General features: G+C 45.7%; 1 protein-coding gene, 1 long non-coding RNA gene and 1 pseudogene across 2 annotated transcripts; 1 reads left to right on the top strand and 2 right to left on the bottom strand.

Annotated features, from left to right (window-relative positions):
• Window positions 1-106: 106 nt before the first annotated feature.
• Window positions 107-3,360, bottom strand: LOC135383045 (uncharacterized). The gene is made up of 4 exons (XR_010419629.1): window positions 3,301-3,360; window positions 3,157-3,229; window positions 2,958-3,100; window positions 107-185 (listed from the first exon to the last, which is right to left on the bottom strand). It is a non-coding gene; the product is annotated as an uncharacterized LOC135383045 (long non-coding RNA).
• A 36,608-nt stretch (window positions 3,361-39,968) lies between these two features.
• LOC135384281 (uncharacterized) lies at window positions 39,969-41,270 on the top strand. Its single transcript, XM_064613491.1, has one exon. The coding sequence runs from the start codon at window positions 39,969-39,971 to the stop codon at window positions 41,268-41,270; it is 1,302 nt and encodes a 433-aa protein (XP_064469561.1).
• A 1,747-nt stretch (window positions 41,271-43,017) lies between these two features.
• Window positions 43,018-46,042, bottom strand: LOC135384280 (uncharacterized; annotated as a pseudogene).
• Between the last annotated feature and the right edge of the window lie 26,047 nt (window positions 46,043-72,089).

Genomic DNA, 72,089 nt, shown 5'->3' with positions numbered 1-72,089 from the left:
GATGTACTTCTTCTGATCAATTGGTGAAGCAGAGGGCATACCACTGCAAAGTGGAAGAGCTTTTAGTATGTCTCTGCAAACTTGTATGAGCAGGCTATGTACCATTCAAAACTATCGTCTTCAGATATGCGGAATGACTCATCGGCTGGCTCCATCGCTGGTGAAGACATAGTCGTATCATGCACCTGTAAGGAATGCGGACGTTCAAATTTTCTGTGTAGTCACGTCTGTGTAGTGTCAGAGAGCACTCCTGCTCGGACTCCAACGGAGTCTGCAGTATTTCATAAATAAAGTAAAATAAATAAATAACACAGATAAAACGGTTAAAAAGCAAGCGAGCTGTTGGCTAAGATCCATGACGAAAACCCGAGACTGGGAAAAAGACGAAAAACAGACGACACAACACAAAGTCTCAAACACAGCTAAAGTTTAATCGACAACCGCACACTTTTAACACATCAGGTGGGGGAGGAGGGACAGTGCAAAAGGCTCGCCAAAGCAGGGCCGAAGGTCACAGACGTTTTGCTGACACAGTTCCCAGCCCCCACAACGTTTCACTCAAAAGCCTCCGACTGAGGTCGGTCTCCCTGGCCTTGACAAAGGTCTCTTCCCATATGGGAGAACAATTAAAGCAAACTTTGAGATGCTTTGCCAATTCCGATGACTGGTCCTCATTTTTCACCTTTGAAGCGTGCTCCCGGAGCCTGTCATTCAAGCAACGTTTCGTTTGGCCGATATAGAAAAAACCGCAAGCAAGAGGTATCTGATACACCACATTTGACTGCCATTGTACATAGCTATTTTTATGCGATTTACAAACTTTGTCACGCTTCTGGAAAGGACAGAGAGCATCAAGTCTAAAGCAGTTTTTAAAAACAACCCGGACACCAAACTTTTTTGCTTCAGCAAGGATGTTATGTGAGACATTGTGAAAATAAGGGATCGCAACACGAATCTCATTATCAGTGACAAGTGGGACACAAGGCGAAATTAATCTGCTAAAAACAGACTCAAGAGCGCTAAACAGCATTGCATTAGAATAGCCTGCGAGCCGCAGACGATCACACTGAAAGTCTAAAGAAATACACAACTGATGTACACATGACTTCCTCAAAGTGCTAGACAGTTGGTCCGTTTCCAATCAAAAGCAGGTATTGCTGTGTCAGATTTCTTACGTGTTTTAGAGCTTTATCTGAGATCGTCTGCTGTTCGCATTGATAAGGGTCTGTTCATTCAAAAAACGGGGGTTTGCACTGGTTCGGCCATCGCACCTGTGTTGTCAGAGATTTACTCGTCTACTGTTGATAATGCTGTTACATCATATCTGTCGACAGTTCCCCGTGCTCAACTGCTTGTTAGGCGCTTTGTAGACGATTTGCTGCTGCTCTCTACTTTTGAAGATGATATTTCCGCCTGTGAGCGTTTGATAAGAGCGACATCCCCTGAGTTGTCCTTCACTGTTGAACACCCGACCAATGCTGTACTACAGTTCCTTGATGTGAGGCTCTTGCTAACACCTTCTTTGTGTTGGTCGTATGAAAAATTGGCTCCTAAGCCACTTTTACCTGCTAGCAGTTGTCATTCAAAGAATGTAAAACGTGGTGTTGTCACGGGCCTCCTGTCTAGCACTTTTCCTCAAAGTGCTAGACAGGAGGCCCGTGACAACACCACGTTTTACATTCTTTGAATGACAACTGCTAGCAGGTAAAAGTGGCTTAGGAGCCAATTTTTCATACGACCAACACAAAGAAGGTGTTAGCAAGAGCCTCACATCAAGGAACTGTAGTACAGCATTGGTCGGGTGTTCAACAGTGAAGGACAACTCAGGGGATGTCGCTCTTATCAAACGCTCACAGGCGGAAATATCATCTTCAAAAGTAGAGAGCAGCAGCAAATCGTCTACAAAGCGCCTAACAAGCAGTTGAGCACGGGGAACTGTCGACAGATATGATGTAACAGCATTATCAACAGTAGACGAGTAAATCTCTGACAACACAGGTGCGATGGCCGAACCAATGCAAACCCCCGTTTTTTGAATGAACAGACCCTTATCAATGCGAACAGCAGACGATCTCAGATAAAGCTCTAAAACACGTAAGAAATCTGACACAGCAATACCTGCTTTTGATTGGAAACGGACCAACTGTCTAGCACTTTGAGGAAGTCATGTGTACATCAGTTGTGTATTTCTTTAGACTTTCAGTGTGATCGTCTGCGGCTCGCAGGCTATTCTAATGCAATGCTGTTTAGCGCTCTTGAGTCTGTTTTTAGCAGATTAATTTCGCCTTGTGTCCCACTTGTCACTGATAATGAGATTCGTGTTGCGATCCCTTATTTTCACAATGTCTCACATAACATCCTTGCTGAAGCAAAAAAGTTTGGTGTCCGGGTTGTTTTTAAAAACTGCTTTAGACTTGATGCTCTCTGTCCTTTCCAGAAGCGTGACAAAGTTTGTAAATCGCATAAAAATAGCTATGTACAATGCCAGTCAAATGTGGTGTATTGGATACCTCTTGCTTGTGGTTTTTTCTATATCGGCCAAACGAAACGTTGCTTGAATGACAGGCTCCGGGAGCACGCTTCAAAGGTGAAAAATGAGGACCAGCCATCGGAATTGGCAAAGCATCTCAAAGTTTGCTTTAATTGTTCTCCCATATGGGAAGAGACCTTTGTCAAGGCCAGGGAGACCGACCTCAGTCGGAGGCTTTTGAGTGAAACGTTGTGGGGGCTGGGAACTGTGTCAGCAAAACGTCTGTGACCTTCGGCCCTGCTTTGGCGAGCCTTTTGCACTGTCCCTCCTCCCCCACCTGATGTGTTAAAAGTGTGCGGTTGTCGATTAAACTTTAGCTGTGTTTGAGACTTTGTGTTGTGTCGTCTGTTTTTCGTCTTTTTCCCAGTCTCGGGTTTTCGTCATAAATAAATAAATAAATTTTAAATGAAACAAATGCATGCCCTACCTCTGGGCATGATGGTGTACGGACAATAGGTGTTGAAACCATCACTGGAGACATGTTGACAGGTGTTGACGGTGAATGATCCGTTTGCGTGCTTTCACTTCTGACTTCCACTTTCTCGTCCGCTATGATGGAAACCTGTGTCGCTGATATAAATGAAGTATACAGTCAGTGTTTACCACACAATTTATTTCATACTTACATTCTGAAAACACTGTAGGTCTACAGTATGTGTGATCGCACTCTGGGAGACTAGCTTCATTTGCAGTAACACGCTGTGAAATTGAGATAACTATATTTCCCTTTGTTCTTCACCAACCACTGTCCTCTACTCATAGACACCTACGTTAGAATTGCTACCAGCCGATGTAGTGGCCAATGTGCAGTCATCTGCCGTGGGTACTGCTACAATCAGGCACAGATTGCTAAAATCACTGTTATCAGCCTGCAATCATAGGAACACAGCAACGTCAAATTTTCACTGGTCAGTCACGAGTCAAAGCTCCAGCTCTACAGCAAAACCTACCAGAAACCACTCCTGCGACGGGTCAGGGCCACTGCTCGTCTGTTCAAGGAGGAATGTTTTGAATACAACTGTAGTCAATGATTCCGTTTGGTACATAACGCAGCGTACGCATCACAAGTCAGTTTCAATTTAGTCAACCAATTATTCCTATATGTATCAGTAAATACATACCTCGTGTGCACTGATGTTCGCGTCGTCACACGTCCGCGCAAGGAGAAACACTGGTGTTGGGACTGCGGTCGGTTTGAGACGTCTTCGACCGTCCGCTGTTACCACTTCGTACGACTCGTCAGAGAAATGCGTTGAACAGATACGGCCCGAATCACGAATGTCCTGGCCAAGCGCTTCGAACCACTTTCGTTTTCTCACATTATCCCTTGGAATCTTGTGGTACACAACATCCCTTGTCGAAAGAGCACGGTTGGTGCATCCCCGAACATTACAGTAGATACCTGGCATTGCTGTCAGGTGAAGTTCTGCTCAATTTCGGCTGGAAAAAAACTTTTTTCACGCACAAACCTCGCCAGACACAATTTACGCTGCGCGATATGGTTGGGAGGAGAGCAAATAGGGGGCGCCGACAGTATTTTTGGATACTGCTTCTTCGATATTTTGAAGAATTGTCCCGGTAATTCTTGTGATTCTCAAAATAGCGCTTACTAGTAATTAGTAACCGGTCATAAGTTCATCGTATAATAATTAAGTACCACGTGACTGGAGTACTCCCATCATGACTTTTTTAGCTGTTGTGGTGCGCGACCTACCGTCCGATTTAACTTTTCTAACTTATTTTGTGTAATAATTAACGCGCTTTCAACGCTTAGGCTCTGTGTGGAGCATCACACGGGCAAACACTACCAGGTCGCACACAGAAACAGGGGGGTCAAATTTCACTTTACAGTTCCTTTAACTCTAGGTGAGAAATGGACCTCAATTGAACCTTCATAATTTCTGTGTGATCATCACGACGCCCTCCTGCTTGAAGTTGTCAGCACCTGTGATAAATGTATGCATTTTGAATAGCCATGTGTCATTATAGCAGTTGCTGATATGGTTTATTTTTCTGTGTTCTCGTATGGTAGCGTTGCCCTGGGCGATCAGTATTAGAGACAAAACAAAACGAGTGTGGTGGTTAAAAGTATGCATAGTGCACGAACGCTAACGAGGATCGTTAATGTAAATGCGCCACTGCTAATTATGCACTACCAGCTATCCAAACTGCTGACCTCATCGCTTACGCCATTTATTTACAATCGCAGAAGTCCGTGTAACGGATGGATGGCGCTGGCGGTCTCTATCATACCGTTATTCTGAAGACGCAGTACAGTGAACTAGAATAAACTCACTTCTGGTCTAGGTCAATTCTAGTTTACTGTAACGCAGGGGCCTTGTAGAGAGCGGAACGAGTGCTACGAAAGAGGAATGCCTGCGTTGGTCTGGAAGGAGGTACGTATTTTTCGGGGTCATTTCGGATCCATGACATGAAGGCTGTTGACTGACGAGAGATGTTCAGGGACATGAGGAACACTTGTTGGGAGCAGTAAGGTTGAACGTCGGCCACGAGCTGTACACAGTTTAAGATAAGTATTTAAAGAGCTTGAAACATTTAAATACTTTATTTTACTAAGGAACAAGCTTCCGGACTCCGTCCGAAAGCTTGTTCCTTGGGAAAATAGATTATTTCTCAAAGCATTCTTCCTTAGTAAAATAGATTACTTAAATGTTTCAATCTCTTTAAATACTTATCTCATTCACTTGCGAGTGCTAGACTTTTCCCATTTTGCCTGATAATCTTCTACGGTGTTTCTTAGACTGAGAGAGTGGGGGATATCTACGTACTTGAGATAATTCTAAAAATAACTGGAGGTGACATTTTGATGGGTGTTATTTTCATTGACAATTGTACGCAGAAGGGGGGTCCTGTTTGTGGTTTTTCAGGATAGATTTGGCTGAAAAAATGGGGCTTTCACAACTTCATTAATGGGGCAAGGGTGCAAGTGCTGGCAACGCAAGATATATAATACCTTCCGTTTCGCCAATTTCAGATTGCCATCGTAAGGTTTGAGCACAAAGCTGATGGCAGCCGAAGCCTTATAATTAAGCCCGTGAGTGGAACGTACGGAAAACTTTCAGGATTTATCAGTTTCTATCAATACGGCATAGTGTGCAATGTGTTGTTGCCATGGGTGATTATGCTGCAAGGGTACACGCTAAAATTCATACCTTCAGCGTACAGCTTGGGACAAAAGCTTACGGAACATCGGGGTGTCTCATTTCTCCGATGGAGCGACAACCTAGCAGCAAACAGTGGTTGACACGCATACTGAGAGATGGGTGGAATTGACGACCACTCGTTTCTTATTCGATCTCTTCCTCATGATTGTGTCTCATTACGGCCGAAGTCTCATTACGGCCGATGTCTCAACACGGCCGAAAGTCTCAATACGGCCGATAATCCTTTAATCTCCAAGTGTCTCATTACGACCAAAGTCTCAATACGGCCGAAGATGTCTCATAGCGGCCAAAAGTCAAAATGTGTATTGTAACGCGCATTGACCTGCAATGTTGCAGCCAGGTATGCATATAAATTCCAGAGGGTATAAGCCATGCAGTGTGCCCTTAGGGCCCTTATCATATATATACACATATTGTGAGACAATCAGTATGTTATCATACCACAGCACAATGCAGCATATTGTGTAAGGTGTACACGCCAAAGGTAGTGTTGATGTTGCTGTGAAGCAGCAGGCTACTATGTGGAGTTAGCTACTTGTGGAGAGCTAGATGAACATCGGCTTTGTTGTGACGGTTAGTCATCCTACAGTCACTGGCCAAGCAGGAACACCTATCTCAGTCGACGTCAGTTTATTTCGATTCGCTTTACAATGGTACAGTTCTTGCTTCTGGAATGAGTAGCCTGCAAGAAGCAAAGAGCAACCGTGAATAGGCTAGAATATATATATATATATATATACATGCATTTGACTCGACATGGCTGATTTTAATATGCACGAGCTGCATACATGTGGATATGTGTCCGTTATTTCATACAAGGCTAACATAAATCTTCATCTAGACAAAAAAATGGCAAGCCTTAAAAACGTGACTTCCAGGTAAACACAATGCATGACCATGAGATGAATTTAGTTGCATTAGTTCATTCACTTAATGGAAACATGTGAATATGAAACAGTGATACATTACAATTCATGAAATGATGCATGCATGACTTTCCTTTTCTCGTTTCTTCTTATAAAAGTAGTGCACAAATTAACACTCGTGTACTACTACACAATTTTTCACTTCACAACACAACCGTATGATACATTGATAATCTTAACAGCTCACCTCTTCAGCCAAGGCTCCCTGGGCGGCAACATCCTATTAGCCATGTTGTTGTTGTTTTTATTTTTCGGAATCCTTCGCGTAGCCACATAACATGACTGGAATGGAAAATAGCTATAAATAACAATGTACTTAAATGACTTCCTCTTGAAATATTTATTCTAATCAGATATTCTTTTGCGCTTAGTACGGTGTAGCCTGCGCAACATTTGCAGATGTTCGCGGTAAGCCGTTCGAGGAGATAAATTCAAGTATGCCGACTTGTGCTTTAATTTTTGAACAAATATGACGACAAATTTTAACAAATGAAATATGGCTCATAATGATAAATGCTGCTGTACGGTGCGGCATTATCGGTGTCTTAACTTCGAATGAATTTGTTGTTCCTAAACGCGCAACGAACTATAAATGGTGCAAATGTACTAACACGTACCGAGCTGCATATCTTACAGGCACTTCGGCTTCAGTCAAATCACTCGTATGAGAATGCAACTATGTGTGGATAACACACTGCTAAGCCAGACAGTCTACGAAAGCATAACTCACCAGAATTCTTGGTTCTTGGCCTTGGTCAACATTGCACGATATACGTTGGGACTGTGACGATTCATTCAACTCAATTTTCACCGGAACAACACGCGCTGCTCGAAAGACAACGACGGAAAATAAAGAGCCGCTTAAGACCGGTAATTTGTACGTTACAGCGCTACAAATCGATAGATATAAACACGTCGTAAACTACAACTGCTCGCTAACACAAGAAACGAGATACCCAACATTGCTAGACACCATCCGAAGTGAGAGTGTGAGAGTAGCAATATATTAAGATATCAAAACACGAAAGGAAGAGTATTGATCCCTCCTCCTTCTATAGCATGCAAAACGTGATTAGCACTGAGATGAACATGCATGTCCATGACGCGAGTTATTTTCACTGATCAAAAAGAGGTCACGTGGGATTGCGTGACGCTTGCGAAATGTGCAGCAATGTGCGGTGAGCATCATGGCGAAACGAAACTTGTAAATCGTGCATTGCACTTCATGGTAGCTTCCAGAAACGAAGCAAACTTATGAGACACTGGATTTCAGGTATGTTGGCATCTTTTTTATTCCTGCATATCATTTCACATTACACTGCACGTGAATACATGGGTATCGTGTCTCACGATGCTGGGGAAGTAGTTGCATGGGGAAGTGTGCATGGGTCTAGACTTTTAATTCTTGATCGTGTAATTGGAATATCGGCACCTCTCGCGTTGTGGCCTGCATGTGACCAACCAAGCGCTGTTCCCTTACTAGCGCTTCTTACAAACGACAAAACGAAACATGTGGGAAGGTATATTTTTGATTACTCATATCTAACGAGAAAATGTATCGTTTTCAGGTTGCTGCCACTACTCCATGTGCCCGCAATTGTTCTGCGTGTATGATTACACTAAGATGTCGCCCACCACGGCGGAAGTGTTTTGCGCACATGCGTTTCAGCATGAAGCCTGCAGGTAACATCTGATGCTTACACTTCAGATATACTGATTCTGGATTTATATATTGTGGATTAGAGGAATTCCGAATGCCCAGAGTGACACACGCTTATGACACACACAGGCAAAAAAGTTAGGGGTGTTACTGAACATTTGGGGGGGGGGGTGTAGGGGGTCTGGATAAAGCGCTGACGAGGGGGACTCCTCCACCGCATGTAAAGCCTCATAAAACACATCCTGAAATATTTTTCTGGCTATGCAGCTGCATCATTATGATGTAATTGTCATTGTTGTCCATAATTCTTGAGTATGTTTTGAATATATCAAAAAAAAAAAAAAGGAAGAAAGTCTGCTTGACAGCATATGTCTTATGGGCACCATCAAACAAGAGCATATGTCGTTTTATTCAGTGCGTCGTCAGTTCAGTCGTCAGTTCAGTCTTAGTGGATACTCCATCGCGGTCTTTGCGATATTCATATTCACCATGAGTGCCCGTTTGTCTGGGATAGAAGTGTGGATGAAAAGAGGAGTTCGTTTTCTGAACGAAGTCTGTTTGCGCGTTTTTTAGGCGCAGTATGAGACACAAATCGCGACATTTGAGCAGAGTTGTACGTAACGCGTTACTACTAATTGCGTTACTAGTAATCAATTACCTTTTCAGTATTTTTAACGTAGTCATTTCATTTTGTGAGCAAGTAATTTTCCAAGTAATCTTTTTACACTTTTCGGTAATCAATTACTGAGCAATCGATTACTTTTTAACATTCTGTCAACAATGGCAACCCTTTTCAGCAAGCCAATCTGTTCTATTCCACCACGAGCTTGACTGAAGCAATGGCGCAGAGGTCACTGTGACGGCCGTCTCTAGTCCACACGTGTTCCATGCACACCACAGTAGTTTTACAGTAATGTTACTGAGATTATCATATATATGATAATGTCTTGCAACCGCGACCTACTGCAGCAACAAGTGAGGCACCTCGAGGAGAATGGCCTTGATGAGACAGAGCGCTTGCGACATGAACTAAATAAGCTAGAACAATACACTAGATTAAACAACATTGAGGTTCATGGAATCAAGGTCTCTCAGCATGAAGATTTACATGAGCAGCTGTGTCAGATAGCTGCCAAACTTAGGCTTGCGAGACCAACACTCGATCAAATTGAAGCGATTCACCGGCTTCCTGCAAAACCTGAAAAGGTTCCGCCCATTATCGTTAGATTTTTGAATAGAAAGCATCGTAATGAATTGCTTGGTTGTAAACGAAGACGAAGAAGAAGAAGAGCAGATTTATCTAGAAGAAAAGATGAAATATAATCGACATATCTGTTTTTCTTGCTCGCACAAAACTGAGGGAAGGCAAGATAAAGTATGCTTGGCACAAAGACGGGGTAACCTTCATCCGTAAATCTCAGCGTGACCCTTCGTTAAAAATCCTACAAGAGAGTGACCTCGATAAGGTGTAATTATTGTCAGTCATTTATTCAGTTATGACAGACCAGCTAGCGTTTGACTATACCGACCCAACTCTCTTTTGCAAGTGTGTTCCAAGTCGCACCTGTGTGTCAATCATGCATTTAAATGTGCAAAGCTTGTCAGCGAAACTCGACCCTCTTGAAATATTATTGGGTTCCCTGAATTATAATTTTGATGTACTCGCATTCTCAGAAACATGGTTTCGGTTGGATGACATTCCAATAAGACTTGAAGGTTACAAGTAGAAGGCAAGAGTAGATAAGTCAGGATGTGGTGTTGCTGTATACACTAAACGGCCTTTTGTTTCTTGCGATGCATTGTCGCTTGTTAATTGTTATATAGAAACAGTTGTCATCGAGACTTGTGGTATGATGCTGGCCGTCGTCTACCGTCCTCCCTCGGGGAACAGAGTAGCATTTCTCGATCATATTGAATCCATCCTTAACTATGGCACTTGTGTTAAGCTCCCTATTCTTCTTGTCGGTGATGTTAACATAAACCTACTAGGTTCTAGTTCTTTTAAAGATGAATATCTTGAGCTGATTGAATCATTTGGTTGTGTAAACACTGTTATTGTACCCACCCGCCCCACATCACTCACGTTGCTCGATCCATGTATCAGCAATGCTAACGTTGTGTCATCTGGAGTGTTTGGTGTCCCGATTAGCGATCATTTACCTGTATTTTGTTTTCTGGAAACATCGACTAGAATGCAAGTACGCATTCCCCAGGTTGAAAGCTACACCCGTATCATCAATGATGCTGCACATGCAGATTTTTATTTACGTGTATCTGACATTAACTGGCAAACGTTCTACAATATAAACGATGCGCAATACTCTATCTTTGCTCAAAATATAACGCATTGCTATAACGAATCGTTCCCGCTACAAAAAACACGACCCCGTTCCACTAAAATACGAAGGCCGTGGATAACGATGACGCTGTACCGCCGTATTTAAGCAAAAAACAAATTGTTCCAAAATTTCTTGAAAACGCGGTATCCTGCACTTTGGGCTGAATTTAAGCAAGCACGTAACCACCTCACTGCTGATCTAAGGAAGGCGAAAAAGGATCATTATGCTCATTATTTTGAGAGTAATCACAATAATCCCGAAAAAGTCTGGAGAACAGTGAGAAACTTGGCATTTGGCTATGAGACCCGTGTTGTTCCGACGGAGATATGCATTGACTCTTGTTCCTATTCCGGAACAGAACTGGCTGACAAGGTGAACGATGATCTCCTAAATGTCGGAGCCGGAAATATGAGTCAAACCCACGGAGCTATAGATCAGTATGCATACGATTGTGCTCTGTCACAGTTGTCCACAGAGCTACCAGGATCTTCTATGTTTCTTTTTCCGACAACAGCTTCTCAAATGGAAACTGTGGTACGGGCACTCGACAACTCCGCTGCCTCTGGCATTGATGGTTTAAAGTTGTTGCAATTAAACACGTTATACGCCTCGTGCGTGAGCAAATTTGTCAAATTTGTAACAACGTTTTAGAATCGGGAGTCTTGCCTGATGCCTTAAAAATAGCAAAAGTAGTTCTTATCAACAAAGGGGGTGACGAACGAGATCTAAATAATTACCGTCCCATGTCAATACTTCCTCTGTTCTCCAAGGTGATTGAGACGGTAATAAACGTAAGGCTTTCCAAACATCTTCAAAAGCATGGCATAATATCGGATGCACAATACGGGTTTCAAAAGGGCAAATCTACAGAAATGGCGCTGATACACATTAGAGGCAAAATTATACAAAACTTTGAGCAAAACTTATTCGCGGTTGGGATATTTTTAGATTTGAGCAAAGCATTTGATTCTATTCATCACGAAATCTTACTAAAATGTTATTTGTATGGCATCCGCGGGATAGCATATAACCTGATCAAGAGTTACTTTGCTAGTCGCTACCAGTATGTAGAAATACATGGCGTGAATCCCGTAAGGGACTGAACAAATATGGTGTTCCACAGGGATCCATTCTTGGGCCCCTTTTGTTTTTGCTTTATATTAATGACATAGTCAATATCCCCAACACCCCCAATGTAGTCTTATATGCTGATGACACCAGTATATTTTTCTCCAACGATAATTTACCGCACTTATCCTGGATTGCGAACTCCTATTTAGAGGACCTCTTCACGTGGCTTGTTTCTAACCGACTTAGAGTGAACATCCAGAAAACCAAATTTATTATATTTAGACCGATCAATAAACCAGTAGATCCACCATTCTTGTTACATATTAATGGAGTAGCCCTCGAGCGAACAAGTGAAATAAAATTCTTAGGTGTGTGATTTCACGAAACCTTACACTGGAATACACACGTTAATAAACTCGCTCACCAGTTGTCAAAATCAGTAGGCGCAATAAGTCGAATGAGGAATATTCTTCCGAAATGGTTAATCAAAACCATTTATTATGCAATAGTTTACTGAAAGCTCTATTACTGTCTGCCGGTTTGGGGCAATACAACAACCGGGAACTTACGTAAACTACGTGTCCTTCAAATCCGTGCTGGGAGTATGATTACAAATGATGATTTTTTTACCCTTTTTGCACAACTATTTTCCAATGCACGCATTCTTACTTTTGAAAGCATGTTTACATTTAAAGTGGGAGTATACAGGGTGTTTCAGTTAAATCCCCGGGCTAAATATTTCGCAAACGGGTGCGCCAATCAAAGAACTTTCTTCTTTGCAAGTGTCTGTCTGATACCGCCTACAAGCTGCGCATGGTGTGAATGACTGGGAGGTGCTCAATATTTAAATAAAAATCCAAATGAGTCTCGTGGAAAACGTAACTTCTAAAGCAGGACACCGCCGGCATCAAAATAGGTGCTACACCTACTGAGACCTTCAGTGGACATTTTTTAGGCAAAAATCTGCCACCGGAGTGGGTCATTTCCTGCGGTAATTAATTGGTTTCGGTTTACATATTTTTCGTCGCGGCTAGTCGCAGTGAAGCGCAAAAGAACGCTTTTCCATTCCCTTATCCACCAATGAGTTAGGTGTTCGTGAGCTCTCTTGCTCGCGGGGAGGGCTGAAGAAAAAGTAACAGCCCCAGAAAGCATTCGCCACACCTCCACCCCGCTTATCTGACTGATACGCGCCCTTTGTTTGTTATGATCGCACGGACTGAACTCAGTGAGACACCTTGATACCACGTGCTTTCCACTGTCACAGCACTGTCCAAAATTTACGAATTGCGTGGACGTGTTTCTGATTGTATGGGCCACAACCATGACTTCATACACCAACGAAGAGCGGGCCGACATGATGTTGGCCTTTGGTGAAGCACAAAAGAACGCGTCACTGGCGGCAAGAATTTACGCCCAGAAGTTTCCCCAGTGGTGTCATCCGGATCACAAGACAATAGAGAGTTTTAGCAGACCGTTGATAACGTGGCTTGCGTCGAACCGTATCAACCGGATCCAATCTGTGGATAAAATTTTGAGTCACGCGCGACTACCCAAGCAGCACAATGCACTAAAAGTCGGGTGCAATAGGGGCGGACGGTATGTGTCTTATCAATATTCTTTAGTTTCATGAGTATGTTCAAGGTCTTCCACCTACCCGTCCACCCCTATTGCACCCGACTTTCAGTACATTGTGCTGCTTGGGTACGATTGGTTCCGATAGACTCGATAACCTTATCAACGGTATACTAAAACTCACTAATATCCGCGATGTTCTCCAGCCTCACGAACTATGGCAGTTTCTTTAAGCCCCGAGAAACTGAAGCATCTGAACGGACGGGAGAGGCCACCTCCAGCGTTCTCGACCACGTTCGTGACAATCGACATGCGAGTGTCCGGTCAACAGCCGCCGCGTTGAATCTTACACCTACAACAACCTGGCGCATATTAAAGGCTACCACTCACCATCCTTACCGTCCGCACATGCATCAGAACCTCACGGATGGCGATTTTGACAGGAGAGTACAGTATGCAAACTGGGCCTGGCGGCGATTGAGGATGAAGAAAGCTTTCTGTCTAAAATCATATGGACTGACGAGGCTCGATTCGGTCGTGGCGGAACTGTGAACACGCAGAACCAACACTACTGGTCTACTGGAAATCCTTAATGGCTGCTGCCCAACAACCATCAGTGGCAGTGGTTATTCAATGTTTGGTGCGGAATCCATGGAGATCGTGTCATTGACCCGTACTTCTATGATGGCCACTTAACCGGAGAGCGATACATCGGCGAAGTGCTCGACAACGTCCTCCAGGACTACCTAGACGATATGCCGTTATCTGACCTGCGTGGTGTCTGGTACCAACATGACGGCGCCCCTGCCCATGCATACAGAAGGTTGTGCTTATGGCTCGACTCCACCTTCCGAGACAAGTGGATTGGCCCTGGAGGTCCCGTCCTCTGGCCAGCTCGGTTACCTGATTTGACACCTCTAGTCTTTTTCTTGTGGCGCCACATAAAAGACAGGTTGTTCGACAGCGATCCGGTGACGCCGGCGGTACAATTACGAAGGACGATTGAAGCAACAGAAACACGCATCAGAATGTGTCTCGCTGCGGAAGGCAGGCATTTTGAGCACGCCTTGTAGTTTCTAGTTTTCCCTCAAAAGTTAGTTTTTTTATTTACACGGAGAGGGACGTCGTGTAGTGAACACTTCTGGAACATTTAGTTTATACATCACACATCTTTATGATGATATTTCAGCGTGATTAAGACCGACGCGCTGCGATTGTGAACCATGCTGTGATCAGCGGGAGGCATTGCCTAGCCAGGGCACGTGCCATTCTCGCAGGGCAAAAGACAGCTCTCCACAGTTCGCTGCTAATAAAGGAGAGGCTTGAGACAGCTGAGAATGAACCGGTGCATGTTTCCTTACATTTCTTTTAAAACAAAACAAAAAGTAAATCTCTTGTTCATTTGTTCCGCGTTATCTTGATATTCGCTATGAAATATCTCGAATTGCAGTTTACTGGAGCGAGCGTTACGTGGTGATAGGAATGCGGTATCTCGTAAACAGCGTCTCGCTATCAGTCAAAACGGGAGGGTATCAATCAGCCTATCAGCATGTGTGGCGAAGGGGTAGCGACGCCTGTCTGCTGTCCGGGGCTGTTACTTTTTCGTGAGCACTCCCCGTTGAGAAGCAAGCTCAAGAATACGTAATTCATTGGTGGATAAGGAAGTTGAGGAGCGTCTTTTTCCACTTCACCGCCCAGGACGCACATTCCCCCAGGGCGTGAGTCGTGACGTTGCCCACATACGTGAGGCCGACAACGGCAAGCCCTATCACCACCACCACCACCACCACTTCACCGCCACCAACCGCGGCAAAAAGTATGGAAACCGAAACCAATTAATTACTGGAGGAAATGAGCCGCTCCGGTGGCAGATTTTTCTCTGAAACGTGTCCACTGAAGGTACCAGAAGGGTTAGTACCCATTTTAATGCCGACGGTGCCCTGCTTTAGAAGTTACGTTTTTCACGAGACTCATTTGAATTTTTATTTAAATAGTGAGCACCTCCTGGTCATTCACACCGTGAGCAGCTTGTAGGCCCTATCGGACAGACACTTGCAAAGAAGAAAGTTATTCGATTGTTGCACTCGTTTGCGAATTATTTAGCCCGGGGATTTAACTGAAACACCCTGTATATTCATAAACTGGTAAGGGAAGGGAACCTTTTGCTTACATGTAGGCCGATGCTGTACCCAATAAGAGCTGTCAGAAAATTCGAAACACCTTTGCTTAACACAAACTACGGCAGGCAGTCGATGGGATACCTGGTTCCCCTTTTCCTAAATAAGTTTGTGTATCTCATAGAGCGTCTGTATTCGTATCCACAATTTAAACGGGTGCTCAGATCACACTTGACAACAAATTCAGATAGCGCTCTACTGTAGACGCTTTCAACAATTTCTCTTTCTTGCCGTTCTCTTTGTTCTGTAATCCATTTTTGAATTAGCATTTGCATAGGTGTTAGTTTTTCCTTTTTTCCTTCTCTCTCAGCTTCCTTTGTTTTGTTGCTTCTTTCGTTCGAAGTGCGGAATGGATTTTAATGTGCAATCACTTATGTTTGGGTGTCATTAGTTTGCTTGAATACTGATTGTATTCAGTGGGTGTCATTACTTCGCTTGAATACTGATTGTATTTCAAATGATGTGTGATCTTTTCATGTTCACTGGTACATCTTGTTGTGCTTCCACCGGCTGCATTATATTGGTCCATGTACCTCGTCAGGCCTGGGCATTTTGTACATGGACCAAATTTCTGTACCGCAGAAATGGAAATAAATTGAAATTGAACAGTAAAATAGGTGACTATATTGATAAATTGTGCGGGCTGAACATAACAATAGTAACAAACGAAGCGGATGTTTCGATGTTCTTTTAAACGTGTATATAAATCAAGCGTGTATGTGTTTCGTATAGTTGCTCTCAAATGTATTTGTGAATTTCACTTATCATGTATGTTGGTGTCTCATATTAGAATTTGCAACAAGAGCTGCATGGTTGCATTCATGCATGCTTGGTGGCTTTGATACGACCCACCATATAATAGTAACGGGAAAAGTAACGCGTTGCATTTTTAATCGGTAACGTATTACATTTTGGATGAAGTAATTTGTAACGGTAAATAATTACTTTTCGCGCAGTAGTAACAGCGATTATCAACTACTTTTTTCGAGTAACGTGTACAACTCTGCATTTGAGTGCCTCATGAAGAACAGACCAGCAGCAGAAGAGTCAGCTGGAGACACCATCCCAGCAAACCACGAACGTCTAATGAACATCTAGAGGATGGTACACAGTGGATATCTTGGATATCTAGTAGACATCCGGATATGTCCAGCTAACGTGGAATGGGTGTACTATGGATCGTCAGAAGCTCATCCATAACTGTATACATGGATATCTTCTGGATGTAACAGCTGGACGTTTGCACATGTAATGGACGTGCTTGTGAGGCATTGCGACGTCTAATATACGTCCTATCGATGTTCCTACTGGATTAACGACAATATATAGACCAGATTGCAAATCTACTTTTTCTGCTATTTTGTGCGCATGAACAGCGCAAATGACGTAGCCGTGGCCGTACCCCACCCGACACGGCTTGGCCATTTCTCAGTAGCCTCTATTGGCGTACTGGATGGAACATATACTAAAATACCAATAGTTGCGGGATGTTTGTTAAGTATAGTGGGGCCGAAAACGTTTGTAACGGTGACGAGGATGTGATTCTGCAATTAATTCGTACATCTGCAATGAGTCAAACTGCCCGCTAACATTTCTGATATTCCTTGCTAACAAATATTGTGTTAGGAATTCAGGCTATTGTCTATGATGAGGTTACCTGCTGAGTGGAGCTGTCAAACTGACAGGTTTCCTGTGTTGGTGGAAGAGGGCTACGTAGATACTTTGCAGAGAGCAGGACGCGAACAAATGAAAAAACTTGCTTTTACTTGTTCTCCAATTTCTCACGTTCTCGCAAGATAGATTCGCTTTCTTCTAGCGCTATACGTAAAAATTACTGTTGAATTGATAATCGAAACAACGTTTCGTAAACGTACGTCTATATTATCGTATGTTAATCCGGTAGGAACACCGACTGGACGTATATTAGACGTCGCAATGCCTCACAAGCACGTCCACCGGATGTGACAAATGTCCCGCTGTTACATCCAGAGGATATCCATTTATACAGTTATGGATGAGCTTCCGACGATCCATAGTACATCCATTCCACGTTAACTGGACATATCCGGATGTCTACTAGACATCCCAAATGTCTTAGACGTTTGGATCTTTCTGGTATGTCTAACAGACGTTTGTGGTTTACTGGGATAAAGCAGCAGAAACTGAGTGTCCATCCGCGGGCGTTTCTCAGGCAAACACTGAAGACAAGGTCGCCACTTTTGTAATTGACACCATGCAGCTCTTCACTGTTGTGAAAGCCCCAAGCTTTGTGAATTTAATGAGAAACCTGTCATCTCACTCGATTGTGATTGCACGAAGCATACTGGTCAACCGGTTTGATACCAAATATGAGGCAGTGGGTGCACAGTTAGTATCATCGCTGGAGAGCGTGCCCTAAGTCACGGTTCCAGCAGATTGCTAGACGTGTGTGGAGCGAGTGGAGAATCCACAAAAAGATACGCATGGCTTGCGCGACACAACATTTCGGACACACGAGCTCATCTGCATCGAGGTGGAGAAGCGCCTGTGGCTCTATGACAACTCCCGGAGTGATTATAAAGATACAATCAAGCGCGATAACTCTTGGGAGTCCATCGGTCGTGCGTTGTCAATGCCAGGTAAGTAGGCTTCTGCTTTGTTTTGTGTGTGCGTGTGTGTTTATACAATACAATTTCGCTTGTTATTCCTTGCAGCGTGCGACTGTCAGAAATTATGGAGAGGGATCCGTGACCGGTACGCCCGGGAACTGAGAGCCTCGGAAGCCAAGCGGAGCGGTATGGGCGCAGGGGAGGTTTACCAATCGAGTTGGCCACTGTTTAGGAGCCTCGAATTTTTAAAAGAATTTATCAGACCGCGCAGGTAAGGAATCAATCAATGTATTCTGCAGCTCGGCAATGTTGTATATGTACGGTATGTATCGTGTATATCACATGCGTTGCGGAAGGGCATATATATCGTGAAAAGATTTCGAAAGCAGAAGTGGACAACATATTTGTTGCGGTGGTTAAAACTGCAAACGGGCAAAGTGATCTTATACAGCTACCGTTATCCTTTCCTTTCTGTTGAGTTATTGGCTTGTTGTATTACGGAGACAAGAATTGCTCAATCCATGCTGTGTAAAGTATTTTCATTTACCTTACTGCTCATGCGTTATTATGCAACTGCCATAATAAAACGTGGACATTGCCATGGCATTACACATTCAGAAACAAGTGAGCACAACGAAATTAAAGATTAATCTCATATCATCTGAATTCAAAACCCTCAATTCTGCTCCCCAAATGCACTAGCATGATATTACTATGCTCACAGGTAATTAATCCACCTTATTCTGCTTTCAGGACCAAGAAGCTCCCTGCTCCTTGTTCCTCCACATCAGCTGTGTCCAGGTAGCAACCACCGCCTTCCCCTCACCCAAATGCGGAAGTTGTGCATACACCGTCAAGAGACAATGAAGTGTCTAGTGAGTATACGTAATGCATAGGAAAGTTATGATGGCCATGCCATGCCAGTCAGCAGCAAAGGCTAATGCTGTTACTGTCGACAACAGTGTAGTTTGTCACCTGTCTTTCATCTACATTACTTTCATTTGGTTTTGAATAGGAATAATAAGCTGCCGTGTTGGTGGTAACCTTTCCCTCCCCCTTCTTTATGCCATTAAATATATCCGCCCCAATACTTTCAAATTCATTTGTTTTGAAAATGATGATAGCACTTGGAAATAAATGAAGATATATTTCGGTCTGATGCTATGTGGGCAGGAAGGTCATTCCAGTTTGATACCATCAGCTGGTGTGGAGAGTAGAGGAATTTTTTTGGTTCGCGTAGGTAGAGCAAGTACTTTGTACTGGTGATCAAGTCGTGGAAATAACTTGTTAGGGGGTTGGCAGTAACTGGGGTGGGGAAGGGGGGTGATCATAATATAACTTAAGAAAGAACGCCAGGCCTGATACCTTTCGTCTGGTAATCAACTCGTCGTCTGCATACAACCTGATTGTTGATTGAACAGAGTCAGGTAAATCGTTGATGTACATCAAAAACAGGATAGGACCCAATACAGAGCCTTGAGGGACTCCTGACTTCTTACTTCTCTACTTATTTCATAAGTAACATAAATAGTGCATTCACATCATCTGAATTATTGTGTGTCCCTTTTTCTCAAAGGAAAGCTTATGCATATGCCATGAAAGCTGTGCTTGTCATAGCAAGCACATAATGCGCTGTAATTGCAGGGCTGTTGCTCTCTTGTGTGGAGAGCCACACGGACAGCAACATTGAAGAGGAGGGCAGCACGCCTGAGGCTTGTTCAAGCCAGGTATCTAGACCGCTATTGTAGTATTACAGTGTTGTAAGGTGCGTCAAGTTTTTTCAGATACCTTTTGTGTAGCTTAAAGCCCCAGGACAGATTTTGTCTTCCGAACGTACAAAATATTTGGGAAAGGCGAGCCAGTGACAAAACCAAAAGAACAAGAAAATGAGCTGTCTGGACCAGCCAGCTTTACGTACATTTAATCGTAGCAGTCAAATGTAATTAACCTGTGGAAAGCATGAGCAAACATTATGCCTTTCATGTGGTATTTTTACCATATGGCAGCTAGTCACTGGTGACTCGGTGAGAGTTCACTTATGGTGGCAGTTGTACCAGTTGACCACAAGGAGAACTGCTCAATCTATCAGTAATAAGCAAGGGAAAAGCCTGAAGTTAGGATTCATGGATACCTTGAACAAAACACAATTATAAGCTCAATGTCAAATAATATGCCTTGTCTTTCAGTATGTTGAATAAATACTGCAGTCTTTAGACACGCAACGACATAATGTGTTGCCTAGAGAGGGGTATGGTAGCGATGGCATAGTATTTACGTTTCTTTTATTTGGTAGGGGTATTGCGTTACTTCTTCAAGTTTGTAATGACGCTAGTGTTGCCCTACTTTTTGTGTAGTAGCGGCTAGCGGTATTGCGTTACTATGTTTTGGTAGTACCACACTGCAGCAAATTAATACTGTATTCTCAGATCCTAACTACAGCAGCAACAATACAATGAGGGATGGTGGAATGAAGTGTGAAGTGTGGTGAACTAAAACTTACACTACATAGCTAAGTAGCTTTGTATTTAACGTCTTCACACTTATTGGTCACAGGACAATATGGATGGCCCCTTTCTGCCATCTGAGACGTTTTCTCAGCTACGCAGCCAAGAGCTGCAAAGCTTTGAGATGACACCCCCAGCCGCAAGACCAGCACCGAAGAAAAGGAAAGCATCTGAGGAAAGCCTCGCTTCGATATTGACACTGGCAACGGAAAATATGCAACTTGGGGGACGGTGCACCAGACCTCATTTGGACATGGATGACGAAGAAACTTTATTTTTATTAAGTCTTCGGAACAGACTACGGTCCTTGGAAGTGAAAAAAAAAGCGTCTAGCATACATGCAAATGCAGAATGTCTTGTTCAATCTTGAATTTGATGAATGAGCGAATTAAATCATTTATGTTGCTTCACTTGTTCATAGCCAGTTGCAGTCTCAGTCAACACGTGAGCCCCTCAGCACTACTCTATACTACCATGACAGTTCACCAGATGCAGAGCAGAAATACTGTGCAAGTGTGTCACGGACCTCTTTTGCAGATCTCGAATGCATATTGGACCCGACTCTCTGCATGTCCCTCAATGCATCTCCACTAGTCACACTCTGTCGCCATTGTCCCATGTGCACGCTGCCAGACACATCTTCATAGTCTGAATACCCTGGAGGGCAGTACACATGCCTTCCTTCTGTTTCATCACAGGTCCTTAGATAGTTGTGCAGACAGACAGTGGCATACACAATAGCATTCACTGTCTCGAGGGAGGCATTGATGGGCTGTCGGTAAATTCTCCAGCGTCTCGAGAGAATCCCGAAAGCATTTTCAATAATCCTTCTTGCTCTGGAAAGTCTGTAATTGAACACTTTGCAAGTGAGTGGTAAGTGTCTCCCGGGGTATGGCCGCATTAGGTTCTTCATTAGCGGGAATGCCTCATCGCCTAGTAGGACACAAGGCATGCTTACAGATGTTCCCGAAAGGCACTGTGGGTCAGGCAGTTTCTCACAGTCGTTCAACAGATCACATATATAGCTGTTGCGGAAGATGCCTCCATCACTTCTCGACCCACACTCTCCCACATCAACCATAGTGAATTTGTATGTTGCGTCACAGGTTGCAAGAAGAACAATGCTGTGTGTGCCTTTGTAGTTATAGTACACAGAGCCACATTTTGCAGGGGCTTGGATTACTACATGTTTGCCATCCATTGCGCCAAAACAATTTGGAAAGTTCCACAAAGCCCAGAAATCTTCTGTTATCTTTGTGAGAACGTCCTTGGATGGTGTCTGTAATTGAAGGTGCTTGATGTAATGCTACTGATAAATAAGGTACAATTTTAAATAATAGTAGCGTAATTGTAACATACTGGCAGGTAGATAGGTTGCAGGGCAGTCATGATAGCTTCACAGGTCTCCCGGATGACAATGCTGGCTGTGGACCTCCCGATACGGTAGTTCGTTGCACATAACCTTTGCGACGATCCGTGTGCCAGGTATCTTTAACAATCATTGTACAATATAACTTTAGGCTGAATGAAATGTGTACAAGACAAAATACGTATGAATACGCATACTGATGCACGTAGAATAATATGAATAACTCATGCTCACCTCAGTGTTAAACAGAGTCTTTCAGCCGGCGATATTGATTGCCGGAACGATGTATTCTGTCTCTCGATCAGAGGACCAACGAGTGACAGCAAGTGGTCGAACCTCGAATGAAAACCAGCATATAAGTATCGTATCCAACGAAATGCAAGTCCGAAAAGAAATCTGTGCGCGCTAATAACCATACCTCTCTTTCGACATCCGGAAATAGTGAAAGAAGTCTTGACCGTCACCTTGGCGCATGTCTCGCACGAGGTGGTGAAATTCACCAAACTAATGCCGCGGCACCAGCAGATCTCTGACCCAGACCCGTCTTCGTCCGCGCTGCTCCAAAAGCAATGCTGCTGAGGCAAACTGTGCAACGAGTGCCCAGTCAACTACATCGGCATGTTCTAAATATGCCGTGACACATTCAAGAGCCTTGTTTGATAGGCTTTCATTGGAGTCCTCGCTTTCTGTCACATCGCACTGAGACGCGGCTCCCAAGCATTCCGCCATTTTTGCTTGTCACAAACGGATGTGACGCAAGGCGCTCATCGGCCAACGCTTCCTGTGCCCGCATGTATGTGAACAGTCTAGCGGAATGGTCTGTACGTACGTGTACGCACGCAGCCGTACGTACGCATTGAAACGCAATAGTGTGAACCCTGCTTAAGACTAGTAGAGCAGGCAAAAGACAGGCTGCGCTTTTGGACAGAGTTAGGCAGAGCGATGCAGGCGGACGTCTCCCACCACGCCAGCGGTGCTCAGGGCACACACTGAATCGGGGAGCGACAGTGGACGCGTATAAGGCCGAGCCCTGTGAGATATTCTCCAGACTGCTCCGTTCTGTAATCCGTACGTGCCGGTCCCTTTGAAACAATCAAGGGCAGTCAGCTACAGCTGATGAAACTATTCAGCGGTACTGCAGACACGCGCTGATACGGCCAGTCACAACCCGATGGGACTCTTTCTTTCTGTTCTTTTTTTTCTTGATGCGATGCGATGCGCTTGATGGGTTAGGCAGGTTTTACAGATTCCACCATTCCAGCGACCACGAGACTTCCAATTCACGGAGGTGTATTGCGAGGTAGACCGCAGGCGCTAGGGAGACCTCGTGCCTACTTTTGTAACGTGTATGTATTTTTGTGACTCGATGATGAAGCCTATGACAAGCGCACTTGACTTCCTTCTGTGAGGCGACATATTTCTGGAGATCTGTCGCCAACCATAGGCGTTCAAAAATAAAATAAAAACATAAAAAAATGTCATTGGCCCACCTAATCATGTCCGGGCTGAAATACACGGAAATACGCGGTGCAGGAAAGTATTCGCACAAGGTGGGTCTCCCTTCTCAATGGTGTTCCTGTTCACTGTTTCCGATGTTACATTTCAGGCCGTTTTATTGTTGTATGTGCAGATTCGACCACTTGTACAGAGACAGGGGTTGCTGGTGGCGTCAGTCTTCATTCCACGTTTCAAGGAACATTGGGTCGATGATGGACCAAGGCGACGGGAGCTCGTTCACTTCTTGACGGAAGCAGTAAGTCGTACGTGCTACAAAGACGGGAACTCGGAGTAAGAGGACGTGCTCCCATACCACCGAGACAGCAGCCAGCAACCCGACAAAGGCTGCGTGGAGGATGATTACTCTAGTTTCTCCATACTCAGCGCGGGGGATAGTGGAAGCGGTGAGGTGGCTCGATACCTTTCTTGTTCCGCGACCCCCCCCCCCCCCCCCTTGTACGGAAGGTGCTCTTACAACATTGCAGTTCCTTCTAGCGCAATGGTGGACAGAGTGTTCAGAGTGGCTGCGAACGTTCTCACAAGACAACGGGGAAAATAACATACTAAAATTTTCAGCAGCAGCTGCTACTGAAGTTCAACACTGCCCTGATGAAATACATTCTGCTTTAATGCTGACTTCATTTTTGCAGTTTATTTTTGTTACCGTGCGTCCCGGTTTGCAATTTTGTTACCGTGCGTCCCGGTGCGTCCCATGCAATTTCCCGGTGCCTTGCAGCTTACAGTACGCCCGCGGTTAAGGACCAGAGCGTTGAGACACATCTGTTTGCATTTCCTCTTAGATATCGAAAGTAATTGGCAAAGTCTCGCGTTACTTTTGTAGACGTTACTGCATTACTTTTTCCGACGAGTAATTTGTAACGGTAAAAGTTACTTTTTCATACAGGGTAGCGGTAACGGTAATGAGTTATACTTTTTAGTACCGTGTACAAGTCTGGGTACATAGAGGGTTACCTGGGCTTCCCTCGACGCGCCTAGAGAGCCGAGAAAAAAGAGGGCGTCGGGTGTTGGAAACGGCAGTGTTGGAGATACTGTGTGCCACTGCACCTTCGTGCGCTGACAAGCCAGACATGTTCGGGCCCATTGACGGACGTCCCGGTTCATGGAAGGCCAAACGAAGTGGGCGGCGATAAGCCGCTGTGTGGCCTTGATACTGGGGTGATTGAGTCCGTGGAAGGTGTCGAAGAGACGTCGGCGGAAAGCGAGAGGGACGAGGGGCCTCGGCGTTCCCGTCGTCATGTCGCAGAGTAGCCCGTGTGGTGTGTCGAGGTAGGGAATGCGCTGGAGGTTGAGTGACTGCGGCGACTGTTGGAGAGCTTGGAAATCGGTGTCCGAGGCTTGTGCGTGCGCCAAAGCAGTATAGTCGGGCGCGGGAGGGAACGCTTGCGTAAGCGCTACCATCGGTGAACGAGAGAGGGCGTCAGCGACGACGTTGTCGGGGCCGGTGATGTGGCGTACGTCCGTGGTGAAGGCCAAGTAACGTAATTCATGCGGAGAGCGAGTCGTGGCCCCAGAGGCTTAAGCCGAGCTCACACTTCGCAGGGTTGATCGCGACGCCGTACTCTTACAAGCGGCGAAAGAGCTGTCGTAGGTGATCTTCATGTTCTTTGGCGGGGACATTATAAGGGAAAGATGTAGGGGGATAAGAGAGGCGAGGCAGGAAGGAAGATACCCATGATTACCTGTACCACCCGAAGGTACACCAGGAAGATCAGGGTAGGAAGGGGGAAGGAGGGGGGGAAGAAAAAGGGTTATAGAGTAGAGTAGAGTAGTATGAGATTCGCCACTATCCAGGGAAACCACAGCCAGGGGGACACCATCGGCAAAATCAGCGGTATTTATTTCATTCAAAGTGAGGTATAAAAAATATTACATTAAAAAAGTGCTATACAATGCTAGAGGTAATTAAAAGAGATACATAGTAAGGAATCCAAGGTTATAAGGACGGTTAGTTAATTAGTTCCTCTAGAATAGCCGGAGGGCTTGTAACCGTTGGGTCCTGGGGTCCCCAGTGGTGTCTTCCTTTTAGCTTGTTGTAGGGTGGTGCTGGTTGTCCGGCTCCATTGGTGGAGGTAGAAGTCCTCGTCCTTAGGTGGTGATGGTGGTGAATAGCTTCACTGTGGCGCGGTTATATGATGTCATAACCATGTTGTGAGAGTAGCTTTATAAAATTAAATGCGGAAGTAAAGTTTAATGTTCTTAAAGGTTTCTTAAAAGTTTACAAGTTGGTTAAAAAGGTTACGGAAGGTGTGGAGTGATTTGCATCGGATGTAACCCGCCAGGGCGTAGGCTCTGGGTGCATATCATCCCTCCTTCCGGTTTATTATCAGTAGTCAGCAAGTAGGATGTTACATACAAAGGTAGCAAGGTTCTGAAATGAGGCTTTATCATGGAGTAGGATGATATGTAAATTGTCCGCTGTTAAGTCCTTGCCTAATATAGTCTTAAATTGTTGAAGGTGGTGCGCCGTTAGAGGGCATTCTAAGAGATAGTGAAGGTTGTTAGTTTCTAATTTTCCGCATTTGCATTTTTGCGCCGAGTGGATCTTGAATCTTTTGAAGTAAGCTGGAAATTTTCCGTGTCCGGTCCACATTTGGCTAAGGGCATGCGTTGTAGGACATATGTTTGGTAGGTTAATTACCGAGGGGATAAGTTTATATATCGATGAGGATTTGTCTTTAAGTTCTGTCCATTCGGATTGCCATTGTAGATGTAGTTGGTGGTCTAAGTGTTTTTTAATGAATTTCGTGGATTTGGGTATCGGGACAGGGGTCCCTTCCAAGCGTGCTCTATTGGCTACCATATCCGCCAGGTCATTCCCTAATGTCTCTGTGTGTGAATGGACAAAATGAAAAATTATCTTTGTTGATGCGCTAGTAGTTTGGATTTTGTTTCGGATGTTTGCGACTCTTGTATTCTTGTGTCTGGTTTTTGATAGCTTTTAGTACTGATAGGCTGTCTGTATAGATGTTTATATAAGAGGTTGTTGGCAAAGTTGGGATAATTTCGATGGCTTCCGTCAGTGCGTATAATTCAGCGCCAAAAATAGATGCGTGTGAAGGAAGTTTAAATTTGTATGTGCTATGAAGCTCTGTGTCGATTCGGACTACAATTCCCGCTCCCACGGAGCTACCGCATCGGCAGCCGTCGGTGGAGATTGTGGTTCCGGTGTAGTCCACTTTAGTGTCTAGTTGGAATGTGAAATCTTCCACCTCCGCCGGGTGTTTAGTCCAGTGATCATAATTTAGTTCGATGTCTTGTACGGTAATAACGCAGTTACCATATGAAATACCTTCTTTGGTATCGTAAAGTTGATGGAGGAGTAATTCCTTAGTTGCTTAAAGATGTAGAGGTAAAACGTTAGCAAGGACTAGAACGATCATTGTTGGCAGTTGTATGGTATGCCTTAGTAATTTTAAGTAGAGGTATCCTTTGGACAGAGAGTAGTTTATATTTAAGATGTGTATTTTCTTGTGTTCTCCACCAGGCAGGGGCTGCATATAAAATTATTTTTTCTAAGATAGTGAGGTATAATTTTCTAAGGAAATGATTTGCCATACCAAAAGTTGGGGAGGTGAGCTTGTTTAATTCCATAGTTGTCTTGAGGATTTTAGTTTTAATTTCGTCAAGGTGTGCTTTGAAGTTTAATTTTTGGTCGTAAGTTAGTCCTAAGATCTTTTAAAATGTATTCCCGTAGGGAATAGTTAGTTGGTAGCATTTTTTAGGGTTAAAAGTGAGACTGTTTGTTGATGCCCACAACTGTAATTCGTTCAGTGCGGACTGACCTCTTTTCTCTATGTCTCTTACTCTAACACCCATATATGACTAGTGCCACGTCATCTGCGTAGGCCGTGATAGAAATGTTGTCTGGGAAGTTGGTTTGTAGTAGGGGATTAATGACCAGATTCTATAGAAGGGGGCTGAGGGGCGAACCTTGAGGACAGCCCCGATCTAGCTTGATGGTTGTCTTGCCTTCCTGGGAGATCGTTGTACCAGTTCTATCTTTCAAGAAGTCTATAATCAGGAGATAACGATTTCTGGGGCATTTGATTCTGCCAAGGGCATTCAAAACAGTGGAGTGTTCCGGTCGGAGGGATGCATTAAATATCAATTGGATTAGGGTAGGATGGTGTTGAAAAAGAAGTTTGATTGTTTTGCATTGGAGCAGGTCTAACCCCGCTGCAGTTTTTTCTTTGACTGTGGCTATAGCTGCCGTAATTTCTCTTAAGGTGATTTCTTTATCGTTTTGACTTAGGTCTTCAATGTTTACGGTTTCACAACCGGTATGAGGGTTCTCCTCTTGAGGAAATAGATGCTTTAGGATTGTTGCAATTGATTCTTCTCTGGTTGAAGTTAGTAAACCGTTGTGTTTTTCTATTGGCGGGATATGTTGCGAGAGTTTGGGAGTGCCACGTACCAGCTTATAGGGTAAGGTATATGGGTTGGCAAGAGTAGCTTCCTGTCCCGCCTGCCAGAGGTAGCGTTGTTTTGCCTGCAGAATCCCTTTTTTATATATGGCAGCGGCTTTCGAGGAGGCTCATCGAAGGATAGGTTCAGTAGATGACCCTGTGCCATTCTGGAATCTTCTACGAGTCCGTTTGGCTCTGTCCGTAGTTCTGTTAGTTTCGGGGTCCACCAAGGGTTGTGGCCTTTTTTTATTTTAACTCTTGTTGTACAAAGGCGAATGTAGTATTGTAGTTGTCTTTCAATATATTGTACGACATGTTGTATAGGTAAGGTTAGTATGTTGTATAGGTAAGGTAACTAGCAACACACGTGTGTTGCTAGTTATTGTAAGATTGATCCAAGAATTGCCGTTGGTAGTTGAAAAGGTCGGTGGGGAGCTAGGGGTATTGAGCAAGACTAAGTCGTTTGCCATAAGGTAGTCTACGAGTGTTTTCCCGCGTTCGTCTCGTCTTTGGGCACCCCATAATGGGTTTCGTGCGTTAAAATCGCCACCCAAAAGGAATGGTTCGCGGGAATGAACATAAGGTGTGATATCGTCTATGAGTGAAAAAGGGGACGGGTGGGGGGGAGCATAGATGTTGATTATCAGGAAGGACATCTTCTCGTTGGTTAGTCGAATAATATTAATATCTCTCTCAATACTTATGGGGAAAATATCATAAAGCTTGAGTGATACAACAATGCAGGTCCTAGGGTGTTCTTTCACCGCTAGGCAGGAGTATGTTTTGGGGAGGCCGAGTAAATAAAGGTCTCCTTTGAAAGGTTCCTGAATACGTACTAATTGGACGTTGTTTTGGATTATGTGGTTGATCAGAGTCAAGGCAGCTGCCTTTGAACGTCCGAGGTTGGCTTGCAGCACATATATTGGGGGATTAGCGGCCATAATCGATCCTACTGCGCAGGTAGTTCACTGTCCTGGAAAAGATAGGGCAGCTCATGGTTCCAAATTCGTGATCCAATGTTAGGTGGTTGGCCTTCCTCCTGAGGTTTTCCTGCTGACAGGCCAGGCATTGGGGTCTCGCATTCGGGTGACACGGCCCTGGAGGATGTAGGCGGGTGCATCTGTAGCATGTTCCCGATTCCGCTTCTCGGCAGCGACGTTCATCGCGGGTATACGTCACGCATTTGAAGCATGTCCGCACGTTTATCGCTTCCTCCACCCGGCCCTACGCCACCCGATGTATAGTTGGCCCCTCTGAAGAAGGATAGCAAAGAGTCTCGACAATCCAAGTCGTTCCCCAGTAGTACTTGAAGCCTGTGATTATTTTGAATCCACTGTCTCCAAAGTCGAGGTCATTCTGGGATTTGACCTGTTCGTAAAGGTCCTCCTCCGAGACTCCGGGGCCTGCTCCGTGGATCCTCAAGTCATGGATTGAGTTTTTGCTCTCGCTTGGCTCGTAGTTTTCCCTTTAGTTCCTCGTTGTTGTTTATGGCGGCGGCCAACTTCTCGATGCCTTCCCCGGAAGAAGACTTCACAATTACGTCGCCCTTCCTTGTGGTGAGGATCTCTGGATCCGTGAGGCGCAGTTTGTGTGGGCCATAGGAGGCCCTGATAAGGCCCATGGGGTTGAATTTCGAATCGGTGGTGATTTTCTGAAACACGAGTGTCGCTTTGGACCGCGTGATGAGTCCAGGGGGAGGGGCGTCTGGGCCGCCGACAGCCTCCGCGTAGGTTTTCCCTACCACACACTGGCTGGCCTTTTGTTGGAGTTGTAGGTTTTCCTTTTGTAGGTGTTCCACTCTTCTTCGGAGTTCGTTTTTCTTGCCCCTCTCTTCCATGAATTTCATTTCAAGTTCTCTAATCAGCCGACTGTACTTTGGCGGGGCTGCTTTCAATAAGTATATCATCAAGATATACAAAGCAGAAGTGAAGGCCGCGCGTAACCTCATCGATAAAGCGATGGAACGTTTGGGCCGCATTACGCAGCCCAAAAGGCATGCGAATGTACTCAAACAAGCCGAATGGCGTTGTAATGGCTGTCTTGGGGATATCAGCAGGCTCTACCGGTACCTGATGGTAGGCCTTGATGAGGTCGATTTTGGAGAAGATGTTGGCACCGTGAAGGTTGGCAGCGAAATCGGAGATGTGAGGAATCGGATAGCGGTCCGGGATAGTCGCAGCATTTATGGCGCGGTAATCGCCACAAGGGCGCCAGTCCCCTGGTACTTTCTTAGGGACCATATGGAGTGCCGAAGACCAGGGGCTGCTAGAAGGTCGTATGTAGCCCAGAGAAAGTAGGTGCTCGAATTCGCGACGAGTAATGGCGAGCCGCTCAGGCGGAAGTCTTCGGGGGCGCGACTGAACCGGCGGGCCTTTGGTGATGATATGGTGCGTCGTGGTATGACGAGGCGGGGTGTCCGTGGGCGGCAATCTGATGACGTCAGGAAATTCACCGAGGACGTTACGGAATTGCTGCGAGGATGCGGGTCGGGCGAGAGCTGGGCTTATCGGCTTCGTCAGGGCGCGGATGGCATTGACGGATAATCCAGTACAGTTGTCGATGAGCTTGCGGTTCTTCACATCGACCAGAAGGCCGAAATGCCGCAGGAGGTCGGCCCCGACAATGGCGTCGGAAACGTCCGCAATGATGAATACCCATTGGAAATTTTGCCGCAGTCCAAGGTTTAATGTGAGGGAACGCTCTCCGTAGCATTTGATCTGTGAGGAATTGACTGCTTGTAGTATGTGGGAGGATAATCGCCGACGGTCGGAAGCACGGGGAGGGATGATACTAGCTTCCGCACCGGTGTCGACGAGAAAGCGAATATGGTTGATGGAATCAGTGACATAGAAGAGGCGGCGACCGTCGGACCCAGCAGCCGCTGCCGCCTTCAGTGGCTATGTCTGGGGTTTTACTGCCATGTACAAGGCTGACGGCAGTGGTAGGCCCGTGCACCGAATGTCTCATGATACCAACAATAAGATGATTGTGCTGGGGAAGAAGAACGGTACCGGCGAGGGGGAGCGGCGTCTGCGACGAGGGTCATCCAGGTAATAAAGAGGAGGAGAGCGATGGGGCCTTGATGTAGAATTGACAACAAGAGTTGTCATGCCGGACACTAAGTCAGTGAGGCGGTCTACGCTGGACTGGAGCGATGTGACGGTGGTAGAGAGGTTCGCGATGGTGGAGAGTAGCTGGCACCGAACTGGGCCGCTGAAGCTGGGCATGGTGAGCAAAAGGCAGGAACGTTTGGGTGGGAAGGAGCGGGGGCGGGTGGATCGGTAAAACCGTGAGATCGGGTGACGTTCGCCACCGACGGTTGACGCAGGTCGGCACTGCAGTCGGCGAGGGGCGCCAAGTCGTCGAGTGACATCTCGCCGGAGGCCGCGAGGACAATTCGAGCGTCGTGTGGTAATCGCTGGAAAAATAGTTCCCGCAGGAAGGCATCGTATAAACGTATAAACGGGTGTCACCCGTGAGCTGTCTCATGCCGCACAGCAGCTGTGAGGGTTTCTGGTCACCGAGCTCCTCAGTGCTGAGAAGCTGCTGGAGGCGCCGATGAGTGGAAAGTGTAGTACGTTCGAGAAGCTCACGCTTGAGGGTGTCATAGGGCGCTTCAGCTGGTGGATGTCAAATGATGTCGCGAATCGCAGCGGCGATCTCCACTGGAAGAGCGCTGACAGCGTGCCCAAATTTGGCGGCCTGCGAAGTCACGCGTCGTGCGTCAAACTGGCGTTCAACCTGGGCGAACCTGAGTTCAGGGTCCTGCGCCTAAAAGGGTGGAAATCGAAGGGAGCCAGGGGAATCTTCGGGCGATGCAGGCACCGCTGCTGTGTCGGTGCCGGACCGTAGCAGGGGCATGGTAGCAGGTGGTCGTGCGTCAGAAGAGTCAGGCATTCAACGTCCGGGTCACCAGTTTGTGAACGCGGCTAAGAGAGATAGGCCAGGAGCGTAGCGGAAGGTAGATGTTTATTGGGCGGTGGCCGCGGATGGAACTCCGGGTGGAGAGCGTGGGCGAGAGCACGCGCTTCTTCATCGTCGGCGGAGGCCGCTACAGTATTAAACATATCCCCCCCCTAATGCAGTGCCAGACGCAACAACAACGACAAAGAAGAAAGAAGAATGACAAAGAAGAATCGATTCTGATGCGAATTGCGCAACGTGTTAACAGCTCATATCTGCCATTTGAATTCAGTACGAGAAAGCCACGAGGATATGGCAGGAAAGAAAAAAAAATCCAAGATACAAGGGAGAAAAGTGGACTTGTACGACAATCTCGGGGAGTGGCAACACAGCGGACGCCTACCAGCTCTGGTGCTAAAGTCTGAGGAAAATATTCGGTAGATTAAAATTTGCCATCTTTCCGAAGCCTTTTGCATTTCACTGTTAATGATAATTAACTAATTTTTCTCGATGCGAAGTACGGCACGCATGGAGAAGTCCATGCTTCGTTTAAGGTTAACCACCACGAATTTTTGCAAGGAAGTTCGCGCAGTAGACTGTCACGCGCGTTCCACTGCTTGTTGTTTCCCGGCACCAGCTCCATGAGACGAAAAACCAGCGGACGACGTCGGAAAGTCATCTCTGCCCCTTATAAAAAAGTTTCCAAATTCTATAGGAATTGTTTAGAAAAATCTAGACAGGGCAAGTACAAAAGCTATAGGAATTCTATACAGCCTTTATCTAATCCTAATTCATTTCCAGTGAATATTTGATGACCAGTTTCTATAGAACCTGTATACAGGAAAATACATACAGGTCGTATACAATATGAATAGAATCTCCTTTCATTTTCGATACAGCTTACAGCTTCGATAACTTGTTGGCGACGCACGGTTTGCACCTTGCCGATGCAGTAGCTCGATAATCTTCTTTTGTACTTTAAAAACCAGGAATATTCCATTTGTTCAACCACGACAGCAGAGAGGGACATTCCCACACCAAACCGCAAAAAATTGAAAATAAATTCATTAATTAAACACAAACAACAGGAAAAAATCTTTGGAACCTTTGAAAGAATCTTTGGGGGAAAAAAACCGGAAACAGTACCGCAAGCGATACTGCCGTGGCGACGCCAATTGTAATCGGCCGCGCCGTGCAAAGAAACGGCCCACTCGGGGGCGGACCGCGTTATCAAAGGGCTACTCTCCGGTACATGAGAGGCCAGATCCCAGATTTTGTATTGCCAACTGTAGGATGGGGCAAGCGTAAGCTTGCCCACATCACGGTTCTTTTGTATTGCGGGGATTTGAAGGGAGACAGGCGAGACGTGTCCGCAGAAGAAGAGATACTTGGACATCACACAACGAAATGCCTTGGCCACATGTGGAGCCGTCTTCGCTTGAGATGCAACCCCACGGGTGAGGACAGCACGCATAGACCTTTATTTCGGTAGCGAATAACAGCCACTAAAAATATTTCCTCCAACTGGTTAATATATTACTGCATTAAGGACTGTGTTTACTGTTTAAATTACTCGGGAACTAAACCAGCACAATCTCCACACCCAATTAATGTGCGAAGCCGCGAGCAGACGACAGCATCCCATACCAAGAAGAGGAAAAAGACCTCTCAAGAAAGCAGACGACCACGTGCAGACGACAAGGCAAGGGGTCATGGGCACAGGTGGGGAAGTTACTTTTATTTTGTAGTGCACTACAGTTACTCACTACTTTTTCAAAAGCAACGCGTGATGTTATTCGTTATTGTTGCCGTAGTAGGTAACGCGCTACTAACGCCGTTACTTCTGATAAGTAATGCCGTTACTTTTGCATTACTTCACCAGTTGTCCTTATAATATGTACCATTTTTGGTTCAGTCACATAAGTGCATTCCGCAAATCAATACAAGCAATGTTGGGCACAAACAAGGGTCACGCATGAACACAACTGACATGTACGATTTATTGCAATGCAGAAGTAGTTGATACGCCTTTCTACCTGTATTGTAACAGAGGCGACCGCAAAAGGCGGCAGCAGAACCCATTACAACGGTTGAAACCCCGTGTGTCATATTGCAAAAGACATGTTCGCAACTGCTTACGTTAAGTCCTTGTACTGGGAGTGTAACAGAGACTACCGCAAAATCTGGAAAAAACGGCTGCAGAGCCCTCTAAAATTACTCAAATGACCTGTATCATGGTGTCAAATAGATCCCATCAACGGCTTATGTTAAAGTGACAGTCGCATCCGTTTCGTGCGATTTCGAAACTTTAGTGTCATTGTATTCCTTATGGAATGCTGAACACGCCATCGAAAACCCCACACCAAACAGTGGCGTTGTTCGGCTGTTATTCAATGGAATACACGACAAGAGCAGACGACGGATATTGTTGTATTCCGCTAATCCTTCTCTCAAAAAGTGTGGAAACGTATTTATCTAAGAACCAATGAGGGCGCGGCCTCCAGAATCTGGACCGAGACGCTTTTGATCCGCCGTCGTCTGCAAGTATACTGCAAGCTCTGCAAGGCATTGGATGTCAACATGTCCGACGCGAGCGAATGTTACCTGTCGTCGCTATCCAGAGATTTCCTCGCGAGGGCAGCAGTGATGCAGTAATAGAGGACGGTGATCCTTATTCTACGGATCCGTTGCAGTCGTGCAGTGGGCACGGTAGCGACGCTGTGCACTATTGCACATTGTTCTAGTGCATTACGGAGCATCCTCTTTTTTGCCCGACCTATGCTACCGGCTGCAACTTCCTGCTCCAACAGACAACAGATACAGTAGCATGTTTTTTTCAATTTATTTGGGGGGCGCTGATTGTCACTTTCAAACGACAGCTAGATTGTTAGAAATCTCGCAGCCACTGCTACAAATTCCGTATCAAATCTTGCGTCTATCTCTTCCTTTTGTGTTGTATTTCACATGAAATGCATGTTTCTCCACAACTAGCACCCCACTTTTTATCGCCTGAATTCAGAAAACTCTCATTTGAACCAGTCTCACCCTGCTTATTATATTACGTGAAACATCTTCTTGGGCTTGTTGGACTACGATATTAACTGTACAGGACAAACACTAAGAAGGGTCACACACACGCCAAACACACTGTAGCGGCATATTTTGTATATACGTTGCTTCATGTTTATATCCTGTGCAGAGCTTAGCTTGGTTGTCTTTCATGGCACAAGGTATATTTTAGTGCTTTTGTCCTTTTTAATTGACACAGCACATTTAAGAATATTTTTTTCTCACAGGTGTCTATCATTTGCCAGCTGGATCTGGGGCTACCTGGATGTGCTGTTGCTCGTCCAATCGCCATATGAGTGTACTAACAGATTCAGAAGGATAACATAGCCCATTTACATGTTATAACTTACCTTACTATGGATACCAATTTTTTTTACAATGCAGTATATTGGTCACACTATGAGTTTTGCTACTCGCCTGTATTTGGAGCAAACTTGCGAAGTGGAGTAGTTTGTACTGAGCTAACATCCTCCAACAGGAAGAGACAGGGACAGGAACACGCGTAAAAATAACTGAGACCCAATAACCCGCCTACAAAACATAGTTTAAAAGTACTGTAAAGCAGCTGAGATCGAACGTCATTTGACGTGGCTGTTCGTCCAAGCAATCAGTACAAAAGTGGCACATATTTCATTCCAATCGGCGGTGTAGTTAATTAGAAAATTAAAATTAAATATTACGGACAACACTGTATTTGGTATTCGGAAGTAGCCGTACCGCCCGCCGCGTACAGCGGCAACCACGTTGCATGCGTATAACATTGGGCTCGACATAACAATCCACCATAGAATCCGTCCCTGCAGTCCAAACAAGAATCCACATGTGTGCATAAACAAACAAATACTGAGCAGCTGAAATGTGCCAGTCGTTGAAAAAGCCAGATAGTGTCCAGATTTTCTTTTGTGTCCACTGTGTGTTTCATCCTCAGAACCATTATTGCTCTCCGTCATGGAAACCAATATGTGACTTCTCGCCACTCGGAAGACTGCATCGATGTCTCGTTGCTACGGACTACACGGTGGGAGTGGATGCATTCTGACGGAGTTTCTTTTAAGAAACTGGATCCACTCGACAACTGCACATGACTCAGGTGCGACTGCGGTAACTACAAAGAAACAGAAACAGATTTCAAGTGTCGGTGCTGTAGAGGGTTTCCAGAAATCGTCGTGAAGCAGCCCATAAACTTGCAATACCGGCCCTCCGCCTGTGGATGTCAACGTCATATAAAACTGTGTGTCGGCAGCGTGAACTTGTAAGCTATAAATAGTGGCTGGACTGCACGTGTGATGTGCAGGTCATAGTCCTGAATTTGTGTGGTGTACGCTTTCAAAATCACTTTGCCTTTCTCGTACTCAAACTGCTTCAATTCAACAATTTTGCGGGCGCGTTGCATTACAACTTCTAGCCACAGCAGCTATGCAGAGAGGGTGCAGTATGTAGAAAATACAGCAGTTTGGTACATGAACATGTGTAGTGAATCACAAAATTCAGCACAAGAGCAATCAAAAGCAAAATGGACAAGACAGTTAAATGAATTTTGCTGACCATTCATTAACAAAAGGTAATTAAAACAACTGCAACTGGATCAATCAGTGATCCCATGATGCGACTACCAGTAGCACACAGTAACACAGTTGTCATCTCTCAGGGTGTACCTTAATAGCTTATGAGTGACGTCCAAGCATCAGGCACTTACCAGACTTTTTGTTAGAGCTGAACATGTATATTCCCCACCCCCCTCCCAAGGACAATAGTGGTATCTCTCCACTATGGAAACACATCCAGTGGAGGATAGCTCTGCCATGGTCTTAAGGATCCAAACAATCATTCTCCCACAGTACAATGTTCAATTGAAAAATCCCTAAATATTTGCTTTATTCTATACATTTATTAAAGTACATCTGCTCATCACAGTTACAGGGAATCTGCATTACAGGAAATCATTACATAACAGATAAATAGGTTTCAATCGCATTTGACGTATAACGAGAGTATAGGCAGCTCAGGGCTGTGGAAACACAATATTGAAAAAGTTAATGTACGAAGGATGATTCAAATGCTCCTTCCCAGTCATGAACATGAGGCATTGCACGACAAGAGGTAAACAAAACAGGGTATGGAAAATAAAGGTGTTGCCAGTTCCCATCTTTGCAATGCTTCCTCACGTTCCATAATGTGATCTGAGTCATTGACATGACATGTTTCTGTGACTTAAAAATGTCTCTGCATGGTGGTATCAACAGAAAACAATCGGAGGAGAACTTGGTTTAGCACAACCAAGTCCAGACGAAAAAGAGAGGCAGGTCAGATGAATTCAAACAACTTGAGGAAAAGTGGTACTGACACCAGGAATAGGGCTTGGGTCTTCCAATTTTCGACCAGACACGCTAACAGTCACACCACATCAGCATCCGCTTACATGTTTTATGTCGTCCCTAATTGTGGTCTGCCTCAGCCGCATCCCAAACCAATAATAATTAGGAGTACACTGACACGTAAGGTGAGTCAGCCCATTTGTGTGGCGACATGCTTGTGCTGCAGGGTAGGACTGGGAAACGGAGTAGTGGGTATACCATTACAATTCTGAAAACCAGGAGCCCAAATTGCGGAAAGTACTCCACACCCTAAGAATTATGGTTTATTCACTCATGGAGCAGTCTGATTTTCCGCATAGCAATGCCTGGTACAGTTAGAGAGCACATTCTGAAAGCCTACTACGATAGAGGCTGTCTAAGTAATGTCGGGGCCTATAAAAAAGCTATATTATTGGGTGTAATCATTCCAGTGGTAGAAATTTCTGTCTAGAGCTAAATTTGTCACACTGTAAAGTATGATTCTGTGATACCTTTTACAGCATTCTATGTGTAAATAGTTTGTTGGAAATCTGTCTCCTTTTCCTTTCGTGAATGTTCCAGTTGCTGGATCCTTGTCCGTTTCAATTCAATAGACACCTCAACACATATCACTCCTTGGTTTGTTTGGTCTATGTCATAAGGGCAACTATCATGCGTTTGCGACTGTGTGTGTTTCTCTATTTGGGAGCCCGATATCATCACATGTCAACGTCTTTGTCTTTGCTGCGAATTCAGAACACATAACCTATTCAACCTGAGTAAGCAAAAAAAAAAAAAAAAAAAGACTGACAGAGTTTAATTGTAGCAACATTGAAAGCACTGTTTCTCCCGAAAGGATTTGTACTCATTGATGGCCTAGCAAAATTTTAAGTCCAGTACCTCTGAAAACCAATCCCTAACCATAGCTATAAAAGAAACCTGCGATTAAGACATTATTGACTATTGAAGTCGGTACTTTCACCAGAAGAAACCACAGCTTCTTGTAGACAGATATGAATATGGGAAAGTGTCGCTAAAGCGAATGAATTTCATGATCGTGTAAATTGCAAAGCAGCAGAAACTGCAAGGGAGTTAATTAAGATTCGTTGTATTAGTGTCTATCCTATGTATTTCGCCCATTCCTCTCATTCAAATCATTAAAGAATCACTGGCTCACTTCCACAATTCTTATTGTTCCTTCTTTTATAGGCAGCATGTACCGTGTTTTGAAGTGTGGATACGCTGCCATTAAGTTATTTCTCGGCTACACACACTCTTCTAAATATTGGGGTGGGTACCTGCACAGGTGACGGTAGTGACACATGTTTGGTAAAGCATCCATGACCTGATCAACATTTTATCCCAGGGGTATACGAACTCCTGCATGAAGGTTTGCCTACGCACCTGCGAAACAAAAAAACCATAAATTAACTGATATTGTACTGCAACGTATGCAAAGGTAATGCAGTTGGGATAAGTCCAGAATGATTTGGTCTTCTTTGAACGAGAGTATGCCATTGCACGGCCTGCAATGATATGGATTTCACATGCCAGGCTCTAAAAAAAAAAGCAGTTTTGAAAGTTCTAAGTCCATTCCCAACTGGTCCCCCCCCCCGCCCCCTAAAAAAGTGTTTCGATGGAACTTTGTACAGTAAATGTTCAAGGGGCGTTCTATCAAACGCAACTGGTCTCATATTCTTATCAGGACCATCTCAGTGTGCAACTGACGACTGCATATGTTTTAAAATACAATATTTCCGAAATTCATAATTTTCTTCTGCGTACTCTTCGAAGTCTGCGCGCCGCAAATATTTTTAACACGTTCTATATCTCCTAGACAACAGCGCTAAACAGTTTAAATCGCTCCATAAGTTGCAAAGTTCCGTAAGAAAAACTAAAAGCTCTCTAAGTTTTACAGCTTTCGCTGGGCATAAACTCTCGATAAAAAGCATCGACCAACCTTCAACTGGTCTTGACACGAAAGTCTTACGCTTTGCCGTCACACAGAAGAGGTCTCGTTGCAATTTGCAAAAAAAAAAAAAGCTATTTCGTTAGATTCTTTTTTATTCTTATTTTGTTCACCAGGTAAGTCGCATGGCGCATCGCAAGTCTTCAAGAGGTAACCACGGCGCGAAAAAAAAAAAATGCCGCAAAAATAAGCCGGGAGAGCATTGGGTGCATGGGAAAAACGGACCACAATAGGCCGTATGCAAAATGGGAAGCGCCATCTCGGGGACGCGGTTGCAACTGGGGCGGCCATCTTTGTGTTGTCGAGAGGCAAGTGCGCACTATGGCCTGCTGCTTGACGGGTCGCTCGCTGGCACGTCCTGAGCCTTCTTAATCCAGCAAAAATGCCTCTACACTGTTGCGTGCCAATGTGTAAACAACGTGGACTCGCAGACAGCGATGGCAACAAGGTATGTACCTTATTTTTTAGAATAAAAATTGTACTCGCTTCGTTACCGCTCACTGGCTGGCGTTTTTACGAATGGTGACTTTATACGACATGATTACGTGCTATATATGAATACAGAGAGGCAGAAACGTTTGCGGTTAAGTTTTGATACGTTAGTTCTATTAATTTATGCCATATTCATGCACGGAATGTAGTGACACGTGAATACAGCTGCGCCGATAATAAACGTGCAGCAGTGGCAGTGTATTGCTCCGCAGAGCCGCGAGTGTGTTTAGTACTGACCCTAGCGTTAATCATCTTTTTATTGGATGAGAAGTCATCTCGTGATAGCCAAGGTTACATTGTGGTGTCCAAGTATTCCCTCTTATCATCTTCACTGAGTACATTTTGTGTCCTTTTGCGATGCAGGTATCTTTTCATCGTTTCCCTAAAGACGGCACACAGTTCAAGAAGTGGATCATCGCCCTAACGAGAGATGAAGGCCCTGATTTTCGTGTGACCAAGTACACAAAGGTGTGCTCAAAACATTTTTGCACATCTGACTTTATTCGTGGTGTTGCCAGTGGTCACCGACTTCTCAGAGACACAGCTGTGCCATCAGTGTTTGCGTTTAACAAGCCGTGCAGCCTTCGGAAGCCACCAAAACAGCGTGCTGCACCACTGCTACCACGATCACCAGCCGCACAGTCAAGTCAAGCACAAGAGCCAACCGAAAGCGTAGATGTTCCGACCGAGGAATATGACATACCCATCACCGACAGTGACATGAATGGCGACAACTCTATCGAACCTGCCTTTAATGCCCCAAGCACAGAGGGGCAGGAGCATCTGCTATCTATCATCGTAGGGAAGGACCAAGAAATATTGAAACTTCGAGACAAGTGTGCTGCCTTAGAGGAACAGCTTACATCTGCCAGGGCAGCCATCCACGAACTGCGGGCACAAAATGAATCTCTAGCGTGCCAGCTTGACGAAGAAAAACAAAGGACATCAAATTTTTCCCTCGAAAAGTTCAAGCATTCAGATGAAGATATCATGCTTTACACCGGTTTGCCCTGCTATGAACAGTTCATGAGTTTGATGGAGTTCTTGGACCCAGGTGAACGTGGCTGTAATGTTTTGCGCACTGAGGGCAGCAGTAGTACAACAAAGTCTACTGTAGGCCGGAAAAGAAAACTTAGTGTAGAAGATGAACTCTTCTTGGTCTTAGTTCGACTGCGACTTGGTCTGCTTGAGGCTGACCTAGGTCACAGGTTTTGCATCACGCAATCTACGGTATCCAGGATATGGACATCATGGATAAACTTCATGTATGCCAAGCTCTGCACCCTGCCTCTTTGGGCCCCAAGGGAAGTCATCGATGCAACAATGCCGACCGAGTTTCTGCACAAATATGCTTCAACAAGGGTGATCCTTGATGCGACCGAAATACGCTGTAAAGTGCCTTCATCTCTGTCACTACAGTCAAGCACGTACTCGTCTTACAAGTCGTCAAACACATTTAAAGGCCTCATAGGGGTGTCACCAAATGGACTGGTCAGCTTTGTGTCCGAGCTGTTCACGGGATCCACGTCAAACAGAGAGTGCGTCTCACGGAGTGGGTTCCTGGGGCCAATCCCACTTTCGTTGGCTCCTGTCATCAACCAAATCTGGACTGTGACAGCTATTCTTACAAACTTTCAAAGCCCTTTAATTCAACACTGAAGTAGTACAGTTACAGAAGAAAAAAAATTTGGTGCACCTTTGAAATCAACAGGATGTGGCATATCTATGATGCCCTTCCATGTTATTTGCATCACAAGAAACAGCAAAATGAATAAGAGAGCTGATGTTTGACTGCTCTACAGGACATCCGAAGGCGTAGTGCACGGGAGACGCCTTTCACATCCAACCTCCTCCACAGCTGCGGAACTCTATGCCATCCTTTTCTTTCTACAACACATCGCAGATTTTACACCACGTGAATGGGCAGTTTTTACAGACTCCAAATCTGCACTTCAAGGAATTGAAAATTCCGGCATTCGAGGCCCATCCGCACCCCTAGTCACAGATGTGTTAATGGCTTACCACACTATCTACGCAGCAGGCCACAGGCTAGTTCTCCAGTGGGTTCCAGCCCATTGTGGTGTCGTGGGGAACGAGCAGGCCGACAGCGCCGCAGAAGCAGCACTCTCGTATCGGAAACAGACCGGTATTGTTCTGCTGAGAGGAGACCGCCGTTCAATTCTGCGACGCCTAGTGACACCCCTGGCTTCCCGCCAACGGACAACCGACATTCTTCCCCCCTCTATGTTGAGCAGAGTTGATCCAACGCTCGCTTTCCGCATGCCACGAAACACCTCTCGTCAAGATGCTGCATGAATCCACCGAATGCACCTCCATGTGGCCTTTACAGCTCAGTGGCGTTACCGCTTGAGACAACTTGACTCTCCCACCTGCTGCCACTGTGGTGCTCTTGAGGATCTGGAGCATATTCTTCTTCATTGCCCTCACTACCAACCCTCCCAAATCACACTCTCCGAGTCTCTTCGTCAGCTGTACTCTCGCCCCTTCTCCCTATCAAAATTGCTTGGTCCCTGGCCCAATCCAGCCCAGTAACGCTCTGCGCTCAAAGCTCTTCTGACATTTCTGGACACCATCGGACTTCGATCGTTATTGTGAAGGGGCTCGTTATTTTATTCCCCACATTCCCACCGCAATGGGGTAGAGTATCGCCTGTGGCGATGAAACTCCCCACTCTCCAAGGTCAAAAATAAAGTTGTTGTTGACTGCTCTACAGAATCGTCCATGGAACTGTGCTGAAGGCATCCAGAGTTTGTGCAGCACGTCACGAGGACTTTATTAATGCTTTGAAATGGTAGAGTAGCACAGTGGCATGGAAAGCAGGAGAAAATTAAATCACAAATTGACAATATCCCCATGGTGTTAGAAAGACATCAGCATTTGGACAGCACACAAAAGTAGGCAGGGAGAAGCGTTCATAGAGCATGTTTGAAAGCAGGGAAAACGCATTTGGTGGGATAGTCTAGATAACGCATTCTTTCATAAATGGCACAATTTTAGTGAGATTTTCACACTATACACATTGACACAAAAACGTGCCTCTTGTGGTACAGTTTGCATGGCTTGAGTAGCTGCATGCAGCATTCAGAGCCCGGTTAGCCAGGCCCTCCCACGAAGAGGGCCCGTTGCCCAGCTCCCACCACGAGGAGGAGAGGTTGAATGCTGCTGTTTATGGGAGCTGTGAGTCCGTAGTCAAAGATTCCGAGGGCAGGCAGTTGTCGTTAAGGGTTCAGGAGAAGTTGGATGCTGCTATTTATAGGAGGTGTGTGTCCTTAGTCAGATTCTCAGGGCAGGCAGTTTTCAGTAAGGGTTATCAGGAAGGGAATCTGCACTTGTAGTTCAGAGGGGGGAAAAGCACACTACATCTTAGTGAATACATAACACACGGTCAAGGCAGATGCTGCCGGCTCTTCACAATGTAGGGAAGCATATGGGAGAAATAAAACTTGTCAAGTTTTGACTTCATGTCCCTCCATGCATGTTCATCGAACCTGATGCGCTCGATAGCAATCCAGTTTTTGGAGAACACAACAAAGTCAGCCCACTGACATCCTGATAATGCTATTTGTCCGACTAGTACTTTGTAGTACTCGTGGTTCCTTTTGAGGCTTGGCTCCCCATTCTCACTAACACTCATGCACGATAGCTGCAGTGTATAGATATCTGGATCAGTGTCTTTCAAGGAATATGGGCACTTGATTTCCAGGACGCCATACGTGCGCTCCTCCGGGTCGTACACAAATCTATCAGGACTGGCACCTAGCCACGGGCACCCCGGATGGACGATGAGACCGCTGTGTCGCAGTGAGACATCGTGGCCACAGCGCTTCATAACTTCGGCATAGCGTTCTGCTGCCGGCCCTTCATTTTTCCGCCCGTACTCTATGGCACGTACTCGTGAGAGGTCCTTTGGCTCGATGAGGTTCCGCAGGCCTTTCTCGCTCCACTCTGTTCTCCTTGTCACCTGACCGAAGCACGATGACGTGAGTCTGTGTAGGCGCCCTTGATGCCAGCATGCACTAAGTGCCTGCTGCCTCGAGTTCTGCTCCAGCTCCCTGGCCTCTTCCACTGATGCACTATGTCCTGGCAAAAGCAAAAAGGGTGAATATCAATTTTGAACCAGACGTTGTGAAGAGTGATGTGTTAAAATTTGGGACAACGGCCATCGATCATCCTCGGGGCAAACAGCATAGAACATCGAGACCGAAGAGAATATCGTCGAGGGAAGGAAAGACAACCAGGCTCTACATGACTGTTACCATATTCCAATACTGTAGCCAGAAAAAAATGTCAAGCGGGGCTGTATGGGAGGTTTATATGGCAGGGGAGGACTCACCCTCTTTTACCCTTTCACAAATGCACTACCAAAGGTACGGTTTCAGGGGCCTTTTGACCCCAAAGCGCGCCCTCACTGCACACCTGCCGTATTTCCCCCGCATTAGCCGGTATACGCTAGGTTATCCAGGGAGGACAGTTTTTGTGACTCCGAAAGTTGGTACCTTACACCCGAATGCCATCAAATATGGGGTTTTGCAGCGTGCCAGTTCGTCTTGGCCTACTCCAGCATGCAGTCTGATGAAGGGGAATATGGTATCATTTGTTGTCACTTTTGCAGAGAGCATGACCCAGGTTATTGATACTGACAACGAGAACAGTCTCAAAGTTCTATGTGCATGGACCCATGGTGCCTGTGCGAAAGATCCGCACGGAGTATGTATCGAGGCGAAAGCATGTGCTTGACCCTCCGAATGACTCCCCTCCGAGGGTGGCCAGGTTGCTAAAAAGCACAGCCCTTGACCCGTAGCATAGAATATGTGGTTTGAGTCCTGCAGCTGGCTCAGTGACCATTCCTGTGGCTTCTTTCGAAGTGTAGAAGATTTCCTTCCACTGCATTGTGTTTGTTGTTATCTGCACAATTTCCAACAATGTAAGCACACACGTGATATGCAAAGATACATGTAAGGGTATGAACAAAGTCATACACTTACCATCAGTATACTTTGTTCTTCTGTGGCGAGCCCGTCCGGGAAGACATACTGTGTTGCTCCGCAGAAGAGTGGCACTTCCGGCACAGAGCTGACCATATTGGACCCTGCCGAGATGTCAGCAGCGATCCACGTCTTAAAGTTTGCAGGCAGGCTTGCCTGCAAACTAGGAGGTAGGTCAATGGTGAGGAAGGAGGCGCCACTCCAAGCTTCGTGTTGCAGAAAGGACTCCTTGCAGCCCGCAGCACAGCAGCGAAGTCATGGTTCCCAAGGCCAGCTTGACGTTCACTCAACTTCTGGAAAGACTCCAGCTTGTGCTGTTGGTCCATACTCCTGGCCTGAGCATCGAACAGCCGCACCGGCATTGGCAGAAGTACACCACCTTCACGGGGGCTCCTCCAATCTACGTCCTGTACCCTCATCGGTCCAATATTTTGACGACGAGGACGCCTCCACTGTTGAGGTAGCTCGGTACATGACAGCTCCGGTGGTGCCTCCTTGTACCCTTTCTTCTTCAACAAAATAAGCAGTCGTACTGCCGCAAGGACATGACTGCATGGGCTCTCCTTTCCAATAGCGCAGTCACAGTATGCATCGGTTACTGAACAGCTTTCAGCTGTACTTTATACTCCGGTCCAGTTTTCCTCTGGCTCCTGTAGCAAGTTGCCCGAGCATATATGATGCCACGACTGCAAGAGTGCAGATGTAATGTCTCAATGTCAAAGTCTCAATGAATCGGCGTTCAATGAAACGTCCATTTTTCGACGAAACGATGTTCGATGAAATGTCCCGGAACCATTTCGTCCACGTCAGAGGAACGAGGCGATTAGGCTTATCATACCTGCTGCTCAAAATGTTGACAGAAGTGGCTCTCCCGTTACGCAAAAGTGATGTCAAACGTGAACAAGTGAGCGAGTAAATTTTCACGTTGGGCGGATACCTCACACACAGGCATTTGCAAACCGCGCCTACTCCGTTGAAAATAGTGGTAGCAAAGCGGGACGTGTCCCTCCTTAATCGAGACGCTTCACACATATTGCATTGTAAACGAAAATATGGAACCATTCCACAGGCTTAATGTGCGCCTACGACAAGCAAGTAGCAGCAGTTATACGCATATTTGCTGAACCGTGCGAAAATGCAGGCTCTGGTCTCAAATATTCCCGCGTCGTCATGATCTACGAACGCTTAACTTCAGAAGAGCAAAAAACGTTACGTACCTGATGTCGCACGCGTTTGTAAATATCGACGAAGATTGGGCGTATACGCCTCGACGGTGAAGACGTAAGATTTCTTCTGTTGCCGGACCGACGGCTCTGCCAGCGCGCACAAGCCTCCCAGCGTATCATCTGACAGACAGGGTAGAAATTCCAAGTCGTTTTTCCACATGTCATGGCCAAAAGATGGAAAACGCAGTCGAGCAGTCATCGTAGAGCCGATAGACTGCGATAGAAGCACGTTTATCGGGACGATTGGGTCGACAACACAAAGATGGCTGACTAAATCTCGGCGCTCGTTGTTGCCAGACGCAGAGTAATTTTGCATAGCACCTATTTATTTGAAAGAAATCGGAGATAGTCGAGCACAATATCAGGGACGTTTGGTATGGAATGACCCATCGAAGACCTAACCGGGACAACAATGCACGCAGTGTACACAAATGATCTTGCTGACGTGATTTGCCAAAATCAGCAAAAGTGTAAGGCATTGATCGTATCATCAAAAGTGTTTCTGTGCTGTGTTGCCCATGTGTGCACTTTCGAGGGAGTGTAAAAGCATACGCCGAGTGTTCCTCTTAAATATGCGGTAGAATTCTTACACCAAAGCCTGAAATGCTGTTATCGCAGGTGCGTTATACCACGTGGTGGACAACTTGTGCGAGGTATCTTCTGACTCAAATTTGTCTCCTCGTCAGTCAGATTTTTCCTTCCGTGTGACGCTCCTTGCGATAAGGATGGGTGTACTTCTGGTGTCATTTAATCTGCAGTTTCGGTATCACTTCTACAAAATTTCAAATTTGGTAGACGAACAATTCAAAGCACGCGACAAAATATCGAACGTTGAATGAGCGCGAAAAATGATTTCGTACTATCCTGCTATTTCAGTTTTCTCAGAAAAGTCCTAATGAAAAAGCAAATTAATTTATACCCCTGTCACACGGGCGCTTTCGAACCGCATCGAGCCGATGCTAGTCGAACGCAATGCGGGCCCGACGCTGCCCACGGACACGATCGAGTAGGATCGAAATCCGATCCTACTTAACTCCATCCGGTCCCTAGAACGGGATTGAGGTCCTCGAGACGGATTGAAAACCGCCGTCCGCATTCTCGAAGGCAGAGATCATTTGCAGTACTAAATAAAAACGTATGAATTTTGCAAATGCTACTGCACCAGGCAAATGGAATTTCACGGTGACAGTATGACGGGCAACTGCGGTTGCCTTTCTTTCTTTATATATATATATATATATGTATATATATATTGAAGAAAAATAGCATAGGCTCTTTGGCTGCACGTTGAACATATGTTTATAAGTCCCAAACGTCGCCACACCAGCATTGGGCAGCTGTTTCGGCCTTATTGGGCCTTCATCAGCAATGCGTAGGTGGGCGACGTTTGAGCGAGTGGCGTCGCAAGGTCACGTGGAACGTGATGTCCTTCCGTCAGGGTGAGTGACTCACCTCTGAAAGCCCAGTGCGAAGCCAGTAAAGTATTAATTGAAGAAAAATAGCATAGGCTCTTTGGCTGCACGTTGAACATATGTTTATAAGTCCCAAACGTCGCCACACCAGCATTGGACAGCTGTTTCGGCCTTATTGGGCCTTCATCAGCAATGCGTAGGTGGGCGACGTTTGAGCACTCTCCCTCACTCGGGAGGAGCACTCTCCCTCACTTGAGCACTCGGGACAAAAGAACTCTTTTGTCCCGAAGAAGGCGGAGCTTCCGCCGTAACGTAGACATCCTCCCTAACTTTTATAATTTTTAAGTTTTAATAAACCCCTTTTTTGTTACTTCCCCTACTTTCGTCTTCTGTCTCCCATTTATTTCAACTATAATTACGTAGCCGTCCGATCCAACTCCAACTTTTCAAGATATATATATATATATCATCTCGACCACTCTCGACACCACGTACGCAGTTTCTTGTTTGCTTGCGCCGATCTGTTTGAGGGTACATTCTGCATTTGTTTTTTCTTTAACAAGCAGGAAGAAGTCTGTTTGTAATGGCATCAAAGAGAACTGCATCATCTGCACGGAATTTGTGGGCGGAGCGCGAAACGTCTGTCCTTATCGACATCTGGGAGGACCGACTAGACCATCCCAGGCGGCAAAAACGTAATGCCGTTTTAGGAACGGAACCTAGGACAGACATATCGGTAAGTTGTGCACTGTTTCTTGTTATGCCAAGTAGTTGGCCATATTGCTGTAGTAGTCACGTCGGTACCACTATGAACCGTGCGAATTCTTCAACACAGCTTCGTTCAGGGAGAGTGCTGAAATGAAGGATGAAAGCCACTTATCCAGATGAATGCATTACTACTGTGTGACATTGTGCTATCCATGGGAATAATGAATGAAAGAGTAGCGCCAACTTAACTTGGGTAACAAGCAACCAAGTGGACGGTTATGTGAGTGATGACCGATAAGGTTCATCTACTTGTTCACGCGAAATGATAGTCATACCCGACTTGACACTGTCAGACTTGCATCCACTAGGGCAATGAGACAATTTGCAGTCATTATATTAGCATTCTGACGGGAGTGCTTGGCTGCTTAAAAGCTCTTTGGCTGTTCCCGTCGGCTATGCATCTACTTTATATGACTACCTCATTCCAGGAAATATGTCAAGACGGGGCACTCAACTGGGTCTGGGGCCATTGAATGCACTCCTTGTTGGGAACTCTTCCCATAAACGATCAGACCCTTGTGGAAGAGACGAGCTGTAACAAAGGGACCTCTGTGGCAACGGTATGTGGCTTCCAGCCGAAAGTTGAAAGCTGATGTAGCTAGACCCACGGCACTTGCATGTATTCATGCCATGCATGCTTACTGCGCTGCGTTGTTTGTTTGCACAAAATACATTTTTACTCTTCATAGCAAAGCTATTACCACTATCAATAAATCATTCCTCTCCAGTGATCCACTGTTAGCTCTGAAATGATTCCAGAAGTAGGATGCATTCCGAAACTTCTTACTCAGGGAGAAGTCACTAAACGTTCATCTTCATATTTTTGAGATAGATGGATCGCAGCGAGACAAGCAGGTTGTTTCATGTTTTGGCCATAAATATGAAATAGACAGGACAACATATCTAACGAATAATTGGTTGTTGGGAGAGGAAGAGGTAACGTTAATTCATCCCCACGTAGCCTGTAGCGAGTAGAGCTCCTTGTAACGTTGATATATAATATATCAGAATATCTAGCATGTCGTTAAATAATTTATAAATGATGAGACTTATTTTACAGTTAATGAGTGTGTAAATGTAAAAAATACCAAGAAGTTTAATCGCGAATCTAACAGTTCCAAAGCATGGTAAAAACAGACAAATGTGGAATGCTATGTTTTGTAGTAAATATATTTGCCTTAAAGTAGCAGGATATGTTAGCCCATATGTTTCAATTGCATATATAATGTGAGAAGGAACTAATGCGTGATACACCATTAACAACCTCTGAACAGGAAAACTTTGTCTTAGTTGGAATGGACCCTCGGGGTATACCAAGGTTTGCCTATATATAAGTAGAACTCGTGTTACCAATGCCTACATATTTTCACTTAAATAGCTACCGAAAAGTTGCAATGGTGTACCACACACTCCATACCTTTCTAACATCATGAGTAGAAATCATATCACGGTTAATCGGATTGATATATTTATACAGTTTGTCAATGAGATGGTGCACGGCAGTGCAAGTGAAAGCTGCAGCAGTCCTGCTACAACATCGTCGTCCTCTGCGGATGGTGTTGAAGCCTCGAGGGAGGCTGATGGCAACACAGAGCTAACTATAGAAGGAGGCTGGATGACAGGGACGATGATTCACCAAGCCAACAGGCTCCACAACGCCCTGCCCGGAAACGGTGACGCACAACAGGGACATCAGACTTCCGTCAGGCTCTGCTAACAGAGCAAAAGCTCTTGCGGGAGAGTTTGGGGCCAGGGTGCCGGAGCGAACTGAAAACCAGAACCGAAAACAAAAAAACGCTATTTTGGTGCGAACCGGACCGGAATCGAAACCGTATACATTTTTTTCGCTCAGGAGGGAAACCGAAAAATTTATTGAACGGTTTTCGGTCCAAGAAAAAGCTTCGCCGGTTTGGACTACGAATGAGCGAATGAAACTGACGTCGTGTGTTCTGAAGTCATGTCACGGATACTTTACGAGGGTTACGGTTACGGTGGAATGTATGTCGGTATACTATGAACCCTTGGTAACGTTTTACCGTTCGCGCACATAGACTTAAAGGTACATGTGACCGGTTGTGACTCTCTACCAATGTGCCGTAGTGTTCGTTTTAATTTCATTCGCACAAACCCTCCTGAACTAAACACGACCCAAGGGAGGCTGCGTAACGGCTTTTCTATCGGTAATGTCGCGCAACGCGTCCCTTATTTGAGAACAGCGAAGTTAAATACATTTACGTATCCGCGAGGGCAAGCGCGTACGAAGTGACGCTTCTTTTGTGGACAGGACACGAAGAAAAGAAAAAGAAGGGAAAAAGGAAAGAAAAAGAAGAGGAAAAGGAGAGAAAACCTCGATTTGCGTCGTACTCGTGCGGTGGTGCTTGCTGGCTAGGAAGCAGCAACAGACATGCGGATGGGACGCGATCGCACCAATCCAGCAAGAAAGTACTTTACGTATGACATCGCGACAAAGAAGTCCGTCTGTATCATGGGCTTCAAGAAAGGGGAAAGCCTATTTGAACAGACAGTCACCTACACGAACCAGGAGCTACCAATTTCACAGCTGCCTATTAATATTAAATACCATGCGTGCGGAATAAACGGGTTTACATTTTGCAACATTGATTTTTTTTTTCTGGAAATGAATATGCCCACCAGAAGCGGAACCGGTTCAAAACCGGTATGAACCGTAATTTTTTGCTCCGGAACAGAACCGGTACCGGACCGTTTATGATAGAACCGGAACGAAAACCGGAACGAAAAACGTTTCGGTTCGACACCCTGTTTGGGGCAGCCCATGCCAGGGAGGTAGAACTAAGGGAACGTCACTTGCTGCTGCAGGAAAAATTCGCCGCTGCAATAACAAGGTTTTTTGAATCACCGTGAATGAAAAGCGCAGCTCCTTCTCTCACCTTATCGTTGTTCTCGCTGTTTATAGTAGTGAACAATTGCAGCCCGAACTGCATCTCCACTGGTAGTCCTTGCATCTGTAGCTCCATCTGGCTGCGCATACAAAATGTTGGTAATCTCAGAGTCTGAAGCCCACTGCTGCATGACAAGTTCACTGAATGCTTCACATATGTTGTTCAGTAGACAGCAAGTGCGAATGACCAATGGAACATTCTCCAGGTCACACTCCATCCGCTTCATAGTGCACCTGAATCGGGCCTTCATTCTCCCAAAGGCATTCTCCACTACCCTCCTAGCCTTTGACAAGCGGTAGTTGAACTCCTTCATGTCATCATCCAGGCGTGCCCTATGACTGAATGGTTCCACCAGGTGTGACGTCAAAGGGAGTGCTTGATCACAGAGGAGCAGTGGGGGGACTGGACTGCTGTTCCACTGATGATGGCAACGGGTGCTGCAAATAAAGGTCCTTCGACACACTGCGCCAGGCTAGACCGCTCGTAGACGTAGGCATCATGACAACAACCTGGTGATCAAACGTTGACATAAAGGAAGCGGTAGCGGTTGTCCACCACGGAAAACAATGTGATGCTATACCTGCATAAAGTAAGAGACTTAGGTGACATTTACAAGCCAGAGAAACCTACAAACAAAATTATTCACTGACTGTGTGGCAGCGTATGTTTGTACATCAACTATGACTGACCTTTTAGAGCACACACCCTGTTGTATAGTATAATACGTTATAATAACTTACCACCCTTTATAGTTATAGTAGTCAGTTGCGGTACCCTTAGGAGGTGAAACCGGGAAATGGCACCCATCCAACGCTCCCACAGCCTAAGGGAAGTCGAGGACTGCGCTGAACTCTCTGATGTGATCGGTCATTCTTTCTGCGGACGGCATCTTGACCCAGTCAGACTCAAGTTTGGCGATTACAGCTTCGAAAAACCCTTTATATAACGTGTTGACTGTCCGACGCCCGATGCCACACAGGTTCGCAATCGACCTGTCCTCGACAGATGAGCAGAGCTTGTACAGGCTCACCGCCACTCGCTTCTCGACAGAAATCGCCGAGCGCATTGTCGTGTGTTCACGCTGCAGGAGGGACCTGCACGAATCCACAATGTAGCGGAACGTACTGGGCGAGACGCGGAATGACTGCTTAAAGAACTGTTCACCAAGGTGTGGCAATGTGTCTTCGAACCAACGTTCGTTACGGTCCAATCTGCACCTTTCTCTCTGCACCGTCGGAGCACACGCAGTGGCGGCAGCAACACTTACGCCGTTAACGAAGAATAGCTGCCTGTTTATGTCGTTCGCTTCACTCTTTGCTGCTTCGACTTCAGATTTGAGGTCCGTCATCGCTACTATCATAAGTGGAATTTCTCTTTTTGCCTCGGCACTCATGATAACGAAACCACGCGGGAGAAAAAAGTTACGAGATCAAGGTTCGATAAACAAACAGCACAATGCGGAAGTGGATACGGCTATTCTCGACTTTTTGGGAACACATTAGCCAGCACCAGCGTAAATCCTCGGGGTTATTTGCGCCGCCTGTCGGCAAGTCAACTTTTCAATACGCATCGAGTTGGGCCGTGTAGCAACGTTGCCCACCGAACGCTCTTCAGAAACTCGATGCGGATCAGCTTCGATCCGCTTTGAAAGTGCCGTGTGACAGAAGTATTAGTCACAAAATTTCTTATGCAAACCTGCCAGGCCACGAACCCACGTGTGAATGCCACACCGCAGTGACACTCATAATTTTAGTACAAAAATGTTTTTGTTTCGCACACAGTGTAGTGGCACGTCATGTCTTGTCTAGTTTGCAGAATATTTCATTGCTGTTTTTTTTTTTCAGACTTCCTGTGTGTATATGTAGTCGTTGAACATCAGCTTGCAGCTTCAAACTGCATGGCCGATTCGAACTTGCCCGTGCTACCCTGCTTCTGCATCGATGGCGACGAGCAGGAGCAGTATATCCAGACATCGTTAATCCACTCGTCCTTCTCATTCGCTTCTTTAAGGTGATGACGCAGTCAACCACAAGCATCGCCCGACGTGTGAAAGCGGAGTGATGTAGCGCCCCTTATAGAGACGACAGTGTTTCTCTATTGCCAGTTGACAGCACTCCTGCAGCTTCCGACATTCCGGGATATTCCTACGACATCGATCAGGAACGCCAAACCCTCTACATCTTCTGTTTCCCTTCTGAGTCGATTCTGGAGCGGTCCCAATTTCCCCCTTCCCTATCGCGTCTAAAATGCTGTCACTACGGGGCGCCACCACCCTATATCCAGTTTGTGTCCAGCAGCAGTGGGCTCTCTCCCTAAACAGGTTCTCTACAAAAACCGTACTCCCAAAATAGCCCTTCGCACTTGGGTTATCCCTTAAGCCTATTATCCCTTCACACAGGCCAAAGTCAATGTTTGAGAGGTGGGAGGAACGTCTTCCGGAAGTTCGTATCTAGTCGTACCTCCTACGAGGTAAGCAACCAAGAAGGTTTTCGAGACCATGCAACGCGGTGGACAGGAGTACTTTACGCCGAGTCAGTACGACAGCATATGCCACGTGTAATTTTATCAAGTTCTAAAAAAGTAAATTTCATCACGATCTTCTATCTCTTTCCTTTCTTTTTCTTCTTGGCATAAAAAAAAATGAGTTGTTGTCCGACACATGAAACAAGGGACACACTCAATTTCGATACCTCCATTCAATGAGATAAGGCCACAATACGTGTGAATATATATATATATATATATATATATATGTTGCTACCACCCTGGACCATTGATGTCTTGCAGAGACACAGTGTTTGTGCCGACCCGAGAGCGCGTCACATCCCTACGCAGTGCCGATGAGAGCCAACAAGCCCAAAACGGCCGTCCACAGCTGGGATTGTGGCACGCTCGACTTGTAAACATATATATGCACTGCATATATATATATATATATATACCGGCCTCGGTGGCTCAGTCGGCAGCGTGTTCGCCTTCTGATCCCGAGATCTCGGGTTCGAACCCGGCCGAGGACGCCAGCAACTTGGTGGCCGGGTACAAGTTGCTTAGACACGCCATCTTCCGCGAGGGACGTTAAATACGGGGTGCCGTGTGATGAGCTTTCATCGCACGTTAAAGAACCCTCAGGTGGGCAAAAGCAATCCACAGACCGACCGCTGTGGCGTCGCTCATGATCTCAGTTGTCTCGCGACGTAAACACCCAATTATTATTATTATTATTATTATTATTATTATTATATATATGAGACAAAAAATGCGTAGCACGTCGTAGCTCGAAAAGCATGACCCATCCCCTCTTGGTGTTTTCTCTCACTGTTGTTTTAGACACCTGTTGTTTTGTTTGTTACGTTGCTGCCTTCATCATCTGAAGCATTGATCATTACGGGATGCAGCAAGCCGGCATTACATTAAAAGTATGTCACTCCGCATTCAACTGGTTCTCTCGCACACAGGATTCTACTGAGCATCGGAAAATACCAGGGGCCGCAACGTGAGACATGGCACAGCACAAGAAGTCACGATTAAATTGTTGTTTCCATACCCAATATGTCAGATTGGCTATTACCGTATTTTTTTAAGTATCACTAGCTCGATTGCTTCCGGCTTTCTCAAATGAATTTTGAAAATGAAATTCTAAATTGAATAAATGTTCACACTTCTCTCTATACTGAGTCCTGATATACAGCGCTCCTGATGATCAATTCAGGCGCGCACGATTGGCCCCAGATGAGTACTAGCGTGCAAACAATATACTCACTGGGCGACATCAATTACCATACAGCTTGCATATTCGCCACAATCAAAACAATAGCCGCTTTGATAACAACTGCTGAAGGCAACATTGTTCCCCGCTAAAGGCTGACACCCCTGTAGCACGAGTGTGATAGTTCAAACCATCTCTCTCGTTCTTTCCGCTGAACTCGGCTATGGTGGCTCTCCTCCTGATCCACAACGCGAAGCTGCGTTTATGTCAACCCTGGAGCAAGCAGCACTTGACATAGTTTTGGAATGTATGGTTTCCAAATAAACAAGGTGGCTGTTCGATGGTAGCGCTTAGACGCTATTTTCTGCACATGTCTACACGCCATAAATGGGGGTTGGACACTACAGTTGCAACACATTTATTTGGTCATTCTAAAAATACCTAGTCCGGTTGAATTTCTAGAAAGGGCGCGAATACGGAAACGTCGATACCGTCAAAGGAAAGAAAAGGGCAACAAGATCGCATTGACAGGTTGACCCAGGAACGATATTTATTATGGGACGATTGTCGTCGAATCATTTCCCGCCGACGTAAGCGGAGCAACGCCCAGAGCGAGGTGTGTCTCCTCCTTTTAATCAGCCTACGTGGATGGCACACCATAATATCCACGTTACAGAGCCCCCTATCTACTTTCGGAGCAAAATGAATTAGGCTGCAGCGTCATGCATCAGTGTCGCTTCGTTCCCTAGCCGGGAAGAATGCGCTAGGACACGGTTATGTGGATACCCAGAGAAAATGATTAGAAAGGAACGGCGTCACGCACTTTACTCCCTTCCATCTCGCTATCTCTTCCTTCCGAGCAATTAGTGATATTAAATTAAGCGAAAGCTGTTTTGGTGTCCTGAGATTCTCCGTAATGCCATATTAGGCTCGTGGCAAATTGAGCGTGCGAATTCCTGAATGACAACCTGGAGCCTAATTACAGTTCACCACACGCGTGGAACATACACTAACATAAATCTTCTTCACTCTCATTACGAAGGGAACAGCCGAATACTTTCGCTTAAATGGGAAATCCGTTATGACTAACGTGTTATTGCGTGTTCTTGCACACATAGAACGTTTGTTTTTGTATACGAGAGCTGATATATGTCGAAAAACACGAGTGTCATGCATCGTAAATGAAATACGAAATTTAACTGAGGTCCCCAAGTGAAAGTATTCGGCTCCACTGATGATTTTCTGAATCGAGTTCGCGCTATCAATCGTCGATCTTTTCCACGCAGTTCAATGCATTTTTCTTGCGTAAAGGCGGAAGAAAATAATGCGGGACATATAAACTTCATGTTAAAGCGGCTCTATCACGAACAAGTAAATAAGATAACAATAGACAGAAAGACACCATACGATGCCGAAGTGCGTGATTATCAAGTAGATGAAAGCATTTACCGGAGAGGAAAAGTTAGCGCAAACAGTAGAAAAACAACAAATCTAAACGAACGGTGTTAGTTAGCAGCGCATCTAAGTAGTTCGATATTTCCACCAGAGCGAACTCTACTGTACCTGGTGAACAAATATTAAACAGCCAATGTCGTCTTCCGCTCCAACACACGAGCACCGTAAAGACAGAATGGTGTTTGTGACAGCGGTAGAGCAGAGTGACGGTTTCCGCTCATTTGACTTGAAAGGAATTGCCTGGAATGCGGGGCCAGCGGATAACATACATGTTACGAATATGCCAGACCAAAACACATCATGCAGGAAATATTGATGGTGCGTCGTGGATTTCTGGGAGAGATGCTGGCGGCTAGTGGAGGGAGATGTTTGCAGAAGTGGCTTCTACTCCGTGTGTTCAAGTAACGAGTGCGACCGCCCAATTTCACTGTGATTAAGTTTGTCAGAAAATCCATGGCTAAGAGAAGACGTTCTCTTTTGTAGAACGTTTAACCATTTGTAAAAAGACAACAACTCTCTCTTCCGTCGTGGCTACGACAGGCATGTGCGTGCTGCAGGCAAGTGTGACTGCACCGCATTTCAATGACGCCAAAAAATGGGCTTCTCAATCTGTAACAATATTGCAACATTGTCGGCATCGTCACTTTCGTACACTGTAGCAGAAAAGTGTACGTCTAACACGGTCTGCGCTAGTCTTCGTGGAGGATGTTTCGGCGCCGGGACGCGCTGGAGCTGATGAGTTCCACGAAGGTGTCGCCTTTCCTTGTTTTTGGTATCCCGTACGAGAGACATTATTCACCCCAAGACACTGCTAGAGTTTCTCGCGCCCAACAAAGGATTCGGGGAATGTTTCCTCATGCCGACCGCAGGGATATAAGCGGAGACCAGAGTGGCCCAGCTGTCTTTTCTCTCAACCGATGATGAGCAGGCTGAACGGATCGCCGACAGTTCTCTGTAGCACCCAACTGTTGCACTTATCTGAATATTTAACTTCATTTGCTTATACCCTGGTCCTTTCATTGGTGTGTTGCCACGGTACCAGAGACGACACACGCAACATCGTGCACATGTCCGCGGACGGCAATAATAGAGAACTAATCAACAAGGAATTATAGGAATCTCAGTTTGAGTTGCCCCGTGCAAAAAGTGTTGCATATATCCGCACGTTTCGAAGGTGTGCATGTATTAGACATTTATTTTGCAGCGGTAGCCTATCAGAAGAGTCGTGGCCTTGGTTTACATGCTGACAATGGTGCTTTGTGATAATTCAGGACATTTCGTCGCTGTAGAATAATCGTAACACCGCAGTTTTCGGCAGGTGGAATAATTTTGCGTGCTTGAGATTTCTCTTATATGTGCGGAAATCTCGGCGCACGATATGCACATTACTTCGTTAAAATTGGCAATATATAATAATTGGGGGTTTACGTCACGAGACAACTGAGATCATGAGCAACGCCACAGCGGTCGGTCTCTGGATTGCTTTTTTCCACCTGATGGTTCTTTAACATGCGATGAAAGCTCATCACACAGCATCCAGTATTTAACGACCCTTCTCGAAGACTGCGTGTCTAAGCAACTTGTACCCTGCCACCAAGTTGCTGCCGTCCTCGGCCGGGTTCGAACCCACGATCTCGGGATCAGAAGACGACCACGCTACCGACAGAGCCACCGAGGCCGGTCTGGGCAATACTATATGAAACGGCGCAAGTAGTGCCTGTTCGTTATGAGGCATTGGTACTGTGTTCGTCCATCTGTGTTTCATTGACGTCACGTACTATTATATTGATATTTTTCAGAGCTGTTATCACAGCATAATATTTACCAACACACTGAAATCTTTTATTTATGTGCTTCATGAAAGACAATTTTATATTTTCTAAGTGACCCAGCGAATATTATCATTTAAAATGGCTTTTGTATGTTTGTACGCACGCTACAATTATGTACAGTCTGTTAAGCACATTGTCATAGCTACGAACCGACTCTGGTACTCAAACTTGAAAATACCAGTGTTGTGTGGGGCACTCGACATGAATACTGTGGGAAGCAGTTGACCTGTTCTGCCGAGAGCTGCTCGTTCATCAAGAAAACGGGGCATTTCTCATATGTTTGAGAGATTCCACTTCGTTTGGGAAGCGTTTGTACCAGGGGCTACCCAACACCCGTCTCCCCACACCCCTAAAGACGGCTACAATATCAGGTCACCGAAAGGAACATATGTCCTTCTTGGGACAACTTCGTAGCTTTTATAATTAAAAATTAATTAACGATTTTTAGGTACCTAGTCATTTGACGGTCGAGCAACGTATGGCCAAGAACGTGCGCATGTCTATAGCCCTAATAGGTTTTTTTTAAATGAAAAATCTGTATCGCCAAAAAAAAGACACCCTCTATATATAATCTCTGCCTTTCCTTGCTCAGGTCCCAGGAAGAGGATACATGCAGTAGGATTCGGTGCTACAAAAATGGTGCCGCAGCATTCTAAACCACCTCTACTGGTGCCCATGGACAAGCAATCATAATGAAAGGCTGGTCCTGGTAAAGTGGCTCACGATACTATGGCACGTCATGGATATTCGGATTGTGCTGTTGCTTCACATAATCATGAACATATAGGGCTTCATGAAGGATGTCAACATCAAGACATTGGAAAGCAGCTTTGGCTTCATGAAGGTGATTTACAATATTTCAAGGTAGCAGGGGTTACTAAGCAATTGTCCTGCATTTCTCACTTACAGGGACTGAAACATTCAAATAATAGAGGGGATAGTGAATGTGCCTCACCTTCTGAAAGACATCCCGTCATTGTGTGCACTACAGGTTTCTATGTCCCAATGCTGTTTCTCGGTCATGTATCTAAGATATCAGAGCACCACATATATCTTGTTCTTCTTATCTGTGTTCAACATATCTACAGTATCCGCTTAGCCAAGTTCCAATGCACTTCCGAAAAAGAGTTATTGATTTGGCTCAAGAAATTAGTTGGAAAAGCAATGTCCGGTCTAGTTCCCTGAACCAAGTACATAAGTTGGCCCCTTATGACTTTGGTACGGTACGTGTAGTGTCTCTGTGTTCTTCTGTGCTTCCTTTTTGTCTTCCTGCACTCTAAATCCAGCACCCGATATGTACCGCATGAAAGAGGACCCCCGCCTGGGCCAAGCGGTACACATGAGGTACAGTCCTAAACCAGCAGGTACAGTTCGCGACCACTGCGAAATTCAAATGGTACAAGGGCTCCAAGACCCATCCGTACCGGCTAGGTACCTTTTAAGCGCAGTCTATAGCAGCTGTACCTCATGTGTATACCGCGTGTTTCCGGCGCATGAGTACGAACGCCTTCTCACAATCTCCATGCGCTGCAAAAATATTTCACGTGATTCCGAATACCAGTCAATAAATTCCCTTATGCAGCAGTGCCGTAATGAATCAGCACTATCATTCCATCAAAGAAGTGCAATAACTAGAACCCGTCACCGTGAGGGATCGCTCATTTGGGAAGAATGCGTTTCTTGCAACCGCTGGCAAATCAGTTTGTTTGAAACGTCGGGGAGCGAGGATGAGTCTGCTCGGTCTTTGAAGAAACTCGTTCGACGCTTTCAAGATTGGAGTCATCTAAGGTGCGTATTATATCTATGAAGTAATTATTCGTCCGCACGGCGCATTTTCGTTCATCTTCGCTCTGATTCCCAGTGGTCCTGATCACCGGCTGGCTGGACACAACGACTGAGGGACGGACCTTTGCGCTTCATGCACGAACGTTGATGCGTGAATTAGAGAAGCCTAGATTGCACATTACACCTGGATTACACAAGCAAGTAGGAATGTTTTTCAGGCAAGCTATTTCGGTTGTTGGATTTTTTTACATTGTATTTTCTCCTAGGTTATGTCGAGGTGATGTCGTAAATCGGTGAGTCAATCATCTTCTGTGGTTGGTGTTACGTTCTGCGGAAGAAACGGAAGTTGGGGAAGAACATCAATCCAAAGGTGTGGAATACATAAAGAAGCGTGACCACAGAGCAGCAGCAATGGTGAAGGAGAGATGCAGTGGTCAGCGTCCATCCATATACGTTGTGCCCCGTGTGTTCGGCGTTTGTGCATCATGACAATGGATGTAATGATAATGGACAATGGTAATGGACAATGGATGTAATTTTCGAATAAAGGTATTTGTTCGTGATATTTATCGTACAGCGTAGCTTCCTGGGGCAGTTAATATATCGTAGAGGAGGGGAACCACCCCGACGGGTAGGCCTAAATCGCTGCGCGCTATCCGTTGCATGTACCGCATGTGAGGGCGCGTGTACCTCTTAAATTTAAGAGGTACATTTAAAAAAAAATGTACCTCTTGGCCAAGCGGTACTTAACCGTTACATATGCGTTACCTGGTTAAGAGTGTGTGCTTCGTTCTGTAGTAGAGATTTCCAGTTTGAAGCGTGCATTGGTGTTTTCACCGGTTTACACTCTTCCACGTGGAACTCCTTCAGTATGTCGTCTATCTGTTTTCTTGGACTGAGTGTCAACATATAAGCCTTTCTCCCTTGGTGAACTGCTGTACCTAGTATATACTTGGGTTCACCCAGGTCTTTTAAGTCAACGCTTTTTGCAAGTTCATCAATGGCGTCTTGCAACACTTGCTGCGTGTTTGCGAACATAATCATGTCATCAACGTAAACCCTTAGAATGACGCTCACGTTTCCTCTTCGGAGAAGGTACACACACCTGTATGACTCCAACCGTTTATAGCCTTGTCTAAGCAGGCTTACCTCCAACGTCTTATACCAGGTTCTTCCTGATTGTGTCAGTTCATAGATTGATCTGTTCAACTTGCAAACCATCTCATTTTCGTGGTTTCCAGTAGGTTGTTCCATGTACACCACTTCGTCCAATTTTCCTTGAAGATAGGCTGTTTTCACACCCAGTTGTCCCATAAACATGCCCTCTTCAATTGCGGGTGCAACATGTATACACAAGCTGATTAATTTCACTACTGGAGAGAACGTCCCAAAGTAGTCTATCCCTTGAACTTGTGAGCTGCCCACTGCCACGACGGGTGCTTTATATTTTGCAACTGTTCCAGTGGGACCTCTTTGTGTGCGAAAGACCCGCTTGGACTTTCATACCGGGTTCTCTCTTCACAAGAGTCTGAGTGCCCATTTTATGCAATGAAGAAAGTTCCTCTTCCATTGCCTGCTTCCATTCTCGTCGCCGCGGTAAGGTAATAGTTTCGTCGTAACTACAAGGTTCTTGAAGCTCTTCCTCGAGCAATTTACAGTAGCTCTTTTTCGATGGGTCTATTTGTATTCGTTGGGGGAGCTTCCTTTCTCGTGTAGATCTGCGTGGTTCAACTACTGGAGCTGCTGGAGCTTTCAGTTTCGTCCGCTGAATGTTCCTGTTCATTTCGGGAAACAATGGCGACGTCCTCGCAATCCTCCTAACTTAAATACGTAATTTGTGTGACAAGCAGGGTCATTTTGCAAGATTTCAACAGTTCGCAATCATGTCTATCTTCTTTAAGCTTTGCGTCTCGACTAAAGAAAATTTGTTACGTCCAGGGTCCTAAAATCTATAAGCCTTTCGATGATCGCAGTAGCCAACGAAAAATTGCTGGTTGACCTCTAGGAGTCAACCTGGTTGGGCCCATAACCTTTGTTGGCAGGACGGAAGTACGCACAGTCGTTCGGGGAACAAAGCCAGACAACGACCGTCTTCTTTCTCAGGTTTGATCAACTAAATCATTTTATTCTGAGACGAAGAAAAAACACTCGTGCCACGAAATGGGCAGTGATGCTGGTGATGATGAGTGATTAAGCAGACGCGGATTATTCGTACCCCAACAACTGCAGCAAATGCGGAATGTGTGGAAATGTTCATTGATACCTCGTTGCTGAAACCAACACCAAGACCCAGATGTGAGAATGACGTAGCCAGATGATGTATGCAAGTAACTCATCTTTGTTTCGTTTTTTTAGTGGCTGATTAACGTGTTGTTGCATGACTGCATTGCTCGTGTGAACCAGCGGAAGTGAGGTGCAAGAATGTCACTGATAATTACACTCTCATTGTGCACTTCTACAGTGCAATGTACTATGCCTTTATTTTTTCATTCTTTCTTTTTGAACTGTTCATGAGCTCTCATAAGCCATGTATGTCCATACGTAAGTATCTTGACTGTTCTTGATCTGGTGCTTGCTCTGTCGACAATGTATAATTTCGGCAAATACTTTCATCAGGAATCTGCCGCTAGAGCTGTCATTCATACCTAATTCTTAGATACATAACTACAGTGTGTATACCATACCATGGCGTTGCCAAATACTACTCGTGAACACGATTATAATAAGAGAGAAGCTGATGTTCTGAGGCTGGAACAACATAGAAGGGACAGATACAAACAAAGCCTCAAATTGCCTAAGAAATCAACGATGAAAGATGAAAGTCACTGAAAAGGTTAGCCAGCTGTAGGGATCGAACCCACATGTTCTGGATTACCGGTCCAGGGCTCTACCAATTGAGCTAAGCTAACACGCCTCTCCAGCGACTTTCGGGGTGCGTCATCTGAAGGGACGACAAACCAGCCACTCACTCTCACTCACCCTCCTTTCACTCTTACATTTTTTGCTCATTCATACACACATTCATACGACGGAAATCGACGCAAGGGGGACAAAAAAGTCGCATGTCCGAACACCCCTGGATCCGCGCACTTGCAAGCGCTCATTTCGAGGTGCTGCTCCGTTGCATAGAAGAGCACTGACACTTTCCAACGCCCTGCACATGCAGTGTTCGTGTCTCTGTTGTGTGCATTTTATAGATGCATCTCTCAATCAAAAGGAAAGCTATTGTCCTCCTCCGCGTCTCAATGGAACATCTCATTTTTGTACAAAAAGGAAACCACGTGAAAACAAGAGGACATCACGGAACCTGCAACCGTGGGAGGTACAGTGTGATACGTGCAGAACACAACAATCTTGTGGGCAATGATAGCTTTATCCGTGACGAGAAGTGCATCTTGCGTGAATCCTACACTCTCAGAACAGAACTTCACCGCATAGCACGTTGTCCGCAAACCATTGACCATGATAGGATTACCGCTTCTGATTGGAAGAGCGAGGGGGGCGTATAGCAATTTGTATATATGATAATTGCTATAAAATGCCTATGACCCCCACTCTCTTCAAATCAGAAGCGATAAGCCTATCATTCGTGGCTGTAGTTGGGGCGCAACATGTTATGCGGTGAAGTTCTGTTTTGAGGGTGTAGGCTATGCGCAAATGTTTTTTTTCAATAATTGGGGGTTTACGTCGCGAGACAACTGAGATCATGAGCGACGCCACAGCGGTCGGTCTGTGGATTGCTTTTGCCCACCTGAGGGTTATTTATCGTGCGGTGAAAGCTCACCACACGGCACCCCGTATTTAACGTCCCTCGCAGAAGACGGCGTGTCTAACCAACTTGTAACCTGCCACGAAGTTGCAAGCGATCTCGGGATCAGAAGGCGCACACACTACCGATTGAGCCACCGAGGCCGGTCTCTGCGCAAATGGTCACACAGCGAAGGAACAGCGTTCTTCGACAGTCGGTGACACTGGCAAAAATCCTCGTTTCGCATGTCAAACGATACTCATGATAAATGGGGAGTCAGAGGCGCAGTAGTAAGGGCACGACAATAAAAGCGGACGCAGTCTTTCTAATAAACTTCAAAGTTCGCCACTATCTTTCCTTGAACTTTTCTCGGTGGAAAAAAAGTTGCGCAACGTCATTTTGACGTCACGGAACTTCTGCCAAAAGCTGCAATTTCTCTCTCCTTGAACTTTGGTTTGATTGACAACACAGGCCGTCACGTGGGCCAGGGAAACTGTCCAACGGCTGTCGCTCCTGATATATCCCGATTTGTTTACATTGGTGAAATCTGCACAAGCACCATCCCCCCCCCCCCCGAGGGCAACCAAAACGTAATTTTGACGTCATGAAAATATTTCAAAGTGCGTGTGTCTAGGTAACCTTGACCTGAGGTTTGAATGACAGTCAGGAGCGCTCACGTGGGCCACGGAAAGCAACCGATGCTTGTCCTCACTCTCATTTCTTGAACGTTCTTCGTATTTCAAGATACGACGAGTCTAGCACCCTTGTGTAACAAAGAAAGAGAAGGGCCCAGCCTGGGGAATTCTACAAGCGTTCCACAGTCGGCGGTGTGCGTCGCAAGTATCCACATGATGATATAATCGATTTTCTCCTGTACGCATTTGGAGTAAAGGATAATCAACGAAATAGAAACATAGTCTCTATGAGGGTAACAAGTGACAATTGCACTATAGTGATTCGCTGTTTTGGTATGGTACCGTTTTAGTTTCTCTTGAGCTCTCGTGTTCACCGGCTTTGATGAGCCACATGACCTATTTGACAGAAGAGATTGAAGCTAGTCTAGTCATCACTGATCCGGACATGGGCCGTGACTTTTCGCTCTCGGAGTTAAAGAACGCTCTCCTCCTCTCACTGTTCGATCTTCCCCAGACGTGGACAATATCACGTACCGGTCTATCCGTAATCTGGATGAGCGATGTCAGAAGTGCCTGCTCGAGGTATTTAACACGTCCTGGAGAACCGGGAAAGTACCTGACAAGTGGGGGGGGGGGGGGGTTGGAAGCATGCGCGCGTTGTCCCACTATTGAAGCCGGGAAAATCGCCCTCTCAGCTCTCTTCTTTTAGGCCAGTGAGCTTGACTAGCTGCCTTGGTCGAGTGGTGGCTCGAGAGGCACTCCTTCTTCCCGCAGGAAATGTCAGGATTCCGCCAGCACAGGTCTTCCATGGACTCGGCTCTTGACTTCATTACGCCGGTGGAAGAAGAAAAGGCGCGTAAGAAGATCGTGGTGGCTGCGTTTCTTGATGTTAAACGCACTTACGACACCGGGAGTCACGCCTCCGTTCTCCATCCCCTCACCCAAGCTGGCCTACCCTCTAGAGCTCTCTCATGGATTAAGGACTTCCTCCGTGGCAGACAACTATTTGTTCGCACCCGTCAAGGGGATACAGAGCATGTATCGATCACCCATGGAGTTCCACAGGGGAGCGTATTGAGCCCATTTCTGTTTAACGTGGCCATGGCTGTTACGAGAAGGAATCTGCATCCCTTCCCTCTTTCAGTTGTTGGTGTACAGTTGAGTAGTGTATCTTTTCACCGCTTCCTAGGTGTTATGGTAGACGCCAGGCTGTCTTGGGTGAAGCACATAGCGTGCTTGGCTATGCCGGGGCTATGCCGTGGCTATGCTGCCACGGCTATGGCGCATGCATGCGGCATAGCATGTATGAAGCATCTATGCTTTCACGGAAGAAGCCAAGGTCCACCGGTGGATTGCGGTGATCAGGCATCTGGCAGGCATGAAGTGGGGCAGAGCCAAGGCGTCGCTTTTGGCCGTCCACCGAGCTTTGGTTCGCGGGTCAGTTGCATACTGCTTGCCTGTGTTGAATGGTCTTCCAGTTCATAAGCTTCAGTGCCTCCTGGCGCGCAGTCTCCGCGTGTGCTTGGGAGTCCCTCGGGCGGCAGAGACCCATATGGTCATTGCTGAGGCTAAGGAAGCTCCGCTTGAAGTGCTTCGCTTCGGGGAGACGTGTCGGCAGTACCTCCGCCTTCTAGCCCACCATCGGAGGCATCCGCTAGTTAGGAAGCTTCGAAGACGCAAGCCCAGCAGTGTGCACCCATGTGTGTCTCAATTGAAGTCTAGCATACCTGACTTTGTGGTCGCACCCACAGCTCCCAGCACTCCTCCTTGGACTTTTCCGATGTCCTGCATTTCTCTGTCGGTGCCTGGGCTATCAGTGAAGAAAGGCAGCGTCGCTGCATGCGTGACGAAGCAGCTCACTCTCGATATGCTGAGCTCGTGTTATGATGCTACCACCGCAGTTTTCACGGACGGCTCAACCACGAGGGGAAGTTCGTCGTCTGCCTTTGTCATTCCCTCCGAGTCAATTTCAAATGGCCATCATTTCTCACATAAAACATCGTCAACTTGAGCTGAACTTTATGCTGTTCTTTTCGCCTTGCGGAAAATTACTGACAGCCCCGTTCGATCCTGGGTCGTTTTGACAGATTCCAGATATGCACTGCAATAGGGTGCAACTATGGGACTTCGCGGCTTCCTCAGTCCTGTGGTCATTGGAAACACTGTGGAAATTTTACAAGTATACAAGAAAGCAAGCGCACAGGGCTACTCTATCGTCTTCCAATGGATCCCTGGTCATGTGGGTATCAGTGAAAACGAGGACGCTGATCGAACAGCCGCAGCCGCGCACCAGTACACCCGGCGTGTCCCCATCATTTTGTCTCGGGGGGATCGCCGTTGCCTCGTCTCCAGCCTCACTGGCCCCATGATGCAGTCTCAATGGCAACGTGACATCACCACCCACTCTCTGCTTTACTCCGTTGACCCCAGCTTGTCCCTTACTCTCCCCCGCCGAATGCCGCGTTTTTTTCTTTTTTCCACTGTTCCACCACATGAGACTTAATGTGGTGTTGACACCGTCCTTCAAACACCTCCTCGGTGTCGGGGCGTCCAGCCTCTGTTCCACGTGTGGTGTGCGTGGTGGCCTCCATCACGTCCTCCTGGTCTGCGGAGAGTACGATCGCGAGCGTGCCCTCATGGAAACTGATCTCCAACGCGTCGATCGACGCCAGTTCGACTTAGCCAAAATTCTCCGGCCATGAGCGGACCCCTCACATCTGATGCAAGGCCTACGAGCTGTAGCTGAGTTCCTCTCCAGCACAGGACTAATGGACGAACTCTAACCGGACACCTTTCCATCATCATCACTTTCTCATCCCTTCCACAAGCGCAATGGGGCAGTGTACCGCTATAACGGGGGAGAATGACCCAGCTCATCATCATCCCATTTATGTGTGTGTGTGTGTATGTGTGTTCTCTTGAGCTGTCTGAGGTCGTTTTTCTGCCAGGACAGAATTGTAGGGCTGGGCATAGCGAAAAGGCATCATGGAACCTGCGGGTGAAGACTTGTGTCATTCGTAGGTTGAATTTAGTGCGTATATCGAGCCAGTTAGTTGCGATGAAAGACATTTTACTGTTCGGTGCAAGCTATAAGGATCGCAGCCTAGAATCATGAGATGGGTCCCCGGAAATCAAGAGACTGTTCGTGCAGTACAACACCATCAGCTTCCGCTGAACGAGTGCTCAGCACGGCAAAAGATGTCCTGTCGCCGAAGCGGGCAAGGCTAGCGGATCACAACTTTGAGCATCAACTCTTATACTGTGGCGCAGCAAATCTTATCTATAGTTTTTGCCTATCAGCCTCGCTTCTGCGGGGTTTACTGGCACCGATTTGGGGGATACTCGGGTTGCTGTTGCCTATAACAAAAAAAGCAAGAAAACTCATGCATAGCATCTTTGAGGCTTACGCCCTAAAACGTAAATGTAATGCCAGAGTAACGCCATTACTTCGTTAAAGTAATGAGTAGTGTAATGCATTAGTTTTTTTATACAAGTAATGAGTAGTGTAATGCATTAGTTTTTATACAAGTAATGAGTTATGGTAATGCATTACAAAAGAAAAGTAATTTCCCCACCTCTGCAATGCGGGCATGCATTTCTTCTTATCTTCATATTTTAAACTTTATCCCAGAAAGTATGTGCAGCAAGAGAGCAAGCAGCACACGTGCTTTGTGGAGGAAATGCCTGCGCTGTGTGGTGTCGTCATCGTCGTCAGAGGCATAAATAAACTGAATTGCACCATATCGTAGAAAGCAAGGCATGTCAAAGGAATGACGCGCAGAAGTATATTGCACGTCCCACATTTTTTGTCCATCATTTCAGGCCATATTACCAACTCGCGTAAGTTCATCACTTTTTCTCGACTGCTCTCCGACCTAGAGCAGACGACGTTATGTGTATGTCCGCGTTGGCGTCTCGTTGGGTGCTAGAGTTCTACAAATGACGTACAATAGATAGATGTATCTGGACTGCGGTTCGTCTAGTCGCCCATACCCGCAAAAAGCGCGTTCTTGTATAAACGCTTCACCCGTTATGAAGGAAAAGTATTGGCCAAGAACGTGTAAATAAATTACGAAGCGTAGAAGAACAATATTACACCTATTACACCTGTAACGCAATAGCTGCAGATATGAGTTCTTACTTCCTTTAAGCAAAACCGTTCCGAAAGAAAGGAAGCGCTCTCGGAAGCGTCAATATGAACTTCCTTTATCTGGAGAGTACAAGACAAGAAGAAGAAGAAATAATAATAATAAAAATTGAGTGTTCACGTCGCGAGACAACTCAGATCATGAGCGACGCCACAGCGGTCGGTCTGTGGATTGCTTTTGCCCACCTGAGGGTTCTTTAACGTGCGATGAAAGCTCATCACACAGCACCCCGTATTTAACGTCCCTCGCGGAAAAAGAAGAAGAAGAAAAAAAAAAAAAAAAACAAGACACACATGAAGAGCACAGTTTGGGTGACACAGCCAAACATGGGGTTGTACATCGAGCAACATCTTTATTTCTTTTATGACGATGGTCATTCAATAGGAGGCAGCGCACAAGTGTCCATCCGTGGAACCCAGCCCTCCCCTTCCTATTTGTTTCGGTTTCAGTCTGTCTACTAACGCTATGATGACGTTTCTCGGGTAAAGGTCTCTTCGCACTGACTACATCCTTGGCTGCGCGCTCGACACGCCTATCACTCTAAAATCTGTACCTACTAAGTAGCCGACCAAATAAGCCGTTCATAAAAAGTGGCAGCTTCATAGACAGTGTGCCTTCGAGAACCGTCTGGTTCGTGGGTTTCACGCTGCGGCATGAAAAGTTTTAAGCGGTACATAGCGGGTTTGTTAAGTCTCCGATGGATTGAACCGCATAACTGCGCCGTGAAACCCCTGTTAACCTTCTCCTCTTGGCCACGAAAAGAAAGAAATAACTGTGTACCTTATGTACCAACAGAAGGAATATGTTGGCAGTGTTCCAGGAGCCGCCTGCTTACGTCAGTGTTCAGTCGTCTTGTTGAGCCAGCGTGCTTTGCGTGGTATCGTTATACGCGTTTCGCATTTCCAGGCCGCAACGTGCTTTTGTGGAAAAGCGTCGGTACGTATCTGAACCTACTGCTACTTTTTATGCACTATAGGGTCACCATTCATATTCTTTGTCGCAGGACAAAGGGAAAGCATGTGACCTCCGTTGATTTCCAGACTGCAACGTGCTTATGGGGAAGGAAATCGGTATGTACCTGAAACTATTTTATTCCTTACTCGCTACACGGTCACCATTCGTATTCTTTGCTTTGTCATAGGGATGAAGGGAAACGATGCAGCCTCCGTTGGGTGTTTAGGGTTAGCCTCAGGCAGCAAGTCTTTTGTTACACTAAAAAAAACAATAAAAAAAACACATTGATGGTGGGATAGCATGCAGCATTAGAAGAGTCTTTGGAAAAAACGGAATGCAGACAATAGGTGAGCGTGGAACTTTTTGGACCTCTGACAGGTGAGAGGAGAGTGGCGAGTTTTCTGATGTTACTTGTTTCTCGTTTCTGTATTGAAAAACTCATAAACGTTCACTTCATCGTTCGTTCAGTGAAGTTGAAGATACAGGTAGTTCGTCAGCTCGTTACTTGTATTTTATGTCATTTGCGCACGCATATGTCCACATTGTTTCATTTCTGGCTGTGAGACGGTGCTTTGAAACGTAAAGTTTCTAAAGGTTCGTTTGCTTCACCTTTTTAGTGGACAGAAGCAGTTTTTCATTTGTCTTTCGAAACTCGCAGGTCCCCGTGATATCTGCCATGCCGAATGACATGTGGAGATAACTCGAGGGGACAAGTGAGTGCAGGATTCTGCCTCGGGGAATGGCGTTTTTCATTTCTTCAAGTCTTGTTCTCTGTTACAGGGCTGAAGAGACCGACGCGGGAATCGAACATAATGTCTCATCTTTAACATATTTCCTGAGCTGCCTTAACATGTCGTGCGTCCCCGATCACTATATGTAAAGGTTTGCACTGCTTTCATTAGACTTTGCAGGTCCCTTAGATTGCGCGACAGGGTCATTTGGAAGCTCAGTGAATCACATGTAGTTTTGAAACCTGAACTGCTTGAGTACAGTTCTGATCTGAATATTTCGTCAGCAGGCGTTCCTGGCTGCCCGTTGTGTCTGCTTGACCTTTCGCGTGGATGAAACAGCTACTAATCCGCAGTGAAGCGTCACAGTGCACCGCACTCTGCCGAACCCGTATGTGTTTCAACGGAGTTTGCCAGAGAAGTCAAAGAATACTTCAACTTCTCTGCTTCGAAATTCGCTTTTCATGAATAATAACAAGCTGAGCATGCTCTGATACGTCGTATGCGCAACGATTAGTGAAGGAGCTGTTTACTCTGTATTTTTTCATAATTTTCTGTGTCTCAGCTGCTTGTATCCCCTTTTTTGTGCTTGATATCTTTTGGGAATAGCAAGCCTACACCCTGGCTAACCTTTCCCTTCTGTTTTTTTTTTACTTTGTATTAAACATATTCCCCAAGTTGGCCTACTATATGCTGCGCAAGCTATCATCACTCGCAACGTTTGACAGAACGTATTACAGTGTTACTGCCCTTAATGACTCATAGGAAGTCGCCTCAACCGTTCTACGAGACGGATGCGTTGAAACGATATTGAGTTAGTGAGAAATAACGGTCGATATTATTCGATTCGGGGGAATAACGTTTCTGCGACGGGCTCCTCGGAACAGCCGCCAAGGCTAACGACGCCTACGACGATGTATTGCTCGTACGTTCCCCGGATAACGAGCTGCAAAAACGTGCTATAGAGGACACCGTGCGGCTTAACGACATTGTCCTACTCCCTTATGGCGCTCCGGTTGTTCTCTGTTCGCGCGATCGATATTTTTCACTTTCTTTCAGAGTACTGAGACATGGGACGCATCCTTCAGGGTTGTACGAAACAGATATGCAAGAACAGGCGTAACGACGCGCTGTCGTAAATTTCAGCTATTGCAAGCCCCATTACGTTCCTCTGTGTGGAACAATATTGGAGGAAGAGCTCTCCTGCGTGGTAGACTGAAGCTGTTGCTGTACAAAGAACTGAACATGCATAAAGAGCCAGACTAGTACGTAACGTGTTACAAGTAATTGCGTTACTAGTAGCCAATTACTTTCTCGAGTAATTTGGCGAGTAATGGATTAGTTTTCCGGTAAAGTAATTTTTAAAATAATCTGATTACAATTTTGAGTAATTGGCTACAAGTAATCGATTACTTTTTGACTCAGCTTTATTCATATACGAACCCAACCCACAGGGTCCATCACAGTCTTTCCTATCTGCCTTGCTTTCCGCTACCATGAGTGAAGGTCATTAATATGATTCCGCGCATGTATTTTGAGTATCTGGGAAGACCTTAGCCCCTTCCGACCGTAACCTACAGGATTCTTTTTTTTTTCGAGACAGATTTTTTCATTAAAAAAAACTATAAGGGCTTCTTCTAAACTTCTATCATCTCTGGGCCGGCTGACGTTCTTGGCCATGTGTTGCTCAACCGACAAAATACTAATTACCTAAAAATCGTTAATTAACTTTTTAGTTATAAAAGCTACGAAGTTGTTCCAATGAGAACATCTTTTCCGTTCGGTGGCCTGATATCGTAGCCCTTTTAAGAACAAAAATCCGTTCGGTAGATCGTGCGCAAAAAATTCGTAAAGGAACATCATTTTTCTCTTTATTTTGTTCATTGCGCATCTTCGGAGAAGCGTCTTTTCTTCACCCCCAACGTGGGATGGTGAAGGCGCCTCATGCGTCGAAGATGAGCTTTAACTTGCGGAAACAAAACAAAAACACGTGTATCGGGTGACGCTATCGGAACTGCCCTTATCTTGAGTTGCATTTTCTTTTTTCTTTTAATCTTTGTCCAGGACGCAAGAGGCCACAGTGTGCTCTTTCACCCACTCACACTGGGGATGAAGGAAAGACGGGTCTCCGAAGATGAGCAATCAATAAAATGA

This window comes from Ornithodoros turicata, chromosome 2 (assembly GCF_037126465.1).
Source record: "Ornithodoros turicata isolate Travis chromosome 2, ASM3712646v1, whole genome shotgun sequence".
NCBI lineage: Eukaryota > Metazoa > Arthropoda > Arachnida > Ixodida > Argasidae > Ornithodoros > Ornithodoros turicata.
The sequence above is the reverse complement of the archived record's forward strand: the minus strand, read 5'-3'. Positions and strand labels throughout refer to the sequence as shown.

Excerpts from the sequence above, each read along its gene's own strand:
- LOC135384281 (XM_064613491.1), top strand. The coding sequence starts at position 39,969 with ATGCAGGTATCTTTTCATCGTTTCCCTAAAGACGGCACACAGTTCAAG.